This window comes from Salvia miltiorrhiza, chromosome 3, assembly GCF_028751815.1.
Source record: "Salvia miltiorrhiza cultivar Shanhuang (shh) chromosome 3, IMPLAD_Smil_shh, whole genome shotgun sequence".
Taxonomy (NCBI): Eukaryota; Viridiplantae; Streptophyta; class Magnoliopsida; order Lamiales; family Lamiaceae; genus Salvia; species Salvia miltiorrhiza.
In genome coordinates, this window is record NC_080389.1 from 29,820,872 (window position 1) to 29,892,960 (window position 72,089).

Below are 72,089 nucleotides of genomic sequence, written 5' to 3' on the forward strand. Positions count from 1 at the left end.
CGGTTCGTCGGGTATCAGCATAAGACTTCTGTCTATCTTGGGCCTCTTTAATTCTTGCTCTAATCTGGCGGATGGTCTCGATCATTTCGCTTACCGCATCTGGCCCAAGGATTTTTCTTTCACCCACTTCATCCCAGTAAAGTGGTGATCTACACTTCCTTCCATAAAGCGCTTCGTAAGGTGCCATATCAATGGTCGCCTGGTAACTGTTGTTGTAGGCGAATTCGATCAGTGGCAGCACTGATTCCCAACTTCCTCCTCGGTCTAGCACTACTGTCCTCAACATATCTTCGAGGGTCTGAATTGTCCTTTCCGATTGTCCATCTGTTTGAGGATGGAATGCGGTGCTAAAGTTTAATCTCGTTCCTAACTCTTTCTGCAAGCTGATCCAAAATCTCAAAGTAAATTTTGAATCTCTATCCGAAGTAATGGATACTGGTATTCCGTGTAGCCGTACAATCTCACGGATGTACAGTTGGGCTAGTTTTTCCGATCCATGGGTAATTAGAATTGGTATAAAATGAGCGCACTTCGTGAGACGGTCTACTATTACCCAAATAGCTGTGTTACCCCTATTCGTCTTGGGTAAACCCGTCACGAAATCCATCGCTATGTGCTCCCACTTCCATTCTGGGATTTCCAAAGGCTGTAATTTCCCATATGGTCGTTGATGTAAAGCTTTCACTTGCTGGCATGCAAGGCAGCATTCTACAAACGAGGCTATATCTCGTTTCATCCCGTCCCACCAAAACTTCTGTTTCAGATCTTGGTACATTTTGGTACTCCCGGGATGAGCGGTATAGGGCGTGTCATGAGCTTCACTCATGATCTCGTTTCTGAGTTCCTCGTTGTGGGGAACATACAATCTTCCTTTAAAAAGAACGGCGTTATCCGTTGCCTCTTGGTAGCCTCCGGGCGTGCCTGTTCGGATCTTGAGACGAACTTTTTCCAAGCTCTCGTCCGCTCTTTGGGCACTGATGATCCTTCCTCTGAGGTCTGGGGCGGCTACCAGAGTTGCAATAATTGCTCTCGTCGTTGCCGGTGGCTGAACCACTTCTATCTTCAATTTGTCAAAATCCCTTACAAGCGTGTCCTCTTGAGTGAGAAGATGTCCTAACTCAGATTGAGTTTTACGACTTAAAGCATCAGCTACTACATTAGCTTTCCCCGGGTGGTAATTGATACCGCGATCGTAATCCTTCACGAGTTCGAGCCATCTCCTCTGTCTCATGTTCAGGTCTTTCTGTTCGAAAAAGTACTTAAGGCTTTTGTGATCGGTGAAGATTTCACATCTAACTCCGTATAGATGGTGTCTCCAAATTTTTAGAGCATGCACAATTGCTGCCAGTTCCAAATCATGAGTGGGGTAGTTCAACTCATGGGGCCTTAGTTGTCGCGAGGCGTAGGCGATGACCTTCCCTTCCTACATCAACACACAACCTAGCCCATTTTTGGACGCGTCTGTGAAGATCACGTATTCTTTATCGGCTGCTGGAACTGCTAGCACTGGTGCAGTTGTCAATTTCCTCTTCAGCTCTTGGAAGCTGGCTTCACATTCTTCGGTCCATTTATACTTGATCCCTTTGCGAAGTAATTGCGTCATTGGCCTTGCTATCCTAGAGAATCCTTCGATGAATCTCCGGTAGTATCCCGCCAAACCTAAGAAACTCCGGATTTCATTAGGTGTGGTTGGTGATTTCCACTCGCGCACTGCTTGCACCTTGGCGGGGTCTACCTTGATTCCTTCCGCTGACACGATGTGTCCTAGGAACATTACTTCTTTCAGCCAAAATTCGCACTTGCTGAATTTGGCGAACAACTTCTCCGTCTTTAATGTCTCCAGGATGATTTTCAAATGCTTTTCATGCTCTAGGTCATTCTTAGAATAGATGAGGATATCATCTATAAATACTCAGACAAATTTGTCTAAGTATGGATGGAAAACTCGATTCATGAGATCCATGAATACTGCCGGTGCATTGGTTAGACCAAATGGCATGACAACGAATTCATAGTGACCATATCTTGTGCGGAAAGCGGTCTTGGGTATATCCTCCGGTCTGATCTTCAGCTGGTGGTACCCAGACCTTAAATCTATTTTCGAGAACACACTGGCTCCCTTGAGTTGATCAAACAAATCATCTATCCTAGGGAGAGGGTATTTGTTTTTAAGCGTCAGTTTGTTCAACTCTCTATAATCAATGCACATCCTCATGGCTCCATCTTTCTTCTTGACAAAGAGTACAGGCGCTTCCCAAGGCGAGACACTGGGCCTGATGAAACCCAAGTCCAAGAGTTCTTGTAGTTGCACCTTCAATTCTTGGAGTTCCTTTGGGGCCATCCTGTATGGTGCCTTGGATACTGGGCCAGATCCAGGTTCTAGGTCAATGGTGAAATCTAGATGCCTGTCTGAAGGTAGTCCTGGCAAGGTTTCTGGAAAAATTTCCGGAAAGTCTCGTACTATTGCCACATCTTCCACTCTCTTGTCATCACTAGCTTCTCCGTTTAGGTAGACGAGATAAGCTGTGCTTCCTTCCTTCATCATCTCTTTTCTGGCTTGCAGTGCGGATATCACTGGTACTCTTTTCTTCATACCGATGCCGTGAAATTCTGTCGGTTCTTTTCCAGGTGGTCGAAGAGAAATATTTCGTTCGTTACAAAGGATGGTGGCGTAATTCTCGGCTAACCAGTCCGTTCCTAAGATCATATCTACGTCCCACATGAGCAAAATATTAAGATTGTTCGCTACCATCTTATGTTCTCCCATTTCAAATTCTACGTTCGAGCAAACATGAGTGGTAGTAGATCTTCCTCCTGAGGGTGTAGTGATTCTTAAGGCACACTTAGCTCGTTCTGATTCGATTTCTAAGGTATCTACGCAAGGGGCAGAAATAAAAGAATGCGAGGCACCAGTATCGAACAGAATCATAATGGAAAAACCCTTAAGCTTGCCTATACCTGCCAGGTTTCCCTGGTTTTTCTCGGGCTAGTTTTGGGTGATAGCAAAGGCTCTTGCCTGCTGCGGCAGTTGTTGCGGCTGTTTCTATTGCTGTTGGCGCTGCTGGTGCTGGTGTTGGTTTTGCTGCTGGTGTGGCTGTTGTTGGTGGGGCTGGTGTTGCCCTTGAACTGCTCGCAGGGGCTGGGCATAGGTGGCCCTAATCGCCGCGCCCTGCTGTTTGTTGGGGCACTGAGAGGAGTAGTGGCCCTTCTGGCCACACGTGTAGCAACTGTCAGTTCCAGCCCTACAGACACCACGATGTGGTTTGTTGCATTTTGGACAAAGGGAAACTTCATTCAGTCTTTGGTTGCCCCCGGCCGGGGCAGGACCCTGTTGTTTCCCTTGTCCTTGTGGCTGAAAATGTCCAAACGGCGCACTTCCTTGCCATGGCCTCTTGTTAGCATGGTTTTCACTCCCTCCCTGGTTGTTCCAGTTGCGCTTCCCTTTAAAGTTCTGAGGGCGTGCAGGTGGGTTGACTGGCGCTGAGGTCTGCGACGGAGCCAACCTTTCCACTGGCATCGCAGCTTCGATGTCCAGTGCCCTGTTTAAAGACTCAGTGTATGAGAGTCCACCATGACTAGCTAGAGTCATTCGAATCTCGTGCCTCAGACCGGCACAAAATTTCTCTGCTATTTTCTCATCAGTATCCACCTGCTGTGGAGCATAACGTGATAGATCGCAGAACTCTCTGTCGTATTCTGTCACTGTCTTCTTTCCCTGTTTCAGGCTATAGAATTCAGCCTCCTTCTTCTTCCTGTAGCTTTTGGGAATATACTTATCGTATAATCCAGTCTTAAAGTTTTCCCAAGTATAAGCTGCCCATTGCTCGGGAGTCAGAGTCTTTCGGCGGGCTTCCCACCAAAAGTCAGCCGATCCGGTTAGTTGGAAAGACACGCACGAGAGTCGCTCCTCTTCTGTGCAGTGTAGAAAGGTGAAAATGCGCTCCAAGGCACGTACCCAAGCCTCAGCTTCGGCTGGGTCGCCCATTCCATTAAACGTGGGTGGATTTTGTCGAAGAAAGAGTTCCTCGATCCTCCTTGCAGGGGGTGGAGGGGGTGGGGTTGGTTCCCTATCATTTTGTGGTTCCTCGGGTATATCATCTCTATTTCTATCGTTGTTAACATTTCTCCTAGCGGTGCGACCTCGTTTAGGCGGCATACTGCAAATACGAAACACCTATTTTAACACATTCAATACGGGAGTCTCTAAGGCAATTATTAAAGAGCTGCTTGTCAAAATAACTCATCAACTCCCAATAATTTCAATCATCTAAGCAATTAAAGCTCAACAACTTAGTAAATGACTACTTTGATCACTTCATATCATGGGAAAATTGCCTCTACGAGGACTTTTACGTCATTAATCAAAACGTCTCCGTACTATCGTTAGCTAACGACATCAAAATAAAAAGTCATAGGGTTAGAAAAAAAATCATCGGAACGAATCATCGTTTTCGGAATACATCCATAAGCTAAAACTATCAGATCTGCGAACCCTAAGTCGCGGTACGGCTGCTCCTCGGTGACGGCAAGAGGTAAATATTCGGATCCTCCCCAGGATCCTCCTCCTCCCCCTCGCTGGGCGTCAGGGTCTCTCCCTGACCTTCACCCGTCTCCCTCATGATCTGGGCTGTGCAGAAGATGTCGTCCGCAATCTCACGGATCAGATCGTCCCTAGTCCGGATCCTGGCCGTGGCACGAGGCTCGGTCGGGGCTGGAGGTGGCAACGACTCGAGGTGAGTAATCCTCCTCATCGAGCCATACTATGCCGTATCTTCATCCTCCTGCATAGGGGCCTTGCCCCTATCTAGGAACTCCCTCATGTTGGCCATGACCCTGTCAGTGTCGGCCATGGCAGCCGCGAGCCTTGCGTCTACCATAGGCATCGGTGGTGGTGGAGGAGTAGTTTCCCGGAGAGCTGAGTCAGGAGGCGACGGGAAATCCCTGCGAGCCCGTGGACGAGAAGGTCCTGCCTCGTCATCGTGCCTACTACGGCGCCCTAGAACTAAGGCACTTGGTGGAGGGTCTTGTGGCAAGGCTATCGGGGGCTCGGGTGCAGCAGCGAGTGTCTCAGCGGGCAGAGGCGTCCCTACCTGCACGTAGTCTCCTGGGAGGATGTAGGGCCCTAGAGGGGCGCTGCCCCACAAGGTGAAACAGGCCTGAAGCTCCGCAACAAAACTAGGGAAGTCTCCCACGAGGTCGTGGTAATCTTCCCGGCGAAAGATGTAGTGGGCAGAGATCTGCCCAGCCCATCCCTGCCACTCGGGAGGTAACAGCAAGATTAACCTCAGGGTGCCGTCATATCCTGACACTCCGTATGCACTTGCCTCGACCCAGTGTCTGTGAAAACCCGCGAGGAACTGTCCGAGGTTATCCCCGTGACATGGAGCATAAGTGCGGTAGGACCGCTCGACCTCCTCTGGACTAGCCCATGGGGGCAATGGTCGTCGTCGAGTAAAGACAGTCCTAGCCATCTAACGAAAGAGATAGTTTTGTCTTAGTGTTTATTGACGACATCCTCATATATTCTAAGACTGAAGAACAACACGAGGAGCACTTGCGCATCGTACTTGAAACTCTGCGTAATGAGAATTTGTTTGCCAAATTCAGCAAGTGTGAGTTTTGGTTGAAGGAAGTGATGTTTCTCGGTCACATCGTGTCGACTGAAGGAATCAAAGTGGACCCTACCAAGGTCGAAGCAGTCAAGGAATGGAAGGCACCATCAAACGTCAATGAGATTAGGAATTTCCTCGGTCTAGCAGGTTACTACAGAAGATTCATCGAAGGATTCTCGAAATTGGCTAGGCCAATGACTCAGCTTTTGAGAAAATGAACTAAGTACGTTTGGTCTGAAGCTTGTGAACAAAGTTTTAAGGAGCTCAAGACAAGGCTAACTACTGCACCAGTGTCAGAAGAGAATGAAGGATTCGTGGTGTACACTGATGCCTCGAAGCTAGGATTGGGTTGCGTGTTGATGCAGAATCAAAAGGTGATAGCATACGCATCTTGTCAACTGAAGCCCCATGAGCTCAACTACCCAACTAATGACTTAGAGCTTGCTGTCGTCGTGCACGCGCTGAAAATTTGGAGACACTGCCTCTATGGAGTTAAGTGTGAGATCTTTACAGTTCATAAGAGTTTGAAGTACTTCTTCGAGCAAAAGATTTGAACATAAGACAACGAAGATGGCTCGAATTAGTAAAGGATTACGATTGCACCATCAGTTATCACCCAGGAAAAGCAAACGTAGTAGCTGACGCCCTGAGCCGAAAGGCAAAAGCTGAGTTGGGGTATTTCATCACCCAACAAAAGGAACTGATTCGTGACTTCGTCTCACTCTGTTTAGAAATTATTTATCCTCTAGATTCAGTATCGGGTTGTGTAGCTGCACTGATAGCTAAACCTGATTTAAGAGAAAGAATTGTGCAAGCACAAAGAGAAGATTGGTTCTTGGAGAAGATGCGTCTCACTGCAAGAACGAATGAAACGAAAGGATTCACTGAAGCAAAGGATAACGCACTTATGGTTGGTGAAAGATTGTGTGTGCCACACAAAGAAGAATTGAAGAACGAGATTATGAGCGAGGCTCATGATACTCCTTACACTGCACATCCAGGCAGCACAATGATGAACCAGGATTTGAAGAAAATTTTCTGGTGGAAATGAATGAAAAGAGATGTAGCGTTATTTGTGGAGCGATGTCTCGCTTGTCAACAAGTGAAGGCCGTGCATCAGAGGCCGTATGGAATGCTGCAACCACTACCTATCTCCGAGTGGAAGTGGGAGCACATCAACATGGACTTCGTCGTGAGCCTGCCGAGGTCAGCACGTGAAAACACTGGTATTTGGGTCATAGTGGACCGATTATCAAAGTCAGCGCACTTTCTGCCAATTAAAATGACATTTGGATTGGAGAAACTTACAAAATTATATGTCAAGGAGATAGTACGCCTTCACGGTATACCTGTATCTATCACGTCGGATCGTGACACCAGATTCACCTCGCATTTCTGGAAAAGTTTACAAGAAGCAATGGGCACTCAGTTGAACTTCAGCACAGCGTACCACCCTCAGACTGACGGGCAGTCAGAAAGAACGATTCAGATTCTAGAAGATATGTTGCGAACAATTGTTGCAGACAGAAGTGAAAGTTGGGAGGATCTGTTACCTCTTGTAGAATTTGCTTATAACAACAGTTATCAAGAAACAATTGGAATGGCTCCATATGAGGCCTTGTATGGCCGAAAATGTCGATCACCACTTTACTGGGATGAAGTGGGTGAAAGAAAGTTGTTAGGTCCTGAACTAGTACAACAGATGGTTGAGAAGGTCGACCACATCAAGCAAAGAATCAAAGAAGCTCAAGATAGACAAAAGTCTTACGCCAATAAACGTCGATCGGAGTTTGAATTCAATGTTGGGGATCGAGTTTTCCTCAAAGTTTCTCCATCAAAGGGAGTTATACGTTTCGGAAAGAGGGGCAAGTTACGACCCCGTTATATAGGACCTTTTGAGATCCTAGATAAGATAGGCCCTGTAGCCTATAGGTTGGCATTGCCGCCTAGTATTGGAGACGTGCACAATATGTTTCATGTCTCTCAGTTAAGAAAGTATGTGTTTGATCCAAAACATGTGATTAAGCACGATTAAGTTGTCCTAGCCCAGGACTTAAGTTATGAAGAGAAACCGGTCGAAATACTTGATCGCAAGGTTCAAGTTTTGCGGAACAAGAACATTGTTCTCGTCAAAGTGAAGTGGAACCATCACGGGATGGAAGAGGCCACATGGGAACTTGAAGATTCAATGAAAGTCAAGTATCCCGAGCTAGATTACCAAGGTATGTAATTTCGGGGACGAAATTTTTTTTAGGAGGGAGGGATGTAATACCCCGTTTCCTTATAGCTAAGCTTAGAATAATTTTTGAACTTGGATTTTAAATTGATTCACGCCGGATAATAATAAACGAAATGATTTATTTAATTCCAACAAAAATGATTTACAAAAGTTTATGTGAAAATTCAAGCTATTTAAATTTTGTGCATTTCATATTAGTTTGACATGAGTTAATGAATATGTGAATTTATTTTCATATAGCTATTATTAACTTATATAAGTTTTAAATTAAAGTCTATGTTGGATTTTAATTATAAAATGTGTTGGACTTCAATTTTAGAGTTGAACCTAATTTATAATTGCTTTTGAGTAGTAAAGATGGGAGCCCATTAACATGTTCATTCAGCCCACAAATCAAACCCATTGAGCCCAAATTCATTGAACCCAAACAAATGACTAATTCCCTAGATATTTTGCTAATTACAATTAGCAAAATATCATGATGATTAAGGAAGTGTGGAGAGGGTGCATCCACGTCTCAGATACCATTTGTACTCCTTCTTTAAGAAGCCAATCGTCTCCCCTTCTTCAACATTTCAGCCAAATTCATTTTGGTAATTTCTTGTTCTAAACTTCTTCGTCCCTGAAGTGAAACGCAGCAACCATAGGTAAGTTCTTCTCAACTTTGAGATTTTTCCATTCATTCTGAGTCCATTTCATATCATGATCGAACAAAATGACATTTCAAAATAACATGTGCATATACTCTGTTTATGTATATATGCTTGTATACGAAGGATGTCTGTTTTAAAAGAAAAAGAAGAAAGGTAGGGTATTGAGTTGGTTTTATTCTGCTTCGGGATTGAGGTGTCGAGAGGGAGTGGGTAGTGTGAGCCGTCGACGGCGCTCGCCGCTTGTTGTTGGGCTGAGTCGGGATGAGGGAGGCCATGGTACGGCGGCTCCACTCGCTGCTGCCGGGCCAAGGGCAGAGAGAGGGAGGTGCCGGAGTGTGCAGGTGAGAGAGAGCGCAGGGCAGAGAGAGTAGAGAGCACAACCGGTAGAGCAGGGGCTGGAGGAGCAGAGCTGGGATAGCAGAGTATAGTTGAGCAGAGCAGAGCAGAGTAGAGCAGAGTATAGTTGAGCAAAGCAGAGTAGATCAGAGTATAGTAGAGCATAGTAGAGCAGAGCAGATAAGGGGGGGAGAGGCAGCGATCTCGCCGTGGGCTGCGTTGTTTTATTAATTGGGCTTCTGCATATTTTAAGTAAACACTTATTATATGCTTAAGTATGAAATGAGTCATACATTGCATCATGATTTAATTGATTATTTATAATTTCAATTACAAAAGAAAGACGAGTAAGAATATTGTTGGTGTTCTTAACTCAAGAATATTAGTTTTCAATTATTTATTCTTTAAATTTTGAAAACCCGGCTAAGTGAATCATAGAATGTTAAGCATTTTACCTTGATTTAAGATTAGATTCAGGAGACCTATTAAGAGTATAGATTTCTTGTAGGCTTCGTGGATCGTGAGGACTAGCACCGCTATTCCGATTCAGAGATAAGGTTAAACGACAGCCATTGTCTATAGGGCTTATTTTCCATATGTATGATTGAGCTAATGAGCTTAAATGTTTCATGAAATACAAATTGTTTATCCAATAAATATTTTTGTGCACTCTACCATGTTTAAGGCTCGCACAGTTAATCAATTGAGGTTCTCTTATGACCTAAAACGTTGTTTGAGAATTGTGTAGACTTGTTAGCTGACTCGGTGGGTTGATCTCCATCGGGCACTAACTAGAGGCGTTATAATGGTGCTCGGCTGGATGTGTTCCGGAGCATGAGAAATATGAGGCCTGCGACAATTGTTTCTTGATAACTGTTGTTTTAAGCAAATTTTCGGCCATACAAGGCCTCATATGGAGCCATTCCAATTGTTTCTTGATAACTGTTGTTATAAGCAAATTCTACAAGAGGTAACAGATCCTCCTAACTTCCACCTCTGTCTGCGACAATTGTTCGCAACATATATTCTAGAATCTGAATCGTTCTTTCTGACTGCCCGTCAGTCTAAGGGTGGTACGCTGTGCTGAAGTTCAACTGACTGATTGTTATCCCTTTTATTCGGATTTCACAAGGTTTTTACCTTGTTCATTTTAAATGATGAGTCGTACCCCAGTTATAGTTATTGTTTCAAGAATTGGGGTGTGACAATTCAAACTTTAAAATTTAAATTCACGACTACTTGAATTCACAACTTAAAATTCACAACCAAAATAAATCCTGGTTGTGAATTCGAGTTTTAAAGCTCGAATTCACAACTAGTTGTTTTTGTTTTGAATTCAAACTTTAAAATTTAAATTCACGACTACTTGAATTCACAACCAAAATAAATTCCAGTTATGAATTTGAGTTTTAAAGCTTGAATTCACAACTTGATTGTGAATTCTAGAATTGCTAGTGTTAGTTGTGGATTCGAGTTTTAAATCTCGAATTCACAACCAACTCTATTGCTAGTTGTAAATTCACAACTAATGTTTTTAGTTGTGAATTTAAACTTTAAAACTCAAATTCACAACTGCTTGAATTCACAACCAAAATAAATTCTAGTTGTGAATTCACTCGACTAGTTGTGAATTCACAACCAAAAATTCTGGTTGTGAATTCCACTTGGTTGTGAAATGCGAAATTTTTTTAAAGGGTGGTGTTTGAAGGGGTAAAATGGTACGTGTGTATTTTTTTAAGTTTTTATCTTAGTGGCTAATTTTTTATTTTACTAAAGGAAAGTGGGCATTTTCAAAATCCACTCATTTTTAAATTTGTTATTTCAATTTCACTAATTTATTATTATACTTATTCGCATAAGAATTATTGTGTTGAATATGTTGTGTTGTCATTATGTAGTAACCCGCTCTTTTATTATTATTATTATTATTATTATTATTATTATTATTATTATTATTATTATTATTATTATTATTATTATTCTATTCCTATTAAAACAAGTAATGCAATAATTATTTATTGCATCTTTCAGTGATGAAACCCAATGATGATTTATGATTGATTTCGACTTATGACTTTGAGTTATATAATACATGAAGCAAGAGTTATTATTTTATTTCGCGTGAGAAACCGCGATAAGGATTATTGAGCAGTCAATAATTATTACTTCAGATTATAATTGACTTAGCAACCTCATGTTATTTATTAAGTGCAATAGAAATATTATTTATATTATTAGTTGTTATTATTTTTGTACTTGCTTAAGTCGTGAATTTATTCCGGCTTGTGAGGAGAATTAAATCTTCGGATTTAATTTAGATATAAGATGAGCAAACGAATTAAATCTACGGATTTAATTTAGATTTATTTTACAGTCCATCGAGGCTAGCAAGCAAGAAATCACATATCGTGCGAGTATATATATATATATATATATATATATATATATATATATATATATATATTATATATACACACAACATCAGTGAGAATCCAAGACTAGTATTTCATTAAGCGCGTTACTATACTACAAGTTTAGAATTCCCAAAAGGCAAGAGCTTTACTTCAGCCGTATCCCACATTACTACACATCAAATGCAACACCATTCTTTTGTTTAACACCAGCAGCCAATAAAGAAGCAAAGGAGAAAAAAAAAGGAAGGGGGGGAGGGGGTGCGTGTAGCTGAAACAGCCCAGCTGCCAGCCGCCCAACTCCACCAATCCCCTTCTCCCTACACCCTACCTATTCCTTAGCACACCCAACCCACGAATTCCCTTCTCCCTACCCTTCCTACCCCCTCTCTAGCACACGCAAGAATGCAAGAATGCATCCAACATCCCCTTATATCTGCACCAATCTCTTCATCATCTTCATTCTTCACTAAGGAACCGAAGAGCAGGAAGAAAATCTACATTCACTGTTCTGCCATCAAACCTCAAGAGGTAAGCTTCGGTCCATATCCTCCAATTTCTTCCATATTTATTCCTGCAATCACTAAAGAGGCAATATACGTTATTTTGTTCTAGTTATCAATTCCTTAATTCAACCACAAACAGCTAACGAACACCAAGCAAAACATTAAGGTATTCATCACCTCACTTACTTCAAGCTTCTGTTACATGCTCAAAACCAACAACATATTTCAGTTAATTCCCATAAGAATGCAGAATGGAGAGTAGTGTAACACAACCACATTATATGATATGATCCTTGCCGATCAATCGAACACTACGCAAACGGAAGACTTGAAAAACGGACAGAAGATGGAATCCCAAAACCTCTGAATCTAACCCACGGAATGATTTAGGCGAACGAATTCCTAAACCCCAACGTGAAGTTGACGCAGCAACTCGGGGACGATGAATGACACGCGACGAGGGATGGTTGACTCGCCGTTACGCCGGATAAATGAACTCTCTTGGAATATACAAGAGAAAATTCGAAACTCTCAAGGAGAAGTGATAACTCACGAAATTTGATATAAAATTGGTTGATAATTCGTTCATAACAAGAGGCCTATATATAGGCAAAAATAAAGAGACCTAATCTAATAAGGAAACAACTAAACCTAATCTAAACCCTAATTTTCGTCCATCATAAAGACTACAAATAAGGTATGCGAAAACCTAACCAAACTAGGAGAATAAACATGGAAAATAACTCCTAATCTAATAAGGAAACATATCCTTAGTCAAAACAAGGTATAAAATTCAAAATTGACTCAACTAATGCCTAATTTCAGCCACCCTAACATAACCCACGAAAATTATAAGATAAAACAAAATAAAAGACTCTATTAAATCAGCCCACATATGCAACGTAACTTGGGCCTCCATGGCATGCATCATTCCCCTCCTCTTGAAAGGGATTTGTCCTCAAATCCAAGTCGTCAATCCAAATGCCGGGATCAAAAATCAAATTTTTGTTCCTTGCATTAATTGACTGTTGGACCATGGCTTTTCTCCCTTGTGCATTATTCTTCTTCTTCGGCTCTAACTCTGACTTCTCTTGAACCTTGAACCGCAACACAATGATCAGTCTCTCCTCCTTCACGGCCCACATCCAATCACAAGCCCTTGCAAGAAATGACTTCTGCATAAACCCAATCTCCTTTTTATCTATGGGCTGCTCCTTTTCAACGCCCTTAGCTTGCGTCAAAGCCTTTGCTTCCAAAGTAGTTGGAGTAGACTTCTCAAGCACTTCCTCACGTGAGTCCTCATCCTTGATAGCCACCACAACTTCCACTGCAACCTTCATCTCCTTTTTCTCCACCGGCTGCTCCGTAGACTTCACTTTATCCGCCTCCTTGTGCCGTTGCTGCAGTTGCAAGTGATCCTCATAAATTTGTTGAGAACTAAGGGAAACAATTGCCAACTTCTTTTGCTTATACGCGAAGGAGTACTTATTGGTGACTTCATCATGAATAGCTCGTCTATCGACCTGCCACGGTCTACCCAACAAAATGTGGGTCGCCTGCATGGGAATAACATCGCACAACACCTCATCTTCATACCTGCCAAGGTGAATAGGCACTTTCACTTGCGTGGTAACCTCGACGATGCCTGTCTCATTCAGCCATTGCAAACGATACGGCTTGGGGTGTTGCACCTCGGTCAACCCCGATTTCTCCACCATGTATCTACTCACCACATTCGTGCAACTTTCTCCATCAATGATCACACTGCACAACTTGTCGTGGACAAGAACTCTCGTGTGAAAGAAATTTGCCCACTGCTCACTCTCATGGGATCTGAACCCTTGACACGAACGACACGTCTTATCTCGATTGCAACCATCAAAACTTGTCGGATGGCCGTGATTTGCTAAACTGACACTCATACTCTCTCAAGAACGTAAAGACCCAAACAGAAAGACAAAACACTGGATAATTTGACCCGTACGAAACCTGGAAAACTGATACCAAATGATATGATCCTTGCCGATCAATCGAACACTATGCACGCGGAAGACTGAACTTGAACAGAAAGGATGGAAATCCCAAAACCTCTGAATCTAACCCACGGAATGATTTAGGCGAACGGATCCCTAAACCCCAACGTGCAGTTGACGCAGCAACTCGGGGACGCTGAATGACACCCGACGAGAGATGGTAGACTCGCCGTTACGTCGATAATTGAATTCGTCTTGGAATAATCAAGAGGAATTCGGAAATCTCAAGAGAGAAATAAAACTCACAAGTTTATTGATAAAAGTAGGCTAATTTTCGTCCAACATGTAGCAGCCATATATATAGGCAAAACTAAACCTAGTCTAATAAGGAAACAACTTAAAAACAAGCCCTAATAAGCAAAACAAGGCCCTTACTTTAAAATTCGAAATTTAACAAGGCCCTTAACTAATGGGCTGCAAAATAAAGCTAAATAAATAAAATGAAGTCTTTCAAACTTCGGTCCACTCGCACGTAATAAGATTAATCAAACACGGGCTCAATTCGCCAACTCCACAATCTCCAATTGGCTTCTTGATCAACTCTTGCTTCCAAACTTCTTCAACTAAGATCATCAAGCTCTCCTTGAACTTCTTGGCTCGAGCTCTTGTAACTGGACCAACAGGAACGCACTGGATCTTGTACTAACGAACCTTGGGCTGCATCATTAATGATGCATGCCATGGAGGCCCAAGTTACGTTGCATATGTGGGCTGATTTAATAGAGTCTTTTATTTTGTTTTATCTTATAATTTTCGTGGGTTATGTTAGGGTGGCTGAAATTAGGCCTTAGTTGAGTCAATTTTGAATTTTATACCTTGTTTTGACTAAGGATATGTTTCCTTATTAGATTAGGAGTTATTTTCCATGTTTATTCTCCTAGTTTGGTTAGGTTTTCGCATACCTTATTTGTAGTCTTTATGATGGACGAAAATTAGGGTTTAGATTAGGTTTAGTTGTTTCCTTATTAGATTAGGTCTCTTTATTTTTGCCTATATATAGGCCTCTTGTTAGGAACGAATTATCAACCAATTTTATATCAAATTTCGTGAGTTATCACTTCTCCTTGAGAGTTTCGAATTTTCTCTTGTATATTCCAAGAGAGTTCATTTATCCGGCGTAACGGCGAGTCAACCATCCCTCATCGCGTGTCATTCATCGTCCCCGAGTTGCTGCGTCAACTTCACGTTGGGGTTTAGGAATTCGTTCGCCTAAATCATTCCGTGGGTTAGATTCAGAGGTTTTGGGATTCCATCTTCTGTCCGTTTTTCAAGTCTTCCGTTTGCGTGGTGTTCGATTGATCGGCAAGGATCATATCATCTGGTATCAGTTTTCCAGGTTTCGTATGGGTCGAAATTATCCAGGGTTTTGTCCTTTCTGTTTGGGTCTTTACGTTCTTGAGAGAGTATGAGTGTGAGTTCAGCAACTCACGGCCATCCGGCAGTTTTTGATGGTTGCAATCGAGATACGAAGTGTCGTACATGTCAGGGATTCGGACCCCATGAGAGCGAGCAGTGGGAGACTCTCTTTCACACGAGAGTTCTTGTCCACGACAAGTTGTGCAGTGTGATCATTGATGGAGAAAGTTGTACGAATCTGGCGAGTAGGTTCATGGTGACGAGATTGGGGCTGCCCGAGTTCAATCACCCCGAACCGTATCATTTGCCATGGCTGAATGAGACCGGCGTTGTCGAGGTCACCAAGCAAGTGAAAGTGCCTTTTCGCATTGGGAGGTATGAAGATGAGGTTTTGTGCGATGTTATTCCCATGCAGGCGCTCCACATTTTGTTGGGTAGACCATGGCAGGTTGATAGACGAGCTACTCATGATGCAAACACCAACAAGTACTCCTTCGCGTATAAGCACAGGAAGGTGGCACTGGTTTCCCTTAGTCCTAAACAAATTTATGAGGATCACATACTACTGCAGCAACTGCACAATGAAGCGGATGAGGTGAAGTCCAGGGAGCAGCCGGTCGAGAGAAAGGAGATGCAGGTTGAGGTGGAAATTGATAGAGAGGTTGTTGCTCTCAAAGATGAGGAGACCGATCCCGATAGGCCACAATTGGAGGAGACCGACGAAGCAATGGCAGTTGTGGTGGACATCGATCGAGAGGTTGTTGTTGTTGAAGAAGAAGAGCCCAATCTTACGTTGCTGAAATTGAAGGATTCACGTGAGAAAGTGCGTGAGGAATCTGTTCCATATATTTTGGCAGAGTTTGAGCCGACGCATATGGTTTTTGATCCCGACAAGATGAATGATGGACAAGAGAGAGAAGCTAAGGTCCTTACATTGTTTCTAGCAGCCAATGAAGATTTTGTTTTTGATCCAGGTATTAGCATTCACGAATTGGATTTGAGGACAAATCCTCTTCAAGAGGAGGGGAATGATGCAGCCCAAGGTTCACTAGTACAAGATCCAGTGCGTTCCTGTTGGTCCAGTTACAAGAGCTCGAGCCAAGAAGTTCAAGGAGAGCTTGATGATCTTAGTTGAAGAAGTTTGGAAGCAAGAGTTGATCAAGAAGCCAATTGGAGATTGTGGAGTTGGCGAATTGAGCCCGTGTTTGATTAATCTTATTACGTGCGAGTGGACCGAAGTTTGAAAGACTTCATTTTATTTATTTAGCTTTATTTTGCAGCCCATTAGTTAAGGGCCTTGTTAAATTTCAAATTTTAAAGTAAGGGCCTTGTTTGGCTTATTAGGGCTTGTTTTTAAGTTGTTTCCTTATTAGACTAGGTTTAGTTTTGCCTATATATATGGCTGCTACATGTTGGACGAAAATTAGCCTACTTTTATCAATAAACTTGTGAGTTTTATTTCTCTCTTGAGATTTCCGAATTCCTCTTGATTATTCCAAGACGAATTCAATTATCGACGTAACGGCGAGTCTACCATCTCTCGTCGGGTGTCATTCAGCGTCCCCGAGTTGCTGCGTCAACTGCACGTTGGGGTTTAGGGATCCGTTCGCCTAAATCATTCCGTGGGTTAGATTCAGAGGTTTTGGGATTTCCATCCTTTCCGTTCAAGTTCAGTCTTCCGCGTGCATAGTGTTCGATTGATCGGCAAGGATCATATCATTATATCACCATATATCAATATTCCATCCTATGTTCAGATTAGAAAGAACATGAGTTCATATTCATGAGTTCATATTGCCACTACCATAAGAACCTCACCACACAGCAATATCTAAGGAATTTCACATTAGAGGTATAAGAACTTAGCTTTTAGAGAGGGCGGGGGGCTACTGCCCTGTTTGTTCGGGCCGAAGGACGTGCGAGTGGGCGGCGACTCGCGGGGACAGCAGCGTCGAGCGGTGAAAGGCAGACGACTCCCGAGGAGCTTGGGTTTCTTCTTTTTTTTTTCACTCAACCTTGAAAGAAAGGTAGTAAGGTGACGAGGGAGCAGCCGAGGATCAGCGCCCTCGGCGGCCTGACGACCAGCGGCTACCGCCGCGATTGCAGCGGCACGGCAAAGCCGGCCTACCAGTTGCAGCGGTGGCGGTATCCTTTTCTCTGGCAGAAATTAGGGCTTCTTCTACGTTCCTTCAATAGATTCGAGGGAGAGATGAACATTTGAAGCCGAGAGGAGATGGGCGAAGGGAGCGTCCGAGTCAGGCAGAGCACCGACAAGCGACCGTTCGCTGTTCTTCCATGGGCGGCGGCGGCAGTGATTTCTAAATTGGGGGAGGAGAGTGACAGCTCTCTTTCGGTGAGAATAAGAAGGAGGTTGAGGGATTGACGTTGACGAGGAGAAGCGGCGAAGCGTCGTCTCGCCGGATTGCGGAGCGGCAGCGGCTAGCGCCTCGGCTGAAGACAGATCGAGAGAGAGAGAGAGAGAACCAAATGGGGCGCCAGTTTTGAGAAGAGAGAGAAAGAGACCGAGTGGGAGAGATAAGGAGGACTTGGGCCTTCTCTTTTAATAGATTTGGGTTTGCTTTTAATTATTTTTCCTTTGGCCCTTCCCCTGGTTTTTGTAATTGGGCTAAGTTTAAATTATTTTACTTTGGGCCCAACATTAATTATTTCAGTTGGGCTGCTATTATTCTATTTGAGCCCAGATTTATTTAATTATTTGAGTTCAATAATCTCATCTCAATTGGGCCTTGTTTTTTCTTTTAATTATTCAGCCAAATTTAATTATTTTACTTGGGCTCCAGATTTATATATATGAATTGTAATTATTTATTTTAATTCAAGCTCACTCTTAATTAATTATTAGGCTGTATTATGTTGAGCCTTTTAATTATTTGATTTATATTATTACTTCAGTTCATATTTGTTTAGCCCGGTTAATTAGACGCAACTACCCAATTACGATTAATTTTTACGAGGTTATCAAGCGGATGTTCGATTTAGCTACTTTCTTTTATCGATTAAATAGGGCGACTTCTATTTATTATCAAGTGGGTTAAAACACTCTAAGATGAGCAGATTAATTATAGTTATGGTTCGATTTCATGAAGCGAGACTTAGTTAGATTTCTTAATCCAATAGCATGTCTATTAATAAAACTCTCGGGTTATGATATTAGAATAATAAATCATGCATAAGAGATTCATGCATAGTTACTCACGCATTCTCATTATTTGAGAATTTTTGCTCGAGCAAATATCTTATATAAATTCTTGCAATAAAGGTCAAGCGCGAGAGTAATACCTAGACGAGAGCTACTGCACCACAACTAGAGCTATAATCAGGTGGGCTTACTTTCCAAATGTATGCTTGAGTTATTAAGCTCTCAATATTTCATGAAATGAAAATTGTTTATCCAATAAATGTTTTTGTGCGCTCTGTTATGTTTAAGGCTCGCAATTCATGGATCGATCGAGGTTCTCTTATGGCCTAACACGTTATTTGAGAATTGTGTACACTTGTTAGTTGTTTCGGTGGGTTGATCTCCATCGTGCACTAATTCATGCAAGAGGCGTTATAAGGGTGCTCGGCTGGATGTGTTCCGGAGCATGTATCATGTAAGGCTTGCCTGGGTAGCGTCCCGAGGTCAATTCAACTTGTCTGAGTTACGTCCTCTGGGCAAGTATCATGGGAATGAGGGATCCATCGGTGGCTAAAAGGTCCGGGATCACAGCGAGTAACAGAACAGAGTGTGACAACAGCGCGCTAATAAAATGAAATGCTTTAACATGCTTAGAAGTTCCTTTACTTTAAAACCTTCTAAGTTATGTCATGAATGATTAGATAAACTGCTCTTACGAATTGTGAAATGTTTTAAAAGTTGCAGCCCACTAAGTACATTAGTACTTAGCCCAAATATTTTCAAATGTTTTTCAAGTTCATTGGCTGGTGCTGACGGGGAGAGCTGAGGCTAGGGTTCAACTCCGTGTTTTGACTTCCGATGTAGTACTAGCCTTTATCTGTCTTTCATTTTCTTGACTTAAGACCTTTATGTTATGACTCTAAACGATATCTTTTGTTGAGCCTAGACTTTTGACTCTCAAGTATTTTGATTAAGAAATGTCGGTTATCTGAAGCATGAAACTAAACTTGTGATCCTGACGTTTGTCATGTTTGTTGATTAATTCGTAACAATTGGATACCTATCTTTCTTCATCTAAAGGGGCGATGCCCGATGGTTATCCCTTCTATTCGGATTTCACAAGGCTTTTCCCTTGTTCATTTTAATGATTAGTCGTACCCTAGTTATAGTTATTGTTTCAAGAATTGGGGTGCGACAGAATGGTATCAGAGCATAAGTTTTCTTTCATATCTCTGATAACCGAAAGCTTCTAATGTCGAGTCTAGAATAGTACCTCTAGGGTTCTAAGAAATTTGTTGACCCTCAGCTCGCCGTCACACTGCCGCAACAAAAAGGTACGACTTAGAAGTTTCAACGATTTTAAATGCTTTCAAAATTTTTAAGAAGTGCGCGCTTTCAATGAATTATGTTATATGGATTGCTTATCGCTTTCATATTGTTATTTTGAGCCTTTGACTCATATAACCAATGTATGTATGTATGTCGTGTTTGGGACTACCCGAGCCCTTAACGAATCAATAAATTTATGGTCGAGTTAGATTCCTTTAATCTTTCCGACTTAAGAAGAGTTTTCATGAAAAGGGACACTTACTGTCCAAATGTTTTAAGGTTTCAAAAGGAACAAATGATTAAATGAATTAAAAGTTTTATGTTATCGTTTTAGGTCCACTGCCTGTACGATATGAATGATGAGTCCTCTTACAAACCGTTTGAATACTACCCAAGGATACTTAGAAATGTTAGTCGTGAAAGCTCCACTTGATCGATTTAAGTAAGGAATGATAAGATAGCAGCGTTTAACATAGATATGTTACAACGTAGAAGAAATGTCATGAGATTAAGGTTTCACTTAAGTTATTCCACTTAAGTTAAGATTAGTTTCCACATAGAACTAGTCTTTCACATGGTTACACCATAGAAGCGATATATCTTGTACATATCTAGGTATGTATGTATGAAGAATGAGTCTCACTGTTGTGTTAATATCGTTCGTAAACCAGAATGGAAGACGCACCAAGAGGACGCGGTAGGGGACGAGGAGTGGTCGTGGTCGCGGACGCGGCAGGGGATTCATCCCTGGAGAGCCAATCCAACAAGTAGCACCAAATCGTAATGCTGAAGAGAAGTTTCGTAAGGAAAAACCTCCAACGTTTGACGGGCTGGGCGATCCAACAGACGCCGAAAAATGGGTTAGGGCCATAGAGCATATCTTTAACTACATCGGTTGCGATGACGAAGACAAAGTAACTTGTGCAACCTACCAACTGGTGGACGAAGCCGACTTCTGGTGGGAATCAGTGAGACGCACAATGACTGATGAACAGTGGGAAAACTTCACTTGGGAAGATTTTAAGACTGTGTTGTATGAGAAGTACATACCAGGATGCTATAGACAGAAGAAGCAGAACGAGTTCTGGAATCTGAAACAGAAAGTTGGGACAGTTACGGAGTACGATACAGCCTTCAATCAGCTATCAAGATATGCTCCGATGCTGGTGGACACTGATGAGAAGCACACAGAAAAATTCAGAAATGGATTACGCCATGAGATAGCGATTTCTTTAGCAAGCCAAGGAGGTCTTACGTATGCACAAACACTGAGCAGAGCCCTCACCATTGAATCACTGCTACCAAAGGAAAAAGGAAAATCTCCCGAACAATCTGGAATTGTACCATCTCAGGATAGTGGTAAAGGAAAAAGAAAATGGAACGAGGGTGTTGGATTTGTATACTGAAAGCAAGAACCTTTTATGCTTGTATACAATGATTCCTATGTTCACTGTTTTAATCTCCTATCTGTTTGTGTTCATGATTGCATATGTATGTCCCCTATCTCTATATAAGTAGATTATATGGTGTGTTGTAGATCACAGAAGACCATATAATTGGAATAACCTTAAGAGATATAATATGATCACAGCCGAGATGACTTTAGGACGAGTCATCGGTTTAGTCTGCGGTATAGATGGAATAAGTTTGTCTTGACTACTTGTCTATACTGGTACGTCATAATGTATTGATAGGACCACAGTGAGATGTATTCTTCTATCTGACTTAAGTGAAGAATCAAGATCTCAGTAACTTAATATAATCTTAATACTAATAAGATTTCAAATATATATGTTAATTCGTGTATCACTTTGATTTACTATGAGTGAGAGTTATATAGTAACTTGAGTACTCTGTATCTTGGGTGATAGCAGTTAATATATGATATTTGATTATCTGTATTAGTACTCGTATCCGATATAGGATAATGACATCCCCTTAAGGAGCTCAATAATGTTTATTGCGCTAAACCCTGCAGGTTGATTAAGTTCAGGCGCAATAATAAGGTTTGAGTGGTGCTGCTTAAGGATTACAAAGAGATTAATTAATTTAAGCTGTCAGAGCTCTAATTAATTAATGGATGTCGGATATTTTAAATACAGGGATTTAATAAGTCTAAATACAAGCCCCGACTCATCACCGGCAATAAAGGGGTAAGTCAATATTGGTTCTCTAGTGGAATGAACTGGTATTTATAAATTAATTATGGTCTGGGCTGACCATAGATAATTAATTTATTTGAGGCCCATCTTTATTCCTTGTATCTGGTCCCTGGACTGGCCCAAAGTCTCCTAGCCCAAGATGGAGAAGAAAACGCCTAGCACAGAGATCAGGCGCCTCACACGTATTTATTTTATTATAAATACAGCTGTCAGCTCTCAGGAAAACACACAAAAATAAAATTAGGGTTTTTTCAGAGCAGTGAGAAGCGCCGATCGTGCATAGCAGTTTTTCTCTCCTGGGACTTTCATAGAACGTTGTCCATCCAACGGTGAAAGCTGAGCGGGATACAGTTCAGAAGATCTGAGCTAGAGTCAGATTTTCGCAGGAAATCAAGTTCTGGCAGTTTCAGGAGAACGGCCATAACTTCCTCCACAGAACTCCGATTCAAGCGAAACAGGCGGTCACGGAAATCTCTTTCGAAGACAAAGAAGTCGTATTTCTGGGCGAAATACGATTTGAGGACGTTTGAGGCTTCAAACGAAGGCTTGAAGCTGACTAGTTTGTTCAGCTGCGATTTGACGAATTCTTCTGAATTCTTCAGGTATTTCTGAACTCCAACGTGCAGCACTTAAATTCATAGGAGCATGTTAGAGATTAATCGTTGTATGATAAATTAATAATAATCCAAGAAACGATCTTCGGATAAATCGAGTATTAATTCAGTTTAATATTCCTTCAGAGGGAACTGGTGGAAACCCTGGGAATGGAAATGGAAAGAAACCATGGGCGGCAAATCAAAATAAAAATCAGCACAAGAACCAACAGCCGCAAGCTATAGCTCCACCACCTTGTCCAAACTGTCGGAAACCCCATTTAGGGGAATGCATGAAAGGAACGAATGTTTGTTATTACTGCGGGGAACCTGGGCATTTTGCTTCAGCATGCCCAAAGAAAAGAGGAGGAGCACCCCAACAACAAAATCCCGGAAACCAACAACGACAGAACCAAGGTCCTGGAGAATACCAAGGACAACCAAGAAATGCTAGGGCCTATGCCCTTAACAAGCACCAAGCAGCAGGAGATCAGGAAAACCTAGCAGGTGCGATTAATGTTTTCGACGTGTCGATTATAGCTTTGTTTGATACTGGAGCATCTCACTCTTTCATTCTACCTACTGCTAGTAAGAAACTAGAATTGACGTTGCAATCGTCCGAAACAACTTCAGAAGTTAGGATAACTGATGGTGGAAGACTGAATGCTAAGGACGTTACTAGCGTATTATTTCTATGATAGAATTTGACGTAATCCTAGAATTGATAGACTTAATCGAGTCAGAGCTACAATACTTTGTAGCGAGAGAAGGATCACACTCCAATCTCCAAGAAAAGAAAAGGGCAAGTTCCACGACGTGATGACATACCAGATTTTGAAGAAAATTTCTGGTTTGAAAAACGATGTCGCGTTGTTAGAAAGTTAAGGCTGTGTATGATTCAATGCCGCATAACAGCTGAATGGAATGAATGTCTAATATCCCAAACTAGATGACCCAAATATGCAAATTTCGGGACGAAATTTTTGTTAAGAGGGGTAGTATGTAGTAACCCGCTCTTTTATTATTATTATTATTATTATTATTATTATTATTATTATTATTATTATTATTATTATTATATTCCTATTAAAACCAGTAATGCAATAATTATTTATTGCATCTTTCAGTGATGAAACCCAATGATGATTTATGATTGATTTCGACTTATGACTTTGAGTTATATAATACATGAAGCAAGAGTTATTATTTTATTTCGCGTGAGAAACCGCGATAAGGATTATTGAGCAGTCAATAATTATTACTTCAGATTATAATTGACTTAGCAACCTCATGTTATTTATTAAGTGCAATAGAAATATTATTTATATTATTAGTTGTTATTATTTTTGTACTTGCTTAAGTCGTGAATTTATTCCGGCTTGTGAGGAGAATTAAATCTTCGGATTTAATTTAGATATAAGATGAGCAAACGAATTAAATCTACGAATTTAATTTAGATTTATTTTACAGTCCATCGAGGCTAGCAAGCAAGAAATCAGATATCGTGCGAGTATATATATATATATATACACGCAACATCAGTGAGAATCCAAGACTAGTATTTCATTAAGCGCGTTACTATACTACAAGTTTAGAATTCCCAAAAGGCAAGAGCTTTACTTCAGCCGTATCCCACATTACTACACATCAAATGCAACACCATTCTTTTGTTTAACACCAGCAGCCAATAAAGAAGCAAAGGAGAAAAAAAAAGGAAGGGGGGGGAGGGGGTGCGTGTAGCTGAAACAGCCCAGCTGCCAGCCGCCCAACTCCACCAATCCCCTTCTCCCTACACCCTACCTATTCCTTAGCACACCCAACCCTCCAATTCCCTACTCCCTACCCTTCCTACCACCTCTCTAGCACACGGAAGAATGTATCCAACATCCCCTTATATCTGCAGCAATCTCTTCATCATCTTCATTCTTCACTAAGGAACTGAAGAGTAGGAAGAAATTCTACATTCACTGTTCTGCAATCAAACCTCAAGAGGTAAGCTTCGGTCCATATCCTCCAATTTCTTCCATATTCATTCATGTAATCATTAAAGAGGCAATATACGTTATTTTGTTCCAGTTATCGATTCCTTAATTCAACCACAAACAGCTAACGAACACCAAGCAAAACATTAAGGTATTCATCACCTCACTTACTTCAAGCTTCTGTTACATGCTCAAAACCAACAACATATTTCAGTTAATTCCCATAAGAATGCAGAATGGAGAGTAGTGTAACACAACCACATTATATCACCATATATCAATATTCCATCTTATGTTCAGATTAGAAAGAACATGAGTTCATATTCATGAGTTCATATTGCCACTACCATAAGAACCTCACCACACAACAATATCTATGGAATTTCACATTAGAGGTATAAGAACTTAGCTTTTAGAGAGGGCGGGGGGCTACTGCCCTATTTGTTCGGGCCGAAGGACGTGCGAGTGGGCGGCGACTCGCGGGGACAGCAGCGTCGAGCGGTGAAAGGCAAACGACTCCCGAGGAGCTTGGGTTTCTTCTTTTTTTTATTTTCACTCGGCCTTGAAAGAAAGGTAGTAAGGTGAGGAGGGAGCAGCCGAGGATCAGCGCCCTCGGCGGCCTGACAACCAGCGGCTGCCGCCGCGAGTGCAGCGGCACGGCGAAGCCGGCCTACCAGTTGCAGCGGTGGCGATATCCTTTTCTCTGGCAGAAATTAGGGCTTCTTCTACGTTCCTTCAATAGATTCGAGGGAGAGATGAACGTTTGAAGCCGAGAGGAGATGGGCGAAGGGAGCGTCCGAGTCAGGCAGAGCAACGACCAGCGACCGTTCGCCGTTCTTCCATGGACGGCGGCGGCGGCGATTTCTAAATTGGGGGAGGAGAGTGACAGCTCTGTTTTGGAGAGAATAAGAAGGAGGTTAAGGGATTGACGTTGACGAGGATAAGCGGCGAAGCGTCGACTCGCCGGATTGCGGAGCGGCAGCGGCTGGCACCTCGGCTGAAGACAGATCGAGAGAGAGAGAACCAAATGAGGCGCCTGTTTTGAGAAGAGAGAGAGAGAGAGACCGAGTGGGAGAGATAAGGAGGACTTGGGCCTTCTCTTTTAATAGATTTGGGTTTGCTTTTAATTATTTTTCCTTTGGCCCTTCCCCTGGTTTTTGTAATTGGGCTAAGTTTAAATTATTTTACTTTGGGCCCAACATTAATTATTTCAGTTGGGCTGCTATTATTCTATTTGAGCCCAGATTTATTTAATTATTTGAGTTCAATAATCTCATCTCAATTGGGCCTTGTTTTTTTTTTAATTACTCAGCCCAAATTTAATTATTTTACTTGGTCTCCAGATTTATATATATGAATTGTAATTATTTATTTTAATTCAAGCCCACTCTTAATTAATTATTAGGCTGTATTATGTTGAGCCTTTTAATTATTTGATTTATATTATTACTTCAGTTCATATTTGTTTAGCCCGGTTAATTAGACGCAGCTACCCAATTACGATTAATTTTTACGAGGTTATCAAGCGGATGTTCGATTTAGCTACTTTCTTTTATCGATTAAATAGGGCGACTTCTATTTATTATCAAGTGGGTTAAAACACTCTAAGATGAGCAGATTAATTATAGTTATGGTTCGATTTCATGAAGCGAGACTTAGTTAGATTTCTTAATCCAATAGCCTGTCTATTAATAAAACTCTCGGGTTATGATATTAGAATAATAAATCATGCATAAGAGATTCATGCATAGTTACTCACGCATTCTCATTATTTGAGAATTTTTGCTCGAGCAAATATCTTATATAAATTCTTGCAATAAAGGTCAAGCGCGAGAGTAATACCTAGACGAGAGCTACTGCACCACAACTAGAGCTATAATCAGGTGGGCTTACTTTCCAAATGAATGCTTGAGTTATTAAGCTCTAAATATTTCATGAAATGAAAACTGTTTATCCAATAAATGTTTTTGTGCGCTCTATTATGTTTAAGGCTCGCAATTCATGGATCGATCGAGGTTCTCTTATGGCCTAACACGTTATTTGAGAATTGTGTACACGTGTTAGTTGTTTCGGTTGGTTGATCTCCATCGTGCACTAATTCATGCAAGAGGCGTTATAAGGGTGCTCGGCTGGATGTGTTCCGGAGCATGTATCATGTAATGCCTGCCTGGGTAGCGTCCCGAGGTCAATTCAACTTGTCTGAGTTACGTCCTCAGGGCAAGTATCATGGGAATGAGGGATCCATCGGTGGCTAAAAGGTCCGAGATCACAGCGAGTAACAGAACAGAGTGTGACAACAGTGCGCTAATAAAATGAAATGCTTTAACATGCTTAGAAGTTCCTTTACTTTAAAACCTTCTAAGTTCTGTCATGAATGATTGGATAAACTGCTCTTACGAATTGTGAAATGTTTTAAAAGTTGCAGCCTACTAAGTACATTAGTACTTAGCCCAAATATTTTCAAATGTTTTTCAGGTTCATTGGCTGGTGCTGACGGGGAGAGCTGAGGCTAGGGTTCAACTCCGTGTTTTGACTTCCGATGTAGTACTAGCCTTTATCTGTCTTTCATTTTCTTGACTTAAGACCTTTATGTTATGACTCTAAACGATATCTTTTGTTGAGCCTAGACTTTTGACTCTCAAGTATTTTGATTAAGAAATATCGGTTATCTGAAGCATGAAACTAAACTTGTGATCCTGGCGTTTGTCATGTTTGTTGATTAATTCGTATCAATTGGATACCTGTCTTTCTTCATCTAAAGGGGCGATGCCCGATGGTTATCCCTTCTATTCGGATTTCACAAGGTTTTTCCCTTGTTCATTTTAATGATTAGTCGTACCCCAGTTATAGTTATTGTTTCAAGAATTGGGGTGCGACACATTAATGAGTAAGATGGTAAATGATTATAGTAATATGTGTGATATGTCATCGGTTCCACTCATATGATTAAATTCTATAGTATATTATTATTGATTTATCGCACTACTAAAAAAAACGCTCATACATAACGGTAATTTGCCGTTATCTATGTACCAAAAAAAGCGTTGTATATAGTGGTGTTATGCATGAGGGCGCTCATACATAACGGTAATATACCGTTATCTATATTATGTATACATAACGGTACTATGAGGATACATAACATACGGAATACCGTTGTGTATGAATGTAATACATAACGGCAAAATCTGTTATAAAATATATTTTTTCCGTTATGTATTGTAACTATACATAACAGTTTTTTATATTTTACATAACGATTAATTACCGTTTTCATATGATAGCAAACATAACAGTTTTTTACCGTTATAAAACTTATTTTTTCCGTTATAAAATATATTTTTTATATATTCTATTTTCGTTAAAAATAACGCTTTTTTTTTACATAACGGTCATTTCCGTTATGTATTTTCAAATGCACAATTCAAGCATATTTTTTTTTCCTGTTTTCATAATTTTCTAAATACAAATTATACAATATACAATATCATCAAATACTACAAATAGGACAATCCAAAATATATATTATATAAATAATTAATTATTGTACGAAAATTATCATTCGAAGATAATAAAAAATGTCAAGTACAATAGTTCTATCTAGAGTCAAAATAGAACAAAATTAACAAAAAAAATATATAATCACAATGTGATCTTTTGAAATTCTTCAAGCCACTCAGCAAATGTATGATCAATCCTTATTATTTCTCAGCCTCTACTACTTGTGGTAAAGCTTCCTCAGCCTTCACCTTTCCAGGAACAAAATCTAAGAGCATAGAAAAAACAAGTTTGTATAGTGAATTATATACCTGCTGTGTATATATAACATTGCTTATAAATTACACTAAACTCTAACCTAGCTTATAAATTACTATAAGCTTCCATGCAGAACCATGGGAAATCACACTAAACTCTCCTATTATAAGTTCTTCTTTAAGTAATTAAATTAGTAAAATTTGAAAGGACTAGAGAAATATGAAGTTCATCACACTATTTACCCTGTATTCTTTGCCTCGGGGGGTTGACAAGAAAAGAACAGAGGATATTTTACATTAACCAACAAAAATCAATAAATACCATGTCATCTCTCCATGACTCAAAACAATATAGACAATACTTACGTCCAAGGCATTGTGAAAAATACTCCCTCCGTCCCGGCTTAATAGGCTCAGTTCTTTTCGGCACGGAGATTAAGAAACTTGGTTTTTTGAAGAAAAAAGGGTGGAATCTACATTAATTAAGCATTTAAGCAGACATTTACCTTACAATTAAATTGAGCAAAATCACACTAATCAACAAACATCACTGTTCGAAACCTCAACATAGAGCATACTAAGAAAAATCTGCAAACCTCAACATAAATCACACTAAGCAAAATCGCTTTTCAAAATTCAAGTCGGCGGCGTCAGCAAACATCTTGTGGAAAATGGGGAAAAAATTCATTGATTTAGGGAGATCTAAATCCATGTTACCAAAAAATTCATTGATTTTAAGTTCAGATATGGTCGCAAGATTGCTGTTCAAAACCCTTAGAACAGAGAACAGAGGGATAACGTCGCAAAATCGTTGTTCATCTTGTGGTGCTGTCGCCGGAAATTGAGGAGGAGGAGGTGGCCGCAATTTAAAGATCTAGGAATTTGGGTACCTAGGGCTTGGCGGCGGCTGGCAAGGAACGATTGGCGGCGGCGGCTGGCAAGGAATGACGGAGGTGCGGCCTGGGGACTGTGTCGCCGGAGTTCTGGAGAGTCGGCGGCAGTAGCCGTAGTAGCTGTTGAGGGGCTCCGGGTCGGCCTTGTAGCGGGCCGCGGAGAGATCGTAGAAGATCTCGATTGTGGTGTTGTGGAAGATACGAGAGTTGGTGGTGAGCTTGACGGCGGCGGAGGACTGGTCGTCGCTGAAGTCGAAGGAGATGGTGCCGGAAATTGAAGAGGGGAGGGAAAGCTAGAGAGAGAATGGGGAGGAATGAAGTTAAAATGAAAAATGAAAATTTGGGTTTCAAATTAAAGGTGTATATCTTTTCTTAATTAAGAATTAAGAAGTCTCTAATTATTTCTAAATTTAGACTGGGCCTATTGGAGTGGGACGTCCCAAAAAGGAAAACGAGCCTATTGGAGTGGGACGGAGGGAGTATATGAATTGATACTTTCAATGCTTCAGCGACATGGGTATGTCCTGCACTAATAGCATAGAAAAAACAAGTAAGTTTGTATAGTGGATTAGATACCTGCTGTGTATATATAACATTGCTAAGCTTTCTTTACATAACATTAGTATTAGTTAAAAAAGAATACCCAATGCAGACTCAGAAACCTAAGCTATGTAAACAGCCATGAATTATATTTACTTTCGCAAACTAAGAGGTAAACTTTGCAAAGCTATGAATTATATGCTGATGTCTTGAGTATTTAATTTTGCAAACTAGGAGGTATACTTTGCATTTTAGATCCTAAGATGAAAATTCCCTCTGTCGAATAAGTATAGATGTGATCATGTGAGCAATAAGGCTTTTGGCAAGGCAATAACTCACCAGCCAATTACTTGCAGAGGATTTGTTTATTAAAAACCTCATACGAGGCAAGCTTCCGTATAGCCATTTAAGAGGATGTTCTAACTAGTTAGCTTCATTTGAAATACCCATTAAAAATTAGTTCAAATGTTCTTGGATCAAGTCAGGTTCTTATGGGATGGTGAAAGTGATAGGCAGCAGAGTAGCTATATGTAAGAGTGAACTGAAAAATAGACCATTGATGACCTACCACATTTAGCTGCTCTAATATACTTTAGAAACTCAGCTTCAGGTATTGTTTTGAGTGGAATACTGCCACGTTTCTCATTATTTGCAACCTGAATATAGAAATGAAACAAGTCAAACTTTACAATTTCAGAATTAATCAAAGTGTGCAACAAATTAAACGTACGGGAGGAAGATCAGAAAGAGTTCGAATTCATGAAAATCTGACCTTGACATCAACTCCTTCAAGCGGCATAAAAACTCCACATGATTCCCCGCCTTAACACAAACAACAGTCCAAATTTACTCCAAACTCTCTTTGCAGCAGGGTAGACTATTGTTATTTCAAGTCAATTAGCAAATGATCTAGCAATGTAGAGGTAAACAAGAAAGCTACAGATAAACATGATCATCAAGGAAAACCAATAATGGATGGATATAAGCCTGTTGACCTATTTGCAACTGGAGCAGGGCAAGTCAATCCTGAAAGAGCAATCAATCCAGGATTGATATACGGCTGTTGCTGATTCTAATCCTACTTCTCTGAATCTCACACTGACACACACATTATATACATACATACATACATACATACATATATAAAAATACAATGCATATTATATAAAAATATGTGTTATATCCACTGTCATGCGAACTACTCGAAATTTGATTATAAGAAGATTGAAGCTTAGAAGTATTTTTTTTCAAAGGAAAAATAAGAATTCTCAATTTCTCATGTAGTGACTCAAACCTCCAATCAATTGGCTATAGAAAAAGCATCATATCAATTCAACTAGACAACTACACTTGGTTGGAAATGAATACATCTATCTATGGCTAGGTATTCAAGAAAACCACACAAAAATACCAAACTTTATATCCACTTAATTTCTCAGTGTGTGAATTACGTTTATATGTTCAAATTCCCATATTTAGACCAATTTTTGTTGCGTCCAAAGCTGAGAATTCTCATATGATCAGCAATCATAGTAAGGATTTATGCCAAAATTAAACAATAAAGTAATGAGTAGGATTAGAAATATTGAGCATCACTCGCAGGAACGTGAGCTGCCACGACATCTTGCGGAAGAACAATCAATTGTCCTTCATTTTCGAGCCGCGGCGGTTCGCGTGGAGCGCGTCCCCCTCCGAGTTGCCGCCAGATTTCGGCAGAAGCAGCGACGAGGACACCATTGCTAGGGCACAAATCATCAGTAAATCTCTCTCCCGCCATAGCTCTCGCCGGCGGTGGCGGCGACCGCCAGCGCTGCATACGCAGCGGCGATTCGCGGCAGTCGCCGCGAACGAGAGCAGAGGGCAGAGGGAGATCGGGAGAGGAAGAGTAGAGGGCAGAGGGAGAGAGAACAAGTAAGAGAAATACCTGAAACGACAAGAACAGAGGGCATGAGGGACGGTCTAGCAGCGGCGGCGGCGACAGCGAGATTCACCGGAGAAACAGAAACTCAGAGTGAAACTTGAAACCCTAGATTTAAATCTGATTTTGAAATTGAGGGGTATTTAGTTTAGGGTTAAGTATCAGATTAGCCCCTATGGTAGAGGCCCCTATGGCATTGAACCCCTTATGGCAAGGGGTGTATCAAATAAGCCCCTATGGTGGATAAAATCAAACAATTTAACCCCTAACTTTAACGTTGCATTAACTCCGTCATCTTCATTTTTTTTTTGTTTTTTTTATTCCTGCGGGGCCCACCAGCTAACTAACTGAAATCCTCCTTCATATTTGGGGATTTTCGGATTTGAAGAACCCTAACCTAAGTTGCGTTTCTTCAAATCAGAGTCTTCGCGCAGTGAGTATTGCGAAATTAACCTAGGGATTCACTTTGTTATTCCATTTCGATCTTTCCCATGAGTTTCAATTCAGTCTCCGGTGGTTGTGGGTCGGGATCTTCGCGTGGTGGACGCCAGTTTCAAGACCTTCAAAATCCAAGGTTTTGTGAGTGCCACACTGATGGAAAAAGGACGAGAGCTGTGATAATGACCTCATGGACCGACGAAAATCCCGGTAGGAGATTTTATGGGTGCCGGAATTGGAAGGTATGCTTCAGATTTTATAGTTGTGTATTTGTTGAAGGTTTAGCTTGTAAATCTGGTCATTTCTTGTTTTAGACGAAGAATTGTGGTTTGTTTGATTGGATTGACGAACCAATGACTGAAAGAGCTAAAGACATTATCAACGAGTTGAAGATCATGAAGAATAAAGAGAGCTCAAACTCGGAACCGATGGATGTGGAGATGGAATTTGCCAAGATCTGGAATGTCATTCAAATGCTCAAAGAAGATTCTATCAAGAATATGAAGAAAACTAGATTAGTTACTACAATGTTGATTGTTTCTTGGATGTGTATGGCTTGTTATGCACTAGTTTAGTTTAGTTTACTATCATATGTAAATCTGCAAATTCGAAATGAAGTAAGAGATGATTTTTGTGGAACTTGTGATTGGTATTTGCAAGGATCATTGCATATTATCTGTTCATTTGTGTGTGAAGGATCATTGGTATCATCTGTTCATCCTGTCATAGCATAATGCAGCAATGATCACCATTTCATAATTGTGAAAGCTAGACAGTTAAAAACAGTAAGAGATGTAGCAATCAACACCATTCCATAATTCTTAAATTGTCAAAAAAACACCATCTGTTACAAGCATTATATGAGCATATATTCTGACTTCAAGTTGTTCCATCAACCAAAAAAACAGTATAAAATGCATAAATTCACAGCACCTATGACATCCAAAAAAAGAAGGTTTAAGTCTTCATCAACCAAGCAGGAACATGAACCTAACATCCTCCAAAATGCTTGCTTCAACTAGTAGTAGTAGAACCTACAGTTGAAGCAACATTTTTGCCTCTAGGGGATCTTCGGAGGACAACTTGTTCATCTTCATGTTTGTCTTTGCCTCGAGGCGCCTTAAATGGTTTGGAGGCCACCTTCCTAAGCTTGCTCTGCTCTCCCACAGTTTCCCCTTGTTTTCTCTTTTCCTTTCTCAACTGACTCTCATCTGGAATTGCAAATCTTGTGTTTGGTTCTGGATCCAAAGATCTACCCTCATCTATGACCACAGATTGTGACATCCCGGGCTGTTGAGATGGAATTGAACATATTAGGCATAGTATTTACATTTCTAAATTAATAGGCAAATGAAGAAGATATTATGAAATTTCAGATTGTGCAATCTTACATTGAGAATGGTTCTTCCACTGTCAGGATTGATGTACAATCCTATGCCTTTAGATCTTCCTTTTTCCTTCAATTTTGAAGGCACAGATGAAGAAGATCCTTGTGTACCCTCGGTCATCTGAAAAACATTCAACAACACATAAAATAATTTGCAAAGTATTTACATTTCTAAATTAATGGAATTAACCATACCTGACTTGGTCTTTGAGGGCAAAGACCTTTTTTGTGACTTGCACTCTTACAAATACTGCACCTTTGAACCTGACCTATCCTTGAAAGCTTGCTGCCTTTTTTGGGCTCATTTGGAGCTCTTACTCTCAATTTCTTTGGCCTGCCAATCTTCTTTTCAACAGGAGGAGGCTCCACTCCATCACTCTCTTTCACCTTCCAAAACTTGCATCCTGGAACAGGCTTTATAGAATGTGAATAGCTCCTCTGAAAGGTGGACTTATGGTACCAGCTGGACATCACACTAAGAGGTTCCAATTTCGAGTAGAACAAAGCAGCAAGGGCATGACAGCATGGAACACCTGTCAATTCCCACATCCTACAGGTGCATTTTTTGCTATCCAAAGAAACAGTGTGTTTATCTTCATACTCCCCAATCTCATACCCATCTTCCCCATTCCAGATCACATTACATGTCATAGCATCAGATTTGGCATCCTCAAACAATTTCATAGATGCAGGAGACCAGTCAGACTTCCAACCATTCACACTACATCTCCTATCTCTAATCCTAGTCATGGCTAGCACCCTAATATCCTCTAGCATACTAATAATGGGCTTGTGTCTAGCTTCAATAATACTAGAATTGAAAGACTCAGAGATGTTGTTATCTACCATGTGAATGCAGCATCTTACACTCTGGTATGCCCTGCACCAATTTTGGGGTGGGTATTGGAGGAGATCAATAGCAGCTTGTTTCTTGATCATACTGATCTTTGATAGGTTCAACTTGTACTCTTCCTCAAACGAACTCCATGCAGCCAGCCAAAACCTCTTCTTCAATTCCTCACCTCTCCATTTCTTACTCCAGTTAGCATAGATGTGTCTAGCACACCATCTATGCTCAGCTTGTGGAATCTGATCTTTGACTGCCTCCATTAACCCCTGTATTTATATTTCATAATTAAATCAGAGTTATATTTTTCAAAGATCTAAAATTGTTGCATATATCAAAGCATTTACTAACCTTCTGCATGTCTGACATAATAGTGATCCTTGAGCCATCACCAAGCTCCAGCTCGCACTTCAACCAACCAAGAAACCAATTCCAATTATGTTTGTTCTCTTTATTGACCACTGCCCAAGCAATTGGAATAATACCATCATTGGCATCTTTGCCAACAGCTGTTAAGAGTACACCAAATGTAACCCCCTTAAGATGACATCCATCTAAAGAAATCAGAGCCCTACAACCCCCCAGCCAGTTCTTCTTACATGCATCAAAACAAACAAACAGTCTCTTGAACACTCTCCTCCCATTTGCTAACTCATCCCTACTTAACTGCAGTTCCATCTTTGTTCCCGGGTTTGTCTCCTTCACTTTCTCAATATACCCACACAACATATTGAATTCTTCTCTATAACTGCCCTTCAGCTTTGTCAGTATGAGCCTCTTAACCCTTTTGCATTTAATCAAGCTAACATGAACCTTCAAATTCTGTTTCACTTGCCCCTGCATATCCCTAGAAGAAAACTTGGGATTTCTATACAATGCCTCCTTGAAATAGTTGGCAAGGTATGCTTGAGATGCACCAGACACCTTCCTCTGCCTTGAGCAGGTATGTTGGGCAATCAAAGTCTTAATAACCAACCCTTCTGCCTCCCCATCTTTTGAAGCAAACATTACAAAAGGACAAGTCTTCTCACTAATGCAGATGACCCTAATTCTCTTAGGTTCATTTTTTACAAACTTAAGTTTGTACCCAAAATTCACTGCATAGGTATTGATAGCCTCCCTACATTCCTTTGCCCCTGCAAAGGTGAGGCCTAACTCAAATTTACCCTGCTCCCCAAGTTCTGTTGAATCCAAAACAGGACCTTCCTCTATCTCATCATCACCATCTGACTGGACATCACTATATAAGCTAGAGTCTGTATCTGAGTCAACAGAAACACCTATGTCATCATCATCCTCATCTTCAGTATGTGCATCCTCTATCTCAGTGTCAACCTGTGCATCCTCTAGCCCAATGTCAACCTGTGCATCCTCTATCTCAGTGTCTATTGTGTTAGGTTTATCATCAGCCTGGCCCAAACTAACATCCTCTATCCCAGTGTCTAATGTGTTAGGATTATCATCAGTCTCTTGGATAGCATCAACCTTAGCCAAACTAGCATCCTCTACCCCAGTAGCTACATCCTTAGGATTATCCTCACCATCAGTGGCAATCCTCAAACCATGAACATCTTCTAAATCACCCCTGTCAACTTCCTCCTCAAACATACGTAAAGGTGTAATTTCAGGCATGGGATCCATTTCATGATCAGCAAACAATGAGACCTGTTCTCGACCAAGACAATCAAAGTAGTCAAACACTTTCTTACAGTGATTGGAGTCCCTAAGGAGGATTAATCCTTTTTCTAAAGGTTCATCTTCATCAAAGGCATAAACTGTCTTAGGTTTACTACCATAGCAATTACTAAATTCCTCAATAATCCGTTCATATGTCATTTTATCATATTCTTCTTCTATTTCTGAAGAGTTGAAGCCATCATAAAACATATTCCCATGCCCATCATCCTTCACCCATATACCAATGTAATTAAAAACGAAAACCAACATGCTGCATCACAGAGAGCAAGAAAACGCAAACAATTTCAATTTCAATACTTTATACACAAATTACTTCGAGATGAATCAACATTCAAAACCCTTGCATGCACTACTAAATACCAAGAAAGAAAAAAAGGATCAAAACCTACCTTAATCGCGTTTCGATCAATCCCACTCCAATAGCTTATCTTCTTCTATCAATGGCGACTGCAACCAAGGTGAAACTTGTTTGGATTTTTCGAATGAGAATTGATGAAGAAAGGAATTGTTGAGCGTCGATTCATATGCCTTCTGTTAAAAACACCCGCCCAAATACTGCTGGGGGGCCTCCCGCAGGAATAAAAAAAACAAAAAAAAAAATGAAGATGACGGAGTTAGTGCAACGTTAAAGTTAGGGGTTAAATTGTTTGATTTTATCCACCATAGGGGCTTATTTGATACACCCCTTGCCATAAGGGGTTCAATGCCATAGGGGCCTCTACCATAGGGGCTAATCTGATACTTAACCCTTTAGTTTATTTAAAAATTAGAATTAATAATAAAAATAAATAAAAATAAAATTAATAAATGAATAATGCTTATATATAACGATTTTCTTAATGCTAAAATAACCGTTATACTCCCTCCGTCCCAATAAAAGTGGCCACTTTTTTTTGGGCACGGAGATTAAGAAAGGGATTGTTATGTTTTAATTGAGTGTGATCCACCAAAATTAGTGAGTAATTTTTAGAAAATGGCCTACAATTGTTGACCAAATTAGTGAGTAATTTTGGCATTTTTAGAAAGTGACCTACAATTGTTGACCAAATTAGTGAGTAATTGTTGACTTAATTAAAGTAAACTTTTGCCATTTTTAGAAAGTAGCCACACCCAAAAAGGAAATGTGGCCACTTTTATTGGGACGGAGGGAGTAATAAAGATGCTCATAGATAACGTATAACTTAACGGTTCAATAATACCGTTATATATATATCTCTAATATATAACGCAAATATGTGTCACACCCCAATTCCTGAAGGAATAAATATGATGGAGGTGTGAATAATTCATAGAAATAAACAAGGAACGACCTTGTTAAAACCCGAATAATAAGATAACGAGTCGGGCTAAGCCCCTTTGGATCACAAGTTTTGTTTCATGTTTCTGACAACCGACGTTCATTGACTTGAAACTAGAAATTTTAAATTGAAGCTCGACATGAAGTCATCTTAAGTTGAGAAAACAAAAGATGTATAAGAGTTATTACAACAGCGGAAGTCTATATAGAAATTGAAACTTTGCCTCAACTCAGTCCCGTCAGCACCGTCCAGCCAACCTGAAAACATTTGAAAGTATTTTTGGGCTAAGTACTAATGTACTCAGTGGACATGCATTTTCATAAACATTTCATATTTTCGTAAGAGCAGTTTATCCAATCATAATTGACATAACTTAGAAGGTTTTAAATTGAAAGAACTTCTAAGCATGTTAAAATATTTTCTTTCATGTGTGCGCACATGTCACACTCTCTTTCCGTTACTCGCTGTGATCCCGGACCTTTTAGCCACCGACGGATCCATTTCTCCCATTGCACTTGCCCTGAGGACGTAACTCAGACAAGTTGAATTGACCTCGGGACGCTACCCAGGCAGGCCTTACATTACATGCTTCGGAACACATCCAGCAAGCACCCTTATAACGCCTCTTAGTTAGTGCCCGATGGAGATCAACCCACCAGGTCAGCTAACGAGTGTACACAATTCTCAAACAACGTGTTAGGTCATAAGAGAACCTCAATTGATTAACTTTGCTAGCCTTAAACAGAGCAGAGTGCACATAAACATTTTATTGGATAAACAGTTTTCATTTCATTGAATAAATAATTTGCATTTAAATGAAACATTTAGAGCTTAATAACTCAATCATACTTTATACATTTGGAAAGTAAGCCCACCTGGATAGGCAAAGCCTGAAGATCATAATCACATAAACTCGTCTTGAGAAAGCAGCGCTAATCCCCTTGGTTCATAAAGCCTACAGGAAATTCTATTCTTAATAGGTCTCCTTAATCTTATCTTAAGTCATAGTGGAAGTGCTAGACATTCTTTGATTCATCACGCCGAGTTCTCAAAATTTAATAATAAAGATTGAAAACTAACTTTTGAGCTAAGGACACCAACAATATCCTTACTCAATTTTCTTTAATAATTGGATTTATAAATAAACCAATTAAATCATAAATACTTTTATTGCATGATGCAAATGCAATGTCATGTCATGCTTAGCATATAAGTAATTACTTAAAATATGCACTTCATAATAATAATATTATTATGCAAATCATCTTTAAAATAATTCCTGTAACAGCCCGGCTCCAGAGTTGACGGCTGTCCCCACAGACCAACACGAGTCTTTTCTAGCGTGTTTTGTCCTCACTCGCACGCTCCCTGAGAAACTTCCCAGGGGGTCACCCATCCCGAAATTGCTCCAAGCCAAACACGCTTAACCTTGGAGTTTCTTTCGTATAGGCACCAGAAAAGAAGATGCATCTTGTTGATATGAGTAGCACCTATCAAATCACTTAAGCTCTCCTCGAATATGCAGTCCCATACCTGCATATTCTTGGAATCCCTCTCGTTCGGGTGTGTTTCAGTTCATCCCTGCGCCCCTCCGCTTGGAAGTCTTAACCGGAGCCGCTCCTTGTCCGTGCCTCTTTTGCACCGGCGATCACTCCGCACTTCGTCCCCGGGCGTCACAAGCCCACCAGCTTCCGCTTGGTTCGTCCCCGAACCACACCGTACTGGGAGAGGTTTGGCTCTGATAATATGTAACGCTTAATTTGATACTGTTATAAATACATTTGGATAACAGTACATACATAACAGAGTTTTGTAAAACCGTTATGTATAATTAAAAGTGCGCTCATACATAACGGTTTTTGACCAAAACCGTTATGTATGAACCGTTATCCCTATTATTTTTTTTAGTAGTGTCGATTTGATGTATTCAATGTCTGACACTATACTCATAATTATAGTCATTCATTTATATTAATTTTTTATTCTTATTTCAATTTCACTAATTTAACATTATTGTTTCATTAATTTATTATCTTATGATATAATCAAATAATGTAGCTAACATATGGTACTACTATATCTATTAGAACAATTCCTTCCAATTTTATATATATTTTTATAACTATTATTTTTCATTATTTTTCTCACAATGTAGCTAACGTATGATACTACTATAACCATTATAACTATTCTCATAATTTTTTACTACTATAACTATTATTTTTATATTATATATTTTTAATGAGTTATCGATTATTGTGCTCAACGTTCCTATAACTAAAATCATTCACTTATACTCCGTATTTTTTTTATTTTTTATTTTTTATTTCAATTTCATTAATTTATTTTGATTTTTTCAAGTTTTATGAAATAATCAAAGAATGCAGTTAATGTATGATATTATCCTAACTGTTATAGTAATTCATTCCTATTTTATATTTTTATTTTAAATTCACTAATGTATGGCTATATAATGTCTTGTAGCTATAAGAGTAATTGTGTTCTTCATTATATTGCAAATGTTACTATGGGAAAAGGTAAATGAAAATTTTAAAATCTTGGGACGTTGGCAGTTCAAATTTCTTTATGAAATTATTATTATTTTTTGTTATATTTTCTATTTTATTTTATTGTATTGCAATTTATTTCCATTGATATTGAGATATTTGATTTTTTGTCTTTTTATTATTTTTTAATATATTTTTTTCTTCAGAGATCCTATTTGATATTGAGAGGGTGTTTGCCAAACACCTAATAATACTATAATATATTTTAATTTTAAATTTTTTATATACATATTTAAGAGAAAATGCGATTATCACTCATAATAATAGAAAAACATTCCTATAAATAAAGTCTTCTGAAAAAAAATTAGCACGAAAAATTTTGTTTGCATTTTGGCATCAATTTTGTTTTCATGGCACGAAAAAGTTGGCATGAAAAATTTTAATGAAATAGATTTTATTCATCCACTATCTGTCACACCCCAATTCTTGAAGGAATAAACTATAATCGAGGTGCGACTAAAATCATATAAATAAACAAGGGAAGAACCTTGTGAAATTCAGATATTAGGATAAAAAGGTCAGGCAACGCCCTTTGAATGAAGAAAAATAGAAATCAAGTGATACTAATCAATCAACAACGTTCTAAACCTCAGGATCACAAGTTTGGTTTCATGCTTCTGATAACCAACGTTAAATAACATAGAGCTAGAAGTTGAGAATCTACGCTCGATAAGAAACATAATTCAGAATTTAACATAAAGGTCTTAAGTTAGAGAAACAAAAGACAATAAGAGCTAGTGCAACAGCGGAAGACAAAATTCGGAGTTGAACCTAGCCTCAGCTCTGCCCTGTCAGCACCGACCATTCAACCTGAAAATATTTGAAAGTATTTTTGGGCTAAGTACTAATGTACTTAGTGGGCTAGCATTTTTATAAACATTTCATAATCATAAGAGCAGTTTATCCAATCATTCACGACATAACTTAGAAGGTTTTATAGTAAAGGAACTTCTAAGCATGTTAAAATATTTCATTTTATTAGCGCGCTATTGTCACACCCTGTTTAGTTACTCGCTGTGATACCGGACCCTTTAGCCACCGACGTATCGCTTTCTCCCATGACACTTGCCCTGAGGACGTAACTCAGACAAGTTGAATTGACCTCGGGATGCTACCCAGGCAGGCCTTACATGATACATGCTCCGGAACACATCCAGCCAAGCACCCTTATAACGCCTCTTACATGAATTAGTGCCCGATGGAGATCAACCCACCGAAACAACTAACAAGTGTACACAATTCTCAAATAACGTGTTAGGCCATAAGAGAACCTCGATCGATCCATGAACTGCGAGCCTTAAACATAACAGAGCGCACAAAAATATTTATTGGATAAACAGTTTTGCATTTCACGAAACATTTAAGCTTAATAGCTAAATCATACATTTGGAAAATAAGCCCACCTGTATAGGCAATGCATGTCGTTTATTCTTAACTCTGAATCGGTATAGCAGTGCCTAGTCCTCACGATCCACAAAGCCTACAAGAAATCTATAATCTTAATAGGTCTCCTGAATCTAATCTTAAGTCATGGTGTAGTGCTTATCATCCTATGATTCACTTAGCCGGGTTTTCAAAATTTAATAAATATTTGAAAACTAAATTCTTGAGTCAAGGACACCAACAATATCCTTGCTCGATTTTTCTTAACTAATTGAATTAATAATAAAACCCATTTAATCATAAATGATTCTATGTAAAATGTTTGATGCAAAATTAATTCATGCTTTAACTCACATAATTAAATAAATATATTTAACATATGCACATAATAAGAAAATACTATTATGCAAACTTTTTCAAAAAAATAATTAAACTCAAATAAAGAGTCAAATTAATAAATCAATTAAACAAGTCCATCAATTAAATGGAAGCCCATATTATTTCAAAAATTCGCAGCCTAAAAAAAAGTGAATAGCAGTCCACCATTTAACAAATTACCCAACCCAAGTTTTCAAAAATAAAATTCGGCCCAAAGGCCCACTCTCATACCCAAACCCTCACCCTTCTTCTACAACCTAAGTCACGCACACACACAAACAATGCTGATCTCTCTCTCTCTCTCTCAAACCCTGCCGACTCCACACACACGCACACACTCACACCATACAGCCGCCCAGCTCCCCCCTTTCCCTCTTCCGGCGGATGACAGCAGCCGGCCTCCGGCCACTGCCGCCGCCCCCTGACCTCCATCTCCTTCTGTCTCCCTCTCTCACGACTGCTCACACACCCACACGAACTGGAAGCCGTCGCCCCCTCCCTTTTCTCGACTCTGGCAGTCGGCGACAGCAGCAGCGAAAAGCCGGCCACCACCGCCTCCAACCCCAGATATGAAATCGCCGCCTTCCTCCCTCACCATGTCTCTGTCTCACTCTCTCATCCACTCACTCCAGCCGCCGAACAATAGTGGCGTCGAGTCACCGCCTCCTCCCCATCTCTCTCCCTCTTCCTCTCTAGCTTCGACGGACAGCAGCTGCCAGGCCGCCGCCGCCATCGCCGAGCTCTGACCCAACCCAACAGAGCACACACTCTCGGCTCAAAAGCGAGATCAAGACTCCATTTTTGGTTAAATCGATTCTTCACAACAGTAAAACACCCAACATCAAGCCAACACAGCAACACACAAGTCCAGTTCATATAAATTCTAAACTTAATATAAATGGGCGGGGTATTACACTATCATTCACCTAACTTTCTTAAATGAAAAAATAATTAGACCAAATAAGTATTTTTAATTCTTACTATTAAGGAAAGATTATTGACGTTTATTGTTGTTAGTTGAAGGAAATAAAATTTAATTATTAAGGAAAGATTATGCGTAATTTTTTCCTTAATAATCATCATGGATAATTATGTAAATTATAAATTGAAAACCGTCTCAGGAATGCGGAAGAAATGGGTTACAAGCCGAGGGAATTTGTGGTTGACCTCACCAATAGGCCCAGTATGATTGCAATGAATAATGTTGTCCATGGGCGTTGGTCGAATGACATGGATAATTATCGTGAGTTTCAGTATTAAGTTACTTAGTTTTTCCTTCTCTTTTCAAGTTTTGTGCCCTTAGTCTGCGTCTTTGTGCTTTCAAGGGATGTTTTTCCTTTTCTTTTTTAATAAATCTCAATTTAATAATGTAAATTATAAATTCAATCAAAATAAAATTAATTCCTTAATTTATGAAAATATATAAAATGACAAAAAAGTCCAATTATGTGCGCACATATTATGTGCATTCAGCATTATTGTTTGAATTTATATATATAAAAAATATTATATTATTGGCAGCATATATTCTATAAAAACAAATTCCAATATTTTCCTTAATTATCACTAAGATTAATTAAGTAAAACACCAATTATGTCAAAATAAAGTAATTACATACTCCCTCCGTCCCATTATTTATGGGACGTTACTGTTCGGCACGGAGATTAAGAATAGTAGAATTAAGGGAGTTAGATGTTTAGTGTTATTGTTAATTAAATAATCATCTCCATATCCTCAGCCTAAATTCAATCGACAGTGAAGCATCGCGGACTTCCCTTCTCTGGCGATGGCGACTTCCCCAAATCCGGTGCTGGTGACTGCCCCAAAAAAACAAAATTTCAAAATCCCCAGTAATTTTACTATGCAACAAGAACAACCGCAAAACAAAATTTCTGAGAAAAATCAAAATTTTACTCAGAAAGATAAGAAATTTTACTCATAACATCAACACAAAAATCGAACAAAAATCAAAACAAAAATAAATCCATAGTAGAGATTCAAGACAAGAGAAACAAAAATCGAACAAAAATAAATCTAAATCCCAGTTAAGTATTCCAAGATCTGCCCAAGATAATTCGTCGGTGGTTACAAATTAACTTTAGATCTACAAAAATAAATCTAAATCCACCTCAGGGGTAGAGAGGCTCGCCGTGCAGGGAAGAGGGAGGAGAGACCAAGAGGCGGTGGAGTGGGTTTTGCAGCGGTGGAGCGGTGGCGGGGGAGAGGGAGAGGATGAGGGCTTTGCAACGAGAAACACCTAGCCGCAAATGCGGCGTGGGTGGCTGGCGTCTGTGGTTGCTTCAGCGGTGGGAGGTGGTGGAGCCCTAGATCCCTCTTCTTCTTGTCGGCGGCGCCGCCCCTCCTTCTTCTCAAGCTTCTTACCGGCCTTTGGCTCCTACTCCGCAGGTGCTTTCTCGACCGCCGGTCATTTCTCCGCCACGGTCTTCTTCTCCAGATGCGGCAGTGAAGGCTGTGGAGGCGGCGCTAAGGTGGAGACAGTGGAGGCGATGCTAGGGTAGAGAAGTTTCGAGACAGAGGAGTTGGGATTAGAGAGAGAGAGAGACAGCGGCGGATGTGAATGGATGAAAAAGAGGAAGGATTTTGGGGTTGGTGTATTATTGAGCTAAAATTAGTCAATTAATTAAGGCTTAATCTATCCCTTATTTTTGCCTAAAATAGAAATGTGTCATGTATGTTGGGACAACCCAAAATGGAATTTGTGCCATGAATAATGGGACGAAGGGAGTATTTTGTAACGAAACAATATACTCGCGTGACCATTTTGGAGAAGGAAACACAATATTTGGCCACTAATTAAAAAAGCACAAAATTTAACCATTTTTTACGTTTTAGTACTATTTTGTCCTTAATTAGGGCAGACCAGATTCTGATTTGCGCACGGATTAGACACACATAACACTAGTAGTGTCAAAAGTACCAACATAATTTTTTTTTTCAAGTAAATTGGCATACTTGGCACTATTAGTGCCAATAGTGCCATGCATGAATGGTACTACTGACCATATTAGTGCCAATAGTGTCATATATTTGTGTTGATACACTGTCTTGTCTTATATAGATGAGTACAGTTATATGACCATTTTGAACACTTCTCCGTAGGGTTTAGATTGTCCATTTAGAGTTTAAATTATCCATTTAGGATGGTCCACGAATAGTACTTATGACCATATTAGTATCATTAGTGTCATATACTCTCTCTTATGTAGTGCTGCATGAATGGTACTATGGTCATATTAGTGCCATTAGTGTCATATACTCTCTCTTATGGTCACTAGTAGCATTTATGCATGGCACTCTATTGACACTAATAGTGCCAAAAGTACGTACCTATTTACTTAGAACTTATTTTTTTCGGTTGGTACTTTTGGCACTAATAGTACCATATGTGCCTAATCAAATAGTCTTAAAATGCAAAAAAATGGCCAAATTTTGTGTTTTTTCAATTAGTAACTAAATATTGTGTTTCGCTCTTCAAAATAGCTATTTCAAACAAATTAACATAATTAACCCAATTTTGTATATACATATTATGTTAACTAGTGTACCTCCCGCGCTATGCGCGGTAATTGTGATTCATGTAAGTTGTGCATATATTTTATAATTATTAATATAAACTAATAAAATTAAAATTTGATATCAAATTTATTATTTGCAAATTAATCTAATATTTTCATATAATCAATATAATTTATAGAAAAATATAACATGTACATATAGATATTGTATTACGTATATAAGGAGTTGCTATAATTAACAAATCAAATTTTAGAAAATGAATGTAAATACATAATTTGAATAATTAAAATATTAGAAATAAGAAAAAAAATGAAAATTATAGAAGTTAAATTGCAGTTACGCATTTTAAGTAAAATATTACTTTCTAAAATATAAATTGTTAATATGTTAAAGGTTATGGGTTAAATCACAATCAAAGATGCAAACATTTTAATAATGCTAATATTGAATTAGTTTGTTCTATCATTTTATGGATATTTAATAGCTTATTTTGTTTAAAAGAGTTAAACTGCCGGCGATTTCAAGGTAATCAACTAATTTTAAGTGGTTTAGTGGTGTTTATAATTTTTTCTATAAATTCTAATTATATCCTTCTAATTGAATTTATTTACATTTACTTTGCTCTTTATATATATAAAGATTTATCACTACTCCATATTTTAGTCAATGATAATTTACTAAAATATCTTATAATGTTTATACATGGTATGTATGAATATATTTCTCCTTAATATTAATTAACGTCTGTATTTTGAATTCGTCATGAGAAGAAATCTTATGCAATCCGGCCGTTTTCACAATATATAGTTTTAGGAAGGTAATAACTAATACAAAGATCGTAGTGATATATAGGAAATTATTAACAATTAATACTACGAGAATAAATTATTAATTAATTGCCTATGAAATATTTGAATGGAAAATCCAATCTTAAATGTGGAAAATATTGTTAATTTAGATAGTAAGGCCATTGAAAGTTGAAACTTTGAAGATATACTGTGTCTAAATCTTAAATGCAAAATTTCACAATCGCAAGTGAGAAATAAGAAATCTCAACATTACCAACACATATGTATGTATATATATTATATATAAATATGTCAGTCTCTCCTAAGTCTAAAACACAAGCAGCTAATTCTGAAAATGGCTTCAATCCATCAATCTATTTGCGTTCTGCTAATTCTTATTTTTGCCTCAGGTAAATTAATTCGTTCTATATAAATTCAACATATTTTCGTTGCAATTTTAATTGCAGATCAATCTTACTTTATATGAGCCCTTTGGTTTGAGCTGTATTATGAATTCTATTTATAATTTTTTCTAATTATTTTTTGTGTCTAATCTCGTGTCCCATTATTGAATTTAGAGATAAAATATTATAATTATGATTATAATATAATGAATAGTAATTACGATATCTGTCCCCAAGGGGTGCGACCTCCTGTGTGCGAACAGTAAGGTCCTGGGTTCAAACCCCACTGTTCCCCCTCCCCAACTCCCCCAAGTAAAAAAAAAAAAAAAAGTAATTACGATATCTATCTATCTATACTATATTAAAAAGGGAGTTTCCAATTTGAAATTGATTTGAAATTGATTTAGGTGGCAACTTTGTGAATAATAGAAAAATTAAAGTCAAAAGTTCAAACTCAAATTAATATTTGTAAATTTTCGCATGCACATTTAATTATGTGTAGATAGTTGCCATTAACTTTTTTTTAAGAAACAACCATTAATTTTTAATATTCCATTCCATTATTTTTTTCATTTTTTTTAAATTGTAAAATTCGATTAATTGTAAAATATTTAATATGCATATCAAATTAAAGATCATGATAAGAGCTTTAGTTTGATATATTTTATGTAAATATATGATTTAAAATGTACAAATAAAATTTATTTAAATATTAAAATTTTATAAATTTCTCTCTCCTCTCTCATCTTTTTGAAAAAAATGTATTTTTAATTCTTTTCTATTAGTATTTTTATTTATTTATTTTTAGCCTTTTTTTTGGCTTTTCATAATATCAAATTTTATAATTGTAATTATTTTTTATTTTTTAATATTCAATTCTAATATATTTAGTTAAAAATAAATTTTATTATATTTATGAGTATGATAATTAAATTAATATTATTTTTTATATAAATATAAAAATACAAAATATTTTCCCGTGCATTGCACGGGATGCAAATGCTAGATTCAAATTGAGATAAAAAGTAATTACGATATCTAATACTATATTAAAAGAGGAATTCTCAATTTGAAATTGATTTCAATGGCGATTTTGTGATTTCTTCAAAAAAAATGTCTTATTATATATACACAAAAAGTGAATTAAACTAACTTAAATTACAAATTACAAATCCCACATCTAAAAAAATGGAGTATGCACTAAAAACTGCTTTTTATACGTGCAATGTGTTGAGAAACTGCATTTGAATTTAAGAAAGCAAATAGCAAATAGATTTGCGCAGCAAAAAAATTGTTGTTTAATTTATTTTATTTAATCTATACTAAATTTAAAAAGCTAAAATTTCTATTTGAAATTGATTTTAAAATTGAGCGGCAATTTTTTAATTATAATAATATTTAAGGTTTATATTTGTAAATTATATTTTTTCTTTTTATTTCCCTTTTCTTTATCTTCTAATTTTTTTTATTTTATTTCTTTCTAAAATTGTGAAATTTGACTAATTATAAAATATTTAATATGCATATCAAATTAAAGATCACAATAAGAGCTTTAATTTGATATATTTTATGTAAACATTTAATTTAATTGTAAAATTATATTTATTTAAAGATTAAAATTTTAAAAAAATCTCTCATCACTCATCTTTTTCTTGAATAAATTTTCAGTTCTTTTTTATTTCTATTTTTACTTATTTTTTGCCTTTTCATAATATCAATTTTTATTATTGTGATTTTTCTTTATTTTTTTTTTTTATCTTTTTCAATATTTAGCTCAAATATATTTAGTTATAATTAATTTTCTATTTATTTATAAATATGATAATCGAGTAGAAATCATTTTTATATAAATATAAAAATATAAAATATTTCCCGTGCATTGCACGGGGTGAAATGCTAGTTATTTTGAAAAAGTGAAGTCGACAAAAAATCATTCACCCTAATTGCAAATGTATAAACCATCATAATTAATTATTAACTAACGTCAGGATTGAAATTAATCAACAAGGAAAAAATAAACTAAAAGTGTTCCCAAAAAAAGTTACTACTATATAACATAGGAAATTGATGAATTTGGTGTTTTAACTTTACGATAAATTAATATATTTTGTGTTTTAACTCTATGAATATATTTGTGGCAGTTGAATTTGGAGCAGCAAAAAAATGCCTAACTGGAGTAGGTGTATGTGGAGAGAAAATATGTTGTGGTGGAGGTGTTTGCGCTGAGCCATGTTGTCAATATAAATGTGAATCAAGATATCCAGGCGCCAAGTCTGCCTGTACTAGCCTTGTTGGACCAAAACTGTGCGTCTGCGAATATGACTGTGCGAGTTAAACCTTCATTTTCCTATTTATTGAAATTATTATTATAGTTGCGAATAAGACTACAGAGTTTTGTCTGTACACTACAATGGGTAAACATAGTAGTTAGTATGACAGTCTACCTCTGTATCGTAGTTAATTATTTTGAAATTGTAGTTAATTTATGGCTTTCTCTAAAGTGTACATGAATATACTACGATTTCTCTCAATTTCTTTTTGCTTTTTATATATTTTAATATGGTAGTCTATTCATTGCTGCCACTACTGTTTAATTTAAACTGTAGTTAAATATTATTTTTAAAGAAAGAACCACTAAATAAAAGAAGAACGAAGAACCATTTTCAGCCATTCGATCATCAAAATCTAGGGTGTATGCATCATCTTGTTGGATGAATGCAGATCTTAGGTTCGAATCCTGAAGGGAGCAATTTTTTTTAGTGCATTAATTTTAACAGCGAATGCATTAGATTTGATGGTTCTCACGTTCTCACAAATAATATAATTATCTCTAAAACCACACCTCTCTCTCTCTCTCTATATATATATATATCATCAAATACAATAAATCCATTCAAAAGTACTAGTGTTGCATAGCTATAACGGAAAGATATATACCATACTATGTGTTCCAGCAAGAGGTTTGCCCACTTAATACAAACTTCATCAATTTCCTTTTGAGCATAAATTCGATTTTCCCGCATATTAACGATTATAAAGATCATTTTTCTCGATTTGAAAAAAATAATGTTAGAAACATAACTAAAATTTATACCGTATCCAGAGTGGATTTCAAACGTGGTGATGGTACCAAAGAAGACAAATACTTGGAGGATGTGCGTAGATTTCAGAGATCTGAACGCCGCTTGCCCGAAAGATCACTATCCTCTGCCGAGGATTGACCAGCTGGTGGATTCCACTTCGGGGTGTGCTTTACTATCCATGATGGATGCATACCAAGGATATCATCAGGTGAAGATGAATAGGGGAGACATCGCCAAGACGGCTTTCGCCGTCTGTTGTGGGGTATATGGATGGAAAAGTATGCCTTTTGGCTTAAAAGATGCAAGAGCTACGTATCAGCGGATGATGGAAAAAATATTCAAGGAACAGCTTACTAAGAATATCTCAGTGTACGTGGATGACATGCTTGTACGGAGTGTCAGGGCAGAGGATCATGTTTCTGATCTTGAAGAAATCTTCACGGTGGTCAGAGATCATCGGCTTATGTTGAATCCTGCAAAATGCACCTTTGGGGTCACAACAGGGAAGTTTTTGGGATATAAAGTCACGCCTGCAGGGATTGAGGTTAATGCAGAAAAGGTCAAAGCTATTATGGAAATGACACCGCCCAGAGGAATCAAGGAGGTGCAGACTCTGAACGGGCGCATCACTGCTCTGAGCAGGTTTATATCACGATCCGCAGAACGTAGCATGCCGTTTTTCAAAATCCTAAGGAAAGGAACCAAATTCTTATGGACAGCGGAATGCCGGGCGGCATTTGAGGATCTTAAAATATACTTGGCGAAGCTCCCGACTCTGACCAAGCCGGTACAGGGAGAAACACTATATTTGTACATAGCCGTGGGGGAAGAATCAGTTAGCTCGGTACTCATCAGAGAAGAGGGAAGTCTTCAGAGACCAATTTATTTTGTCAGCAGAATAATTCAAGGTGCCGAACTAAATTACACAGAGATTGAGAAGGCTGCTCTGGCAGTCATGGTCACGGCTAGAAAGTTGAGGCCCTATTTCCTTTCACACCGAGTGGTGGTGCGCACGTCTCTACCTTTCAAACAAGTGTTGGGCCGCCCGGATTTGTCGGGAAGAATGGTTAAATGGGCTGTGGAGTTAGGGGAGTATGATGTAGAGTACGAGCCGAGAACGGCGATTAAAGCACAAGCGCTGGCAGACTTCATACAAGAAACAACCCGTCGTCCTGTGCCAGAGTTCTGGGTCGCCTTTGTAGATGGGTCAGTGACAAAAGAGGGATGCGGAATTGGGGTGTATATCACTTCACCGGGCTATGGGACATATCAATTCGCCATAAAGTTCACTTGCCGATTGTCTAACAATGAAGCCGAATATGAAGCGGTGGTCAGAGGAGCACACATTCTGTCAGAACTCAAGGCCGAATGTGTCATCATCAAGACAGATTCCCAGCTGGTAGCTCAACAGTTCTCGGGAGGTTATAATGTCAAAGATCAGCGGATGAAAGCGTACCATTCCAAAATCAGCGAAATGAAAGAAAGGTTCATGGAATTCAAACTCGAGCAAATTTCCCGGGAAGAGAACACGAAGGCAGATTTACTGGCACGCATGGCTAGCGCACTAGAACAAACTTGGAGCGATGAGATTATTTTACTCTGTGATACCAGAGAGATGGAGACTTCGCAGGTTTTCTCAGTGGAGATCAGGGACGATTGGCGGGCTCCGATCATACATTTTCTCAAGACAGGGGAGCGGCTGAGCAGAGAATCGAATCAGAGGGCTTGCTATGAAAATTACTGCTTGATCAACGATCAACTCTTCAAACGATCTTTCACTCAACCCTTGCTAAAATGTTTATCTCCAGAGGAGGCTAATTTTGCTTTGAAAGAAATTCATGCAGGTTGCTGTGGTGGGCATACGGGATTTCGAGATCTTGTACGTAAAATCATCCGGGCAGGGTTCTATTGGCCTCACATCAACAAGGAAGCCAGAGAATTCGTCCGCAAGTGCGAAGCTTGCCAGAGGCATGCTGGGAGAATCAACATACCAGGGGAGCCTATGGGTGTCATGTACGCTGCATGTCCGTTTGACAAATGGGGCATTGATATAGTCGGGAAGTTGCCTACAGCACCTGGGGGGAAATGCTTTCTCATCGTGGCAGTAGACTATTTTTCTAAATGGGTCAAGGCTGAGGCTGTGGGCAAGATCGATGAAGTTACAGTGGAGCTCTTCATTTGGAGGAACATCTGTTGCAGATTCGGAGTACCGAGAATCATCGTGTCTGATAACGGGACTCAGTTTACAGGACAGAGGATCGCGGATTTTTGTGACCGAATGGACATCACTCAGCGCTTCGTCTCAGTGGCTCATCCACAAGCAAATGGCCAAGTGGAGTTAGCTAACAGAACAATTTGTGAAGGGATTAAAAAGAGGCTGAACCAGAGTAGAGGAAAATGGGTGGAGGAGTTGGACACCGTTCTCTGGGCCTACCGAACTAGCCCAAAGACGGCAACAGGCGAGGCACCTTTCACGCTGGTATACGGATCCAACGCAGTGATACCAGCGGAGGCCAGACTGGAATCATACCGCATCATCACCTATGATACAGAACATAACGCCGGTCTCCGAAGAACAGAGCTCGACCTTGTGGAAGCACAGCGCGAAGAAGCTCAAATCAGAGCAGCGAAGTATAAAAGTGTCATCAAAGCAGGGTACGACAAAAGGGTCAGAGCGCGGAAGCTGGTCAAGGGCGATTTGGTCCTGAAGAGAGCCGATGCATTAAAGGCAGTGGGCAAATTTGAAGCTAATTGGGAAGGACCGTTCATCATCACAGAGGTCATGGGGGGGGGGGAGCGTACATACTGTCGGATTCAGACGGCAGAGCTCTACCCAGGCCATGGAATATAAACACGCTTAAAAAGTTCTATGTATAACTGCTACTCAGCAGGAATGATTACTTGTAGACCGGATACTCTTTTTCCCCACAGGGGTTTTAACGAGGTCCGGGGCCATAATATCAATAAAACAGATATGTGGTTCTAGGGAATTCCCTGGTGTTGTTTCATTTATTTCAATTATCGCTTTCTTACTTTACATATGCTACTTAACATGTTCATGCAGAGCATTGCACATGTCACTAGAGGGGGGAGTAGGGTGTATACCCGTAGTTCCCAATTTTCAAATTCAAAATACAAAACTGCTTCTTAGCAGGACAAGGGAAAAACAAACACAAAACCACTTCTTAGCAGGTCAAAGGGAAAAGCAAACATCAGGGATCGGCGACTTCTCTTCCATGCGCCAACACTTCAGGTTCTTCTTCTCCGCTGGAACATCCCTACTTCTCAGATCTACTCCAGATCTACCCCATGCCTGCAGAATACCAAGAAAAACAACAAGTCAAAATGCCAAAAGGAAGGAATACGGAGGAATAGACCAACCAACATCTAGATCTCGGGAAACCGATAATAATGCTCTCAAATACGGGAAGTCCGCTCCTTACAACCACAAAGCTAGAGATCTGCACTGGGAGCACAGAGGAAAAAGCAGAGCCTTCAGGGATGTGAGTGTTCTGAGGGGAACTTCCCATACTTGAGTGCCTTATAACCAAGCTAGGGACGATTCAGGGAGGAAACGTTCTTCAGGAATCTTGGAGATAAAACCCTCAGGCGGGGGAGAGTCCTGCCTTTTTAGCCTCCAACACTGAGTACTTTCTTAACAGGACTCACTCCCCCGACTGAGGGCGTTACAACCAAGCTAAGGAGGCATCTTGAGCCAAAAGGACGGGAGATCTAGGGTTTGAGAGGAGAGCAGTTTGGGGCGGCGGAAAGGAAATAAGGGATTCTAAGCTAGGGCATGAAGGGGGGAGGGGTATATATAGAGATGGTATTGGGCTTAAGAGAAGGGCTAAGGGGTAACGGGCTCACGCGAGTTTATGGGCTGGAGATGGAACAAGAAGTAATTGGGCCAACATGTTCATAACAGAGTATTGCACATGTCACCAGAGGGGGGAGTAGGGTGTATACCCGTAGTCCCCAATTTTTAAATTCAAAAATTGCTCCTCAGCAAATCAAGGGGAAAAGTAGAGGAATCACGCTGCTAATCGGAGGGAAGCGCTCGTAAGCCGCGAAAGTTGGTTGTGCCATCCGGGCCTTCCATGCTCCGCGCAGAGGGAGGGAAGCGCTCGTAAGCCGCAAAAGTTGGTTGTGCCATCTGGGCCTTCCATGCTCCGCACAGAGGGAGGGAATCGCTCGTAAGCCGTGAAAGTTGGTTGTGCCACTCGGGCCTTCCATGCTCCGCGCAGAGGGATGGAAGCTATCGTAAGCCGCAAAAGTTGGTTGTGCCATCCGGGCCCTCCATGCTCCGCGCAGAGACTGCACATAATCGTAATTCACGAAAGTTGGTTGCACCCCCCGGGTCCTCCATGCTCCGTGCAGAGGTTGCATTTAACCATAAGCCACGAAAGTTGGTTGCACCCCTCTCGGGTCTTCCATGCTCCGTGCAGGGGGTTCTTTTAATCGTAAGCCGCGAAAGTTGGTTGCACCCCCCGGGTCCTCCATGCTCCGCGCAGAGGGTTACTATTTAATCGTAAGCCGCAAAAGTTGGTTGCACCCCCCGGGTCCTCCATGCTCCGCGCAGAGGGTTACTATTTAATCGTAAGCCGCGAAAGTTGGTTACACCCCCCCGGGTCCTCCATGCTCCGCGCAGAGGGTTACTACTTAATCGTAAGCCGCAAAAGTTGGTTGCACCCCCAGGGTCTTCCATGCTCCGCGCAGAGTGTTCAAACTTGGATGGGAAACAGCAAAGGAGTGCTTGGATGTGAAGCAATAAAAGAAGGCTTGAACGGGAAGCAGCATCAGAATCCTCGCCAGAGGAGTCATCAAAAATCCTCGCCAGATGAATCATCAAAATCCTCGCCAGAGGAGTCATCAAAAATCCTCGCCAGATGAGTCATCAAAAATCCTCGCCAGAGGAATCATCAAAATCCTTGCCAGAGGAGTCATCAAAATCCTCGCCAGAGGAGTCATCAGAATCCTCACCAGAGGAGTCGTCAAAATCCTTGCCAGAGGAATCATCAAAATCCTCGCCAGAGGAGTCATCAAAATCCTGGCCAGAGGAGTCATCAAAATCCTTGTCAGAGGAGTTGTCAAAATCCTTGCCAGAGGAATCATCAAAATCCTCGCCAGAGGAGTCATCAAAATCCTGGCCAGAGGAGTCATCAAAATCCTTGTCAGAGGAGTCTTCAAAATCCTCGCCAGAGGAGTCAGCAAAATCAGCAGAGGAGTCAGCCAAAGTCCTCGACCCGAGGAATCAGCGGAACCCTCAGAGCAGAAATCAAAGAAACCTCAAAGGAGAGGATCAGAGATACATCAACAGCAAGCATGTCGAGCCAAACCAAACCAACAGAGGAGATGCGGGAATATAAACTCAACATGAACGAGCAACAAAAACAACACAAAGAACGAAGGGAAAAAAACAGCACAAGCAGGAAAGAAATTGCATATAAACATGCCAAGAAGGCAGAGTTACATATCAAAAAACCAAAAGTAAGTATTGAGTTTTTACAAAATTAAAGAGTTATAAAAATCTGTTGATAAGTTAGGAAGGAGATCAGGGCCATCAAGTGGGAAGAACAGTAGAATCTGGAGCAGCAGCAGAGGAAGCGGGAGCAGAGGCAGAGGAGATCAGAGGAAGAGCACCACTGGCAGGGACTTGACTAGCAGAGGCTCCTTCTGTAAACATTGGCAGCATTCCAGTCTCTTTCGTCTTCGGAAGACGGGACTCCATATCCAGCAGTTTCACAGCTTCTTGCACATATGTTTTTTCGTCCCTGTACAGGTCGAAAAGCTGGTCCACCGCGGCAGGAGAGGAAGCGGATCCTCCCAGATCAGAGGGCAGAGGAGGCCTCATGCTGTATTGGGAAAATTTCCGAGTACTCTTGCCAGTGGGATCCCGTAGCTTGTTCACGAAACTCACCAGGGAAGCAGAGAAGGCAGGCATATACATGGGAGCAGAGGGCAATGTGTTAGACCCTACCCCAAAAGCAAAGTAAGGAATAGCCTTTTCTAGCACTGGATACCACCATACCGGCTTCTCCGGGGACTTCTCAGGGATCTTCATCAGTTTGTTTATCTCCTCATCATGGAGGTTATCCATCAAGGCTCGCAGATCCAGGGTAGCAAGTTGTTCTGGAGTCGCCCCCGCCATCTCCAACGCCTTGGAGGCGGATTGCTTTATCACATAAGCAAAGAGGGGTACCCTCCAGGTACTCTGGAGTCCGTTTGAAGGCCTCCAGGGTACCCTCCAGCATCACCCCCAGGAAGTGCTGACCCTGAGGAGACAAGAAATACTCTAAGCGCTGATCTCGTGCTCCCAAGACGTAAGCACGGTTCTGAGCCTCCACAAGTGTCTTCCTCCAGTCACGCCTGGTTTCCCTATAGTCTTTTTCGTACTCCGCCTTGAACCTCATAAGGCTCTCATGGCTCTCCCTTGTCACCCTCGTCAGTTCAGAGGCCAAGGATGATTTTTCCACCTCTACTTGGGCCAGCTTGGCCTTCAACTCAGCAATCTCTGCCTCAGCTCCACTCAAACGCTCCACCACCCCGGCGACGTCGTCATCACGCTTGGCGATGTCTGCCTGCTCTTTCTCTCTCTCCTTCTCCAACACATCATAATCGTGGATGCGTTGGATAGCTCCCAATAGCCGAGATTCCACCTGCAGGGAAATAGAATGGATTAGGTCAGAACAAAGAAACCATCTTCACCAAAGGAATGATTTTCTTCAAAGAAAGAGGCTCCACCATAACAGTCAAAAGGTTAATAACCTAAATTTTTAGATAAGGATACCAGCTGCAAAATACCTGAAGAGCCGTCTGGGCAAGCAGACTTGCCAAAGCCCCTCGTGTCAAGTTCTCCACTTTCTCCCTGTCTTTCGAATGAACACGAGAGGACAAAGCATCGATAAACCCCTGCCCCGACAAGCTTGAAATCGGGCCAGGGACAATATCCTCCGGCGCATCCTCAGCAGGGACCACAGCCTTGCCCTTGCCCTTTCCCCCAGCAGAAGGAGGGACTTTCGAACCACCAGCAGACTTCTTGGCTGGAGTCGCGGACTTGCCAGCCTTTTTCAGGTTTTCCTGCCTCTCCTTCTCACCCACGGAGATCAGAGAGCCCCTCTTCCGCTTCTTCGAGAGATCGGGAGTGGCGGTATCCTGGGCGGAGTTGGGAGAAGGAACCTCGTCAGTAATGTCCACAATTTGGACACCTTCTCCACCAGTACCAGATGCGTCACCAGTATTGGGGCGTCTGCGCCTGTGAACAAGGCCGCCTGCATCGACCTCCTCCGCATCAAAGGTGCGGGAGGCTTCCACATTTCTCTCTGCGACCTCTGTCACAGGGATAGTGATGACCATCTCGATCCCAGTAGGTTGAACGGGAAGGTCCGTGCGGGAAGCAGAGCCCCCCGAGCCATGTTCCCCGCTGCGGGTGGGAGAAGCAATGGCAGCCAAATTAGTTCCACATTGTTTCCTCCAAGACATATCTGCAAATCAGAATTCTACACCGTTAAAACAGGGTAACAAAAGCTAATGTATTTTCTAATTCATATTTTTTACCTATCGATTTCTTTGGATATAGGGGAAACAGGTCATTGTATGCCAGAGCTGAATTGTTCTCAGCGAGATATCTACAGTCTAAGGGCTGGGCTTTGTTCATAGCGTTCAGACGGGCTATGACCCCCAGGTCAAAGGCCGAGGGGGCTTCTAGGGAGGCTGGCCTATAAGTAGTCCGTGGATTATGCCATTCTAGTTCCCGAACATTATAATCACGCCAGGAGCCGACAAGGGTACGCACATAACAATAGTAGCTCAAAAAGCCCTTATCAAAAGAATTTAGAGAAGAAAGAAAGGTAGTAGGACATTTGGGAAGACCAGCAAAGCTATATAGGGGACTGCCCTGCATACGGAGAGATTGGGTCTGACAAAACAGTTTCGCGGTGTCCCCAACACCGTGGGCTCGGCATAGAATGTGGAAGGCGTATAGCCTCCGGATGGCAGAAGGGGTGATTTGATAGAAGGGGATACGAAAATGGTTGCAGACATCAACTAGGAGGGTAGGAGGAGGAAGCCTTAGGCCAGCATCTATTTGGGCTTGCCAGATGGCCACGACTTTATGGTTGTGAAGTTTTTCTGGGGGTGTCGAGTCCTTGGAGAAGGCAATAAATTTTAAACCTTCAGGACAACGATATTTGCGCTGCATCTTTTCCACCTCCGCAACGCCAAGGCAGGACTCAGGAATAGACCTGGGAGGTTGGGGTGTCTTTCTGGTTTTCTTTTTAGGTTGGGAGGGACTCGGAGTAGCTTGGGAATCGTGAGAGGCAGAAGGGGAAGGAAGATGTTCGAGACCTTGAGGCTGGGAGGAAGAAGATGAAGAAGCATGGGGAGAAGGAGAAGGCGAACGCAAGGGTTGAGGAGCGGAAGTGGAAGCCATTATCAAGAATTTTTATCCTAGGGTTTCTAACACGCTCAATCAGAGCACCAACAAATTTCAAAACTACCCTACAACTAATCACAAATATCGGGAGAATAGGATACGCAAGTTACCTAGGTCAGGGGAAGACTGACAATGAAAACTGGAGCGGAAGGGTAGCGGGAAAATACGCCGGAACAGGAGGGAGGATCACCGGAAATTGCAGATGAAGGAGTTCGGAAAAATTGGAGAAGAAGAATAGTGAAAAATGGAAGTTCGAATCGACTAAGTAAAAATGTACGCGGGCAACTACCAACATGCGGGATGAACGACACGTGGCATACGGAAATAAACCAACGGCTGAAAATCCCTACGGAAAGGCGAAAAGACGCAAAGGTTAAAAAGTAACCTCGGGGTACGGGAAAAGCACTGTAGATCGGGCAGGTATTTAATGCAGGTGACGTCACCCACGCGGGCGAATCCTCTGACTAGTTGCACTATTCCAGAGTGAACTAGTCAGACCAGGGGAGGGAGTAACAAAAACGCCAGAGAACCATTTACAGGGTTTACCTTTACTTTCTTACAAAATCAGAATTCTCGTGTCTTCATGATTTGCAGGGACGAAGGAGAACAACCCAACGCTGGCCTTTACAATACTTCACTGGTTGAACACGAAGAATACCCGGTTCAACCAGACTAGAGGGGGGAGTGGTTGATGAGGAGTGATATGTGCAGAGTAGGGAAATGATGCAAATCAGAGGAATCGATTCCACCAGCGGAATAAGTATGGCAAAGAAGTCACCCTCGCCAGAGAAGCAGCCCTCGCCAGAGAAGTCACCCTCGCCAGAGAAGCAGCCTTCGCCAGAGGAACTACCTTCACCAGCGGAATCTCCAGAGACACGGGAGATTTCCCGCGTGAAGGCAAATTTACCAACATGCCCCTCCATCACGCCAAGCGCATGCACCGCAGATGATTTTACTATTTTGCCCCCCCTTTTTGTAATCTATAAATAGGTCTCACACTCGTGTATTGTTTCTTACGCTATCTCTTGTTTTTGAATACAACAGCTATTTTCTCTCTCGTGCTAAATTCTCCGATCGTTTACTTTGCTCTTTCCGATCATCTCGACTAGGTATAGTTTATGATTTCAGCTCTATAGTTTAGGTGTTGGTTTCGTGAAACACCAGGATCATAAGCTGAATTCTAATAAATTGTCAACTGGATTCCGTTCACTAAAAGATGCGATTTTAATATCGCGATACTGTATTTAAATAACATAAAAGAGCGGGTCACTACAGTGTTAGTGTCATTTAGTATAAGTATTAGTGTCATTTTGCACCCGGGTGCACGGTGCACCCGAGTGCATATGAGACCACCTCTAAAATTATTCCGTCCACGATCTCTTCTATCAGCGATTTGTGTCGTTTGTTTCAAGGTTCTGTATGGCGTTTTCTTTCAATTTCATCCATACTACACTTTTTGAATTTTACTTTTAGAACATGAATGAAGTTGGTCGCCATTTCCAAATCAAACAAGAAAGGAAAATTCCCATTTGCGTAAATAGAAGATTAAAATAATTTATGAAACATTTGATGCAACGTGATGAAAAATCACAAGAAATAGTTAGTTTATTTGACAATGAAGTGAATGTGGCGGCGGAAAGTGGACTCGCAATATCAATGGTATCATTATTTTTCACGACCTATCGAGAAACACTTCAAATTATTAGACCATTCGTACGGTAAAATATATGATAAACAATTAATGACGAAATTGTCTCCAACAAAAATTAAATAATTTATAATTCTCATACAGAAAATTATACAAATATATATATATATATATATATATATATATATATATATATATATATATATATAGGGTTAAGCTAAAATAAGAACTAGAGTTAGGATATAAATTAAGAACCAATCTACACCAATGGATCTTTGCAAATCAACGGACAGATCTCCACTCATTTGATTAATATAACTGCCAATTTTTTCATTAATAGGATACAATGGTAATTTCAAGTTTTAAGTAATTACGATGGCCTAAATTAAGGGGATCGTGTATCTCATTTTCGGTTGAAGATTTGATAATCTTTAGATCATTCACCAATGTAACACAAATCCCATTACTTCTCTGGCATCCATAAACTCCAAGCAAAATCAGAATAGTAACCAAAGTGACGATCTCTGCATTAGCAAAATCAGAATTTACTTACTATTCATATGGACAATGAAGGTACGCAGTCTTATTTTTATTTTTATTTTTTACAGAAAGTCATTCATTATTTGATTGGAGAATTTGTGTGCTGAATTTTCACATAGAGTTTATTCGTACAAATTTGAAAATTGTTCGTATAAAAGTACACAGTTATTCTAATTGATTACTAATGTATTTATTCCCAGAAATCTGCCATCAATGAGTTCTTGACGATATTGCTCATAATTTGAGATGAACAATTAATTTGTATATTTGAATAATTATATTCACTCTTCCTTACCCATCATGGAAATGGCTTATTATCAAATTTATTTCAAATATGTTGTTCACAACACAAAATTCGCGTTGTATATGAAGCTGAAATCAGATATCGTTTATTCGTACAAAAGTAGAATATGATTCATGCATGATGACATAGTTATTATAATCGTATAGCCATGTAGTTATGTCCCGATGTCAGACTTCCATGAGTTATTCCAGATATTGCTCTTAATTTTAGATCAAAAATGAATTTGTATAGTTGAATAATTATTTGCACTCTGCGTATATCTACTTGAAATTGATCATTAGCAACTTTTGAGAATAGATGTATGTGTTTATATTATTTTCAATGCTACGTCAATTATGTTGTTCATATTATTGCGTTGTAATTCACATAGTTTTTGTTTAATGAAGACAACTTTTTATAATGTTCCTGAATATATTACTCAGGTGTATTTTACAAATTGTTTGGTCATGTTTGATCCATCAGTTGATACTTGATACGTTAGATTTTTAATGTTTACACAAATTTAATTAGTAGATGACATAATGGAATTTTACAGGTGCTGAAAACAACCATGTCCAAGCCAACAATTTCCCTTCATACCTACCAATCTGTGATGATTCTCTGAAGTCATATGTAGGCCAAACTTTCAATTCAGTAGATGATGCATTTGACTTCTATGCACTGTATGAATATTCACGTTGCTATGCAGGTTATTCATGCGTACGCATTAAAATATTCGCGCCCATAGTTATATTCGCATTATGACACATGACACATCTGTATAATGTGCTAAGGCAAAATATTCATGCATAAAATATTCGCATTATCGATTCTAGTCTTTTTGGGAGGAGCAACTGGAGACACAACTCTAACTTCAGATACGTCCGAACCACCAGTGGCTTCTTTGTTATGAGTCTCACTCAATTTTCTCTTAAGTATTTCTCCTGATAAGAAACAATCATTTAAAATAAATGCTTGATTACAAAATCATATACTTAAATCTTCAAAATACCTATATAATTGAAATGCAATTTAAAAATGATATAAGGTAAACAGAATGCAATTAAAATAGTAGAATATGAAATGAATTTCCAGTTATTTAAACGTACCGCCAAGTATCGATCGCTTAAAAGCTAGCAAAGATGGATCATTCCTATACTTCGTACGAACTGCAATACGTATTTCATTTATAATTTTTATTTTAGCAAAACTTTCTTCCATCTTTACAAAGTTGCAACGCATTTACTATTAAGAAAAAATAAATATATCTAACCTTCACATAGTTGATCAACATTCGAGACAGGTTCACTCCTATCATCAGTCGCAATCTGCTCGCCTTTCCCCTTCACACTACCTGCACGTTTGTTGCGTATCAAATAAAAGCTATTTCATATACTAAGATGCAACATGTTCTCAATATATATTTCTTTTATGAGTTTATGTATGTCTTCAAGAATACTTTTTATTTTATTATAAGTATGACCATTATAATAAATGGCAGTCACATTTAAGAACATGTGACCACTCAAAATTGAATTATTCATGCTCAAACAAATATCAATTCGCATTATTATTAACAATATTCATTTCACATACATCATTGAATCTTATATTATTGAGCATTATAATTATTAATATTTACATGTTCGTACTAGGAAAATTCATGCAAACATTAGGACATTTTCACATGATTACACAAAATATTCGTACACCTAAATACATTATATAGTTGAGCATTATAATTATTAATATATACATGTTCCTACAATAAAATTCATGCACACATATATACCGTTTCACATGATTACAGAAAATATTCGTACACTTACATAAATGAAACACAAACCAAAAATTCCATATTACCAAAAAATAACAATTGATTAAGCAGCAGCTAGAAAAACAACTCAGTTCATGCATGCATCTCTACGAATTAAACTACATATACCATCTCTTAAACTAACATATAGCAAGCAAATGTTACGAGCACTTACAACAATTTGAATTGGGTTTAGATCTGCATAATAATAATAATAATAAAAAACAAAACCAAAATGACTATTCTTCCCAGAATCAGAACATATTCGCCCCAGATTATTATTCGTTAAAAAATTAAAAATTATAATATAATTAAAATGCACTCTTCGCTCAAACTAACCTCTTGTAGCACGAGGACTATTCTCGATAAAATCAGACGTTTCACCCACAGCTTTACCCTTGCCTTTGTCATCAGGCTTCCCTACAAATGCAAATACGAAATACAACAGAGGTAAAAAACTTAACTAAAAGATATAGTTTACATCTACGTCTAACATTATACCAGAAAATTCACATGCTATAAAAGGCATATTCTTACCACTACTTTTACAAATTCACACAAAATATTATTGACAACGTAAGATTATATAACGCATCAGAAAATTCACACATTAATCACAAAAAAAGTCGTCACCTTTTTTTGAAGTAATGCCACGCTTAACCACCGTCGATCCTTTAATAATACCTTTCCCCTTGCAGGATTTTCCACCATTCCCTTGACATTTACAGTTTACATTAACATCATATAAAAAAATTCATTTTTATACCCCCCAAAAAAAAGAGAAAAAAACCCCCCACCCCTCAACAATTTCCAAAATAGTACTCCCTCCGTCCCGGCCAAGACGCTACATTTACTTTTCGACACGGGATTTAAGGAGTTGTAGATTAATGTTTTAAGTGTGTAATAATAAAGTAATAAAGTAGGAGTGAGAAAGTAATAAAGTGATAAAGTAAGAAAGAGAAAGTAATAAAGTGATAAAGTAGGAAAGTGAATTAATGTAATAAAGAAATACTTAATTAGTGTTAATTAAGTATTTAAAATTCCTTATTTTTGCCAAATATAGAAATGTAGCATCTTCGTTGGGACGACCGAAAAAGGAATATGTAGCATCTTGGGCGGGACGAAGGGAGTAATTTATATAAAAAAAAAAATCAGTTTTTGAATGAGGAAACACACACGTGTAATCGATGGTCAACGAACACAACACATTGAATAATTGTCCGACACTAATCTATCAACAACCCCACAAATGCATTCTTTATCCACATAGATCTGAAAACGACAAATAGGGACCACCACAAATAGCACCTACACAACATTTTCGTATAAATTCAATTTCCGTTGAACCATCGACCCCCCTTCCAGAAAAATTTCAGAAAAATTTATTCACCGAAAAATGTTTGAAATTCCGAAAAAAAATAAAATGAAGAACAATGACCATTCATAAAAATCTCACCGCTCTGACCGCCGCCCTTGGTTCGTGCCATCGCCGGAAAATGGGTTGAAGAAGACTGGAAATATGATCACCCTAAGTTCGCGCCGCCTCAAAATTCTGGTCGATGCCTCAAGAAATTTCTTTGCCAAGAACAATAGATATTGAAAATAGTAACAGGGTTTAACTTTATTTGTATTCTTAGCCCAAACGATATCGAAAACCTAAATCTCCTGCTAAGCATAAAATAGACCATAAAACGCACCAATTTCCAGAAGATTTAACTTAAAATATGCACATGCAAACCCCTAAAATTAGAACAATTAAGCATAAATCAACTCCCCCACACTTAGCCTTTTGCTTGTCCTCAAGCAAAATCCATATGAATCCTAGGAAGAGATTGATTTCTACAATGCTTATTTCCATCCAAACAATCTCAAAGTCAATTCAAAATTTTACAATCAACACACATCTCTCGATCATGCAAGTAATTCTAAGTTTAAGAAGCAACAAAGGAGTAATGTAAGCAATTCGATCAGACCCAATTCTCCGCTAGAAGTGAATTCCCTAATGTGATCGCCTTTATAATCAATATCACCATTTTTCACACTTTGTGTGCTTAAGATTTTCGACAGTTGAGCCATAATTCATGAAATAAAAACCATTTGGATGTACTCCAAAGTCTTTTCACGTGGTTTTCCATGCTCATAGTTAGACCAGAGGAGCAGAGACTCAGAGCTATCACATTTTTCAGAACAGGCCAGATGTTTCAGAGCTGGCAATTTTGAAGTTGGCAATTCGTCCAACATTTTCACAAATAAGATACGATCGTAGGTAACCACAATGACAACACTCCTTCTAGCATCTACCGGACAAATCACGTTTTACTTACTTACAATCATGTTGCAACAAAACTCAAATTCTTTGCACAAACAAGAAACATATATCAAGAGTAAAACAAGAATAACCACCATTCATTCACAAACCCGAAATTCGCATTGAAAACCATCTTCTCTTCCACAAATTCATAAAAATGAGCCAGATTCGAGACAAAAAACTAAGCATAGAAAAATCAATTTCGCCCAATTGAAAGCATAAGCGCAATAACACACCCCCCACAATTAAAGCATGCCATGTCCTCAGGGCACAAAAGAAATAAAAAGAGTTGAGAAAACGTCCCTGATTATTGGCAATGAAAAATTGAACGATTGTGAGAGGCGGCGAAAAGGGGAATTCGCGGTCTGTGGCAGAGTGGAGAGTTGCAGCGGTGGAAAAATGCAGCGCGGACATTCGGTAGAGCTTAACTGGGCAGCGGTGGAGGCAGCAGCGCTGGCGGCTGAATGAGAATTTCAGCGCTGAAAATAAGACATGCTCACCAAACATCAAAGTATCCGCAAAACAACCGAAACTTAGGAAAGACACAAACGACAACGGAAAACAAAGAAAAACAAAAACTAAAAACAAACCAACGGTGGGTTGCCTCCCACCAAGCGCTAGAGTTAGAGTCTCCAGCCCGACTTCAGAATTGAATCATTAGTGAGGATCGTGCAGAGCTTGAGACTCCACCACCATGGACAAGCTCTGTTGTTCGTAATATGGCTTCACTCGGTGGCCGTTCACTCTGAAGCTCTCATTCGTGTGTTCATTGAATAGTTCAACGGCACCATGCTCGAACACCTCCTTGAGTAAAAATGGACCGGTCCACCTAGATTTCAGCTTTCCCGGAAATAACTTCAGTCGAGAATTGAACAAGAGCACCTTCATTCCAGGGCAAAGCTTCTTGTGACAAATGCGGCGGTCATGTAGTCGCTTCACTTTATCCTTGTAGATCCTTGCATTCTCGTACGCCTCGTTGCGTAGCTCATCTAACTCCTCCATTTGCAGCGTGCGCTGCTTCACAGTAGAGTCCAAGTCATAGCTGGCAGCCTTGATCGCCCAATAAGCCTTGTGCTCAATCTCCACCGGCAGATGGCAGGCCTTGCCATAGACGAGATGGTATGGACTCATCCCAAGCACGCATTTGAAGGCAGTTCTGTACGCCCAGAGAGCATCATTCAACTTTGCGGACCAATCCTTGCGCGAGGGCTGGACCGTTTTCTCCAAAATTCCCTTGATCTGCCGATTGCTCGTCTCGGCTTATCCAGAGGTCTGTGGGTGGTATGGTGTTGCAACCTTGTGCGTGATCCCATTCTTCTTCATGAGCTTTGCAAACAACTTGTTGCAGAAGTGCTTGCCTCCATCGCTAATAATAGCTCTAGGAAATCCGAATCTAGAAAGAATGTTCTCTTGCACAAACTTAAGCACCACATTAGCATCACATGTCCGCGTGGGGATAGCCTCAACCCATTTGGACACGTAATCTACAGCAAGTAAAATATATTGAAATCCATGCGAAGTAGGAAATGGCCCCATGAAATCAATGCCCCATACATCAAAAATTTCGACAATTAAAATGCTTTGGAGAGGCATCTCATTCCTGCGGCTGATATTCCCTACTCTCTGGCATCGATCACATGCAAGAGTGAAAGTGTGTGCATCTTTGAAAATAGAAGGCCAAAACAAACCTGATTGAAGAATTTTATGTGCTGTTTTCTGCCCCCCAAAGTGTCCACCACAATGATCCTCATGGCACATTTTCAACACTTGTTGTTGATCCTCTGCCGGCACACACCGTCGGATGACATCGTCCTTTCCAAGCTTGAAGAGGTAAGGAATTTCCCAATAATAATGCCTGCACTGAGCTAAAAATCTCTTTCTCTCCTGCGACGTCAGCTCCGGCCGTAGAATACCACAAGCTAAGTAATTGACAATATCTGCATACCAGGGCTCGGCGCTCGCAGGGCTGCACTGAGCAGCGCTGAGTTCGGCAAGGCTGGCAGAGGTGATCTCGGTGGAGCTGGCCAGAGGGAAGCTGGCTGCTCTGGAATCGGCAGAGCTGGCCAGAGGGAAGCTGGCTGCTCTGGAATCGGCAGAGCAGAGCACGGCAGAGCTGCACTTGTCAAGGGTGAATGCATATGCATGCTCAAGAGGAAAAGATTCAGGGATGCAATTAAGACTCGAGTCTATCAGATTATTATCCAAACGGGAAAGGTGGTCAGCTACGTGATTCTCACTCCCTTTCCTATCCCTGATCTCTACATCAAACTCTTGTAACAGTATGACCCAACGAATTAGACGAGCTTTAGCTTGAGGTTTGGCCATCAAATATCGAAGCGCGGCATGGTCACTATGGACAATGACCTTAGACCCAATGATGTATGCTCGAAATTTATCTAAGGCAAAGACCACAGCAATCATCTCTTTTTCAGTAGTGGTGTAATTTACTTGTGCACTATTCAGAGTTAAACTAGCATAGTAAATCACACGTAACATCTTATCCACACGCTGACCTAGCACCGCTCCTACAGCAGAGTTAGACGCATCACACTAATCTCAAAGGGTAATGACCAATCAGGCGCAATCACAACCGGGGCAGAGCTCAACTTAAGTTTCAATGTTTCAAAGGCATGCATGCAAGAGTCATCGAAATTAAAAGGAACATCCTGAGCTAGCAGTTTGCATAGAGGTTGGCTAATTTTAGAAAATCTTTAATGAAACGCCGGAAAAAACCGGCGTGACCTAAGAAACTCCTAATTCCCTCGACATCGATAGGGGGTGGCAACTTTTGGATTACCTCCACCTTGGCTCTGTCGACCTCTAGTCCATGCTTACACACCACATGACCCAAGACAATCCCGCTAGTAACCATGAAATGACTCTTTTCCCAACTCAAGGTTAGGCCACTTTCAATACACCTTTGCAACACTACATCAATCTTAGTCAAGCAATCATGAAAGGACCGCCCAAAAACTGAAAAATCATCCATAAAAACCTCCACGAATTTACCAATCATATCAGAGAATATGGACATCATGCATCGTTGAAACGTCCCGGGTGCATTGCACAATCCGAACGGCATCCTCTTCCATGCAAATGTCCCAAAAGGCGTGGTGAAGGCAGTCTTGACTTGATCTTCCGGTGTGATTGCGATTTGGTAGTATCCTGACAAACCATCTAAAAAACAATAAAAATCATGCCCTGCCAACCGATCTAACATTTGATCAACAAAAGGGAGGGGAAAATGATCCTTTTTGGTGACGGCATTGAGTTTCCTGTAGTCGACGCACATCCGCCATCCCGTGGTAGGACGTGTCGGCACCAACTCCATCTTGTCATTGCGCACAACCGTCATTCTTCCTTTCTTTGGCACGACATGCACCGGGCTCACCCACTCACTATCGGCGACAGAGTAGATAATCCCTTCGGCAAGAAGCTTAAGGATTTCCTTGCGCACAACCTCCATCAGCATAGGGTTCAAGCGTCGCTGGGCATCTCGCTTGGGTGCAGCTCCTTCCTCTAGGTTGATCCTGTGCATGCATGTGGCTGGGCTAATGCCACGTATGTCACCTAGGCTCCATCCCAGCGCTGTTTTGTTTCTCTTCAACACCTCGAGCAGCGTCGCTTCTTACTCTAGACTCAGAGTAGACGAGATGATGACTGGCTTCTCCTCGCCTTCTTCCAGAAAAACATACTTGAGATTGGCAGGGAGTTCCTTCAGTTCCAGTGCTGAGCTCGGTAGAGCTGGTGGGGCATCACTGAAGGGCAGAGCTGGCTGGGCATTGTTGAAGGGCAGAGCTGGCTGGGCAGCGCTGAACTCTTCAACTTCCCTAGCTAATTTCTCCATGTCGGCTGATCCAGCGTAAACTTCCACGCATTCCTGCTCCTGCAAAAATACCTTCTCAACCAAGCCATTAATAGCATCTATATATGAGCATTCTTTCATAAAGTTGGCAGAAGGCATAGCCCGATTTTCATGCACGAGAAAGACACGGATTCCCCTAACACTGTCATTTTAATAGTTCCATTTTTGACATCAATCAAAGTGTTAGTGGTCGCCATAAAGGGTCTTCCTAATAGCAGAGTGTGATCTCTACCATTCTCATGCACATCCCCAATCTCAAGCACTACGAAATCAACGGGCACAATCAAATCCCCGACTCTAACCAGAATATCTTCTACTATCCCACGGGGGTACCTAACGGACCTATCAGCAAGTTGTAGACACATGCGAGTGGATTTCGAATTACCTAACTCTAATTGTTGAAAAATAGAGTAAGGCATCAAATTAATTCCCGCTCCCAGATCTAACATACCTGTGGCTTCCTTACCATTTCCCAAAGCAATATTAATTACAAAGCTACCTGGATCGCGCTGCTTTGGTGGTAGGGATTGCTGCATGATTGAGGTTGCTACTTCTGAGACTAGAATCTTCTCATTGTCTCCGAACTTCCACTTGTTGGAGACCAATTCCTTGAAAAACTTCACATATGCCGGGACTTTTCTGATCACATCAAGGAGAGAAAGATTCACGTTCACCTTGGCAAACATGTTGTAGAAGTCGGCGAACTGTTGGTCCTGCTTCTCGTTGTTCAATCTGCCCGGGAAAGGAATTGGTGGTCGATAAGGTGTAGAAGCTTTGTGGAGCTTGACCTCCTTCTCCTTCTCTCCTTCCTTTTTCTGGTCAGCCTTTTCTCCATCAGTCGAGCTGGGCAGAGCTGAGCTCGGCAGCTCTGGTCTGGTAAAACCAGAGGAATCGGCTCTACTCTGGTGGGACGGTTCCTCTGCTCTGGTTTGTGTTGGAACATCCACTTTGTTATCCAAAATCTTACCACTGCGGAGAACAGTTACAGCTAGAGCTTGATGCGGCTGAGCAGGTTGGCCATGAAACTTCTCGCGCTGCTGTTGTTGTTGGATTTGATTCAAGGCACCGGAAAGTTGTCCAACCGTTGTTTCAAGCCTTTTGATTGTAGATGCTTGGGCCTCCATACTTTGTTTGCTGATCTCCATAAAGGCTTGCAGCGTTTCTTCGAGCGTGGATTTTTGTGGTGGAATCGGCTGCGCACTCTGTTGCGGAATGGATTGTTGCTGTTGGTATTGTGGTCTGTATGGTTGAGAAGACCCCTGCGGTGGTGGGAAATACTGTTGTTGTTGTTGATAGCCCATTTGGGGTGGTCGACGGAATTGATTCCCCCCAAAATTTTGATTTCCCCATCCAACATTCGGCTGACTTCTCCATCCTCCAACGATATTCTGTGGACCTTGATTCATACTCTGGCCGTATGGTCTGCTCTGCACTTGATTGTAGCTTTGGAATCCTTGTGCCGCATAGACTTCAGCTTGTCCTTCCGGAGTAAATTCTGCCATTCGATGACACTCATTGGCTCCATGGCTGAAATCTCCACAAATATCACAAGGTTCAACGTACTGTAGGACTGGATTCGGCTGGGCTGGCATTGGCAGAGCAGGATTTGGCTGAGTTGACATCGGCGGTGCTGATGAAGGAATATTAAACTGAATTAATGTTCCGCTTTGCCCGATGATCGTTTCTTGGTTATTATTAATTTATCATACAATGATTAATCTTAACCATGCTCCTATGAATTTAACAGCTGCACGTTGGAGCTCAGAAATACCTGAAGAATTCAGAAGAATTCGCAGATTCGCATCTGAACAGACCAGTTAGCTTCAAGCCTTCGTTTGAAGCCTCAAACGTCCTCAAATCGTATTTCCCCCAGAAATACGACTTCTTCGTCTTCGCGAGAGCTTTCCGTGGCCGCCTGATTCGTCTGAATCGGAGTTCTGTGAAGGAAGTTATGGCCGTTTTACGGAGACTGCCAGAACTTGGTTTCCAGCGAAAATCTGACTCCAGCTCTGATCTTCTCGACTGTATCCCGCTCAGCTTTCACCGTTGGATGGACAACGATCTATGAAAGTCCCAAGAGAGAATGCTCCACACGTTTTCCTGCGCCCCACACAGCTCTCAAAACCCTAATTTTATCAGTCTGTTTTCCTGAGAGCTGACAGCTGTATTTAATAGAATTAAATACGTGTGGGACGCTTGGAATCTGTAATAGGCGTTCCTTCTCTCCTTCTAGGGCTAAGAGACTTTGGGCCAGTCCAGGGACCAGATACAAGGAATAAAGATGGGCCTTAAATAAATTAATTTATCTATGGTCAGCCCAGACCATAATTAATTTATAAATATCAGTTCATTCCACTAGAGAACCGATACTGACTTACCCCTTTATTGCCGGTGATGAGTCGGGGGCTTTTATTTAGACTTATTAAATCTCCGTATTTAAAATATCCGACATCCATTAATTAATTAGAGCTCTGACAGCTTAAATTAATTAATCTCTTTATAAATCCTTAAGCAGTACCACTCAAACTTTATTATTGCGCCTGAACTTAATCAACCTGCAGGGTTTAGCGCAATAAACCTTATTGAGCTCCTTAAGGGGATGTCATTATCCTATACCGGATACGGGTACTAATACAGATAATCAAATATCATATATTAACTGCTATCACCTAAGATACAGAGTACTCGAGTTAGTATATAACTTTCACCCATAGTAAGTCAAAGTGATATACGAATTAACATATATATCTGAATACTTATTAGTATTAAGATCTTATAAGTCACTGAGATCTTGATTCTTCACTTAAGTCAGATAGAAGAATACATCTCAACTGTGGTCCTATCAATACGTAATGACGTACCAGTATAGACAAGTAGCCAAGACAAACTACTTCCATCTATACTGCAGCCTAAACCAATAACTTGTCCTAGAGTTATTTCGGCTGTGATCATATTATATCTCTTAAGGTTATTCCAATTATATGGTCTTCTGTGATCTACAACACACCATATAATCTACTTATATAGAGATAAAGAACATACATATGCAATCATGAACACAATCAGATAGGAGATTAGATAGTGAACTTAGGAAACATTGTATACAAGCATAAAACGTTCTTTCTTTCAGTATACAAATCCAACAATCTCCCACTTATACTAAAGCAAACTTTTAGTATACAATGCGTCTATTTACCAATCACCTAACACTTCTCCCACTTATACTTAAAGTTTCCTAAGTGGGTGGCATCAATCTGGCATCAATCGCATTCCCATCTTTCAATGACCATTTGCGATAAGCCTTTTGTGAAAAGATCAGTAGGTTTCTCCAATATGTGAGAATTTATTCTTTGAGCACATAACCTCGATTTACGAATAATCGTATAACTTGGTACTTACTCTCCATGTGTTTGACCCCTTGTGGTTTTTGGATTCCTTAGAGTTTGCAACTGCACTTGAGGTACCACGAAGGTGATGCTCTCACGCAAACTAGGAATCACTCTTAGACCCTGGAGGTAGTGGTCAAACCAAAAGGTTTTACCTCCCAAGGAAAAAACACATAGCTCGAGGTAATTATTCTTTGTTCCGGTCAGCCTGGAAATCCGAAACCGTATAATTCAAAAAGGGAACTAAACTGTCTAACTGGTAAACTACCCTTATTCTCTAGTCAAGGACTTGAGAATATAATTTACCACAGTTCAGTCTTAACTAGAACTATACTGATATCTTACAACCATGCTAACTGCATAGCAAATATAAGATCTCGTACATAGCAATCCATACATGAAGCTATCTACTGCGGAAATGTAGAAAATTGCCTTCATTTCCTCAACCTCAATAGGATCTTAAGACATAGTCTTTAGATCAAGGAACGCCATATCTAAAAGGTAGCAATCCTTTCTTGGCGGTATTCATACTAAAACGAGTATTCT

General features: G+C 40.1%; 2 protein-coding genes and 1 long non-coding RNA gene across 14 annotated transcripts; 1 reads left to right on the forward strand and 2 right to left on the reverse strand.

The window, feature by feature from the left end:
- Positions 1–27,855: 27,855 nt before the first annotated feature.
- Positions 27,856–32,116, reverse strand: LOC131014039 (uncharacterized). Of its 12 annotated transcripts, XM_057941965.1 has the most exons (6): positions 31,464–31,651; positions 30,312–30,361; positions 30,108–30,195; positions 29,480–29,523; positions 28,473–28,492; positions 27,856–28,117 (listed from the first exon to the last, which is right to left on the reverse strand). In XM_057941965.1, the coding sequence occupies exons 1-6, from the start codon at positions 31,486–31,488 to the stop codon at positions 28,090–28,092; spliced, it is 255 nt and encodes an 84-aa protein (XP_057797948.1). In that variant the 5' UTR covers positions 31,489–31,651; the 3' UTR covers positions 27,856–28,089. The 12 variants fall into 12 exon arrangements, 3 of the variants coding, with proteins under 3 accessions (XP_057797948.1, XP_057797950.1, XP_057797947.1); XR_009097959.1 differs by having other exon boundaries at positions 27,856–29,523; positions 30,312–30,416; positions 31,464–31,707; XR_009097961.1 differs by lacking the exons at positions 28,473–28,492; positions 29,480–29,523 and having other exon boundaries at positions 30,312–30,416.
- Positions 31,949–32,534, forward strand: LOC131014038 (uncharacterized). Its single transcript, XM_057941963.1, has 2 exons — positions 31,949–32,137; positions 32,210–32,534. Exons 1-2 carry the CDS (start codon positions 31,949–31,951, stop codon positions 32,468–32,470), a joined length of 450 nt encoding a protein of 149 aa, XP_057797946.1. The 3' UTR covers positions 32,471–32,534.
- A 4,604-nt stretch (positions 32,535–37,138) lies between these two features.
- Positions 37,139–38,351, reverse strand: LOC131014040 (uncharacterized). The gene is made up of 2 exons (XR_009097963.1): positions 38,001–38,351; positions 37,139–37,382 (listed from the first exon to the last, which is right to left on the reverse strand). It is a non-coding gene; the product is annotated as an uncharacterized LOC131014040 (long non-coding RNA).
- Positions 38,352–72,089: the final 33,738 nt, after the last annotated feature.

What these genes read in the sequence shown, in the direction of transcription:
- LOC131014038 (XM_057941963.1), top strand. Translation starts at nt 31,949, where the DNA reads ATGAGTTTCAATTCAGTCTCCGGTGGTTGTGGGTCGGGATCTTCGCGT. An exon ending in ATGGGTGCCGGAATTGGAAG is followed by an intron (nt 32,138 to 32,209) that starts GTATGCTTCAGA and finishes TTCTTGTTTTAG; the next exon opens with ACGAAGAATTGTGGTTTGTT.
- LOC131014039 (XM_057941964.1), bottom strand. Translation starts at nt 31,488, where the DNA reads ATGCCCTCTGTTCTTGTCGTTTCAG. An exon ending in CTCTGTTCTTGTCGTTTCAG is followed by an intron (nt 30,362 to 31,463) that starts GTATTTCTCTTA and finishes GTTTGTGTTAAG; the next exon opens with GCGGGGAATCATGTGGAGTT. An exon ending in TTGAAGGAGTTGATGTCAAG is followed by an intron (nt 30,196 to 30,311) that starts GTCAGATTTTCA and finishes TTCTATATTCAG; the next exon opens with GTTGCAAATAATGAGAAACG.